This window comes from Salmo salar, chromosome 05, assembly GCF_965601325.2.
Source record: "Salmo salar chromosome 05, fSalSal1, whole genome shotgun sequence".
Lineage (NCBI taxonomy): Eukaryota > Metazoa > Chordata > Actinopteri > Salmoniformes > Salmonidae > Salmo > Salmo salar.
Window position 1 is genome coordinate 48,237,021 of NC_138295.1, and position 66,582 is coordinate 48,303,602.

The 66,582-nt window shown below is 42.8% G+C and overlaps 1 protein-coding gene, 1 long non-coding RNA gene and 1 pseudogene across 7 annotated transcripts; 2 read left to right on the forward strand and 1 right to left on the reverse strand.

Moving 5' to 3' along the window:
* Positions 1-4,923: 4,923 nt before the first annotated feature.
* LOC106604979 (ras-related protein Rab-39B-like) lies at positions 4,924-21,781 on the forward strand (annotated as a pseudogene).
* A 1,670-nt stretch (positions 21,782-23,451) lies between these two features.
* Positions 23,452-30,327, reverse strand: LOC106604983 (transcription initiation factor TFIID subunit 12). 3 transcript variants are annotated; one of them, XM_014200159.3, is made up of 6 exons: positions 30,169-30,327; positions 28,679-28,926; positions 28,216-28,293; positions 27,982-28,096; positions 26,973-27,061; positions 23,452-24,281 (listed from the first exon to the last, which is right to left on the reverse strand). In XM_014200159.3, the coding sequence occupies exons 2-6, from the start codon at positions 28,847-28,849 to the stop codon at positions 24,246-24,248; spliced, it is 489 nt and encodes a 162-aa protein (XP_014055634.1). In that variant the 5' UTR covers positions 28,850-28,926; positions 30,169-30,327; the 3' UTR covers positions 23,452-24,245. The 3 variants fall into 3 exon arrangements, with proteins under 3 accessions (XP_014055634.1, XP_014055635.1, XP_014055636.1); XM_014200160.3 differs by lacking the exon at positions 30,169-30,327 and adding an exon at positions 29,760-29,886; XM_014200161.3 differs by lacking the exon at positions 30,169-30,327 and adding an exon at positions 29,598-29,621.
* A 40-nt stretch (positions 30,328-30,367) lies between these two features.
* On the forward strand, positions 30,368-36,644 carry LOC106604984 (uncharacterized). Of its 4 annotated transcripts, XR_014392331.1 has the most exons (5): positions 30,371-30,811; positions 31,417-31,558; positions 31,697-31,773; positions 31,860-32,239; positions 34,793-36,644. It is a non-coding gene; the product is annotated as an uncharacterized LOC106604984 (long non-coding RNA). The 4 variants fall into 4 exon arrangements; XR_006769886.2 differs by lacking the exon at positions 34,793-36,644 and having other exon boundaries at positions 30,368-30,811; positions 30,938-31,558; positions 31,860-32,489; XR_001328773.3 differs by lacking the exon at positions 34,793-36,644 and having other exon boundaries at positions 31,860-32,489.
* The last annotated feature ends 29,938 nt before the right edge of the window (positions 36,645-66,582 follow it).

Genomic DNA, 66,582 nt, shown 5'->3' on the forward strand with positions numbered 1-66,582 from the left:
TCACTATAATTGAATGCAACATTGGCATTACTATGCCCCCCCCCTTTAAAAAAATGGTTTTCTTCAAAGTGAAACTTTGGCCAAGAATAATATATGTAAATGTGGTAAGATATGTATGTGCTTGTCAATATCCCTCAGAAAAAGCCACCCAGCCAGGTGTTATTGAATAAAACAGTGATGCACTAATGAATGGAAGATGAAAAAAATAAAAAATTATCCATCTTCCATTCTGCACTATTTCAATATCATCCTTCCCATTTTTAAATAACAAAGAAAACCTCTTGAATTTATCTGCAATGCTTTAACTTTTATAAATGTTTCCTATTATGTGTGAAATCAGCTTTGATATAAGACTAGTGATATTCTGTGACCCTGAATAGACCTCCCTTTTCAGTGTGCACCAGTCCCTCTTGTTTCCAATGCCAATCCTTGCAGCTGAACATGCAAGTTTACATATCCTGAGCCATTAAAATTCCTGACAACTTGATATACAGTCAGTGAGTGCTTGCAACCTACGTCATATTCGTATTTAGTGAAAGGTATACTCTCAAATAGTGACAACAGAAAATGCAAGGCTTGCCTTGATATAGGGCAGAATGCATCCTTTTCTCTTCAAAGAGCCGCAACTCCCCTTTTCTCTCTTTCCATCTGCACACCCCTCCTTTTTCCATTGGAGAGCCCTCCCTCTCACACTCTTGCACCTCTCCCTTTGTCAAGTATCAACAGGCACAGGCAAACTTTGGAAGTCCCCACCCCTACCAAACACTCATATGCACATGCTTGTACAATATCAGTCGAGATCTGCATGAAGGAGACGGCAGCATAACAACTTAAGAACTCTATGGGATGGACATTCTTCCACAGGTGCTTTCACTGAGGATTTGAGGAGCCAGCACACACAATGAACCAAACACATTTACATACATTTACATAATTTAGTAGACGCTCTTATCCAGAGCGACTTACAAATTGGTGCATTCACCTTATGATATCCAGTGGAACAACCATTTTACAATAGTACATCTATATATTTTTTGGGGGGAGGGGGGGCTAGAAGGATTACTTTATCCTATCCCAGGTATTCCTTCTTTAAGGTGGGGGGTTTCAGGTGTCTCCGGAAGGTGGTGATTGACTCCGCTGTCCTGGCGTCATGAGGGAGCTTGTTCCACCATTGGGGTGCCAGAGCAGCGAACAGTTTTGACTGGGCTGAGCGGGAACTGTGCTTGCGCAGAGGTAGGGGGGCCAGCAGGCCAGAGGTGGATGAATGCAGTGCCCTTGTTTGGGTGTAGGGACTGATCAGAGCCTGAAGGTACGGAGGTGCCGTTCCCCTCACAGCTCCGTAGGCATACACCATGGTCTTGTAGCAGATGCGAGCTTCAACTGGAAGCCAGTGGAGTGTGTGGAGGAGCGGGATGACGTGAGAGAACTTGGGAAGGTTGAACACCAGATGGGCTGCGGCGTTCTGGATGACTTGTAGGGGTTTAATGGCAGAGGCAGGGAGCCCAGCCAACAGCGAGTTGCAGTAATCCAGACGGGAGATGACAAGTGCCTGGATTAGGACCTGCGCCGCTTCCTGTGTAAGGCAGGGTCGTACTCTGCCAATGTTGTAGAGCATGAACCTACAGGATCGGGTCACCGCCTTGATGTTAGCGGGGGCAGAGTGAGTAGTGTTGGAGGAGAGCGAGAGGGAAAAGGATACAAGGTAGTGGTCGGAGACTTGGAGGGGAGTTGCAGTGAGATTAGTAGAAGAACAGCATCTAGTAAAGATGAGGTCAAGCGTATTGCCTGCCTTGTGAGTAGGGGGGACGGTGAGAGGGCGAGTTTAACCTCTATGGGCTAGGTGGGACGCAAGCGTCCCACCCGTGGTGCACTCCATCAACAGCAGGTGCATTTCAAGAGCGGCAAATTTGAATCCAAATAAATGTCAAAATTCAAATTTTTCAAACATACAACTATTTTACACCCTTTGAAAGATAAACATCTCCTTAATCTAACCACGTTTTACGATTTCAAAAAGGTTTTACGGCGAAAGCATAAATTTAGAGTATGTTAGGAAAGTACATTTACAAGAGTTGTGTGTAATGTTTTGTCAATTCAAAGACAGGGTCACCAAAACCATAAAACCAGCTAAAATGATGCACTAACCTTTTACAATCTCCATCAGATGACACTCCTAGGACATTATGTTAGACAATGCATGCATTTTTAGTTCTATCAAGTTCATATTTATATCCAAAAACAGCGTTTTACTATGGCATTGATGTTGAGGAAATCGTTTCCCTCCAATAACCGGCAGTCAAGTCAGCGTCACAAATTAAATAATTAAAATTAGAAAACATTGGTAAAATATTATATTGTCATTTAAAGAATTATAGATTTACATCTCTTGAACGCAATCAACTTGCCAGATTTAAAAATAACCTTACTGGGAAATCACACTTTGCAATAATCTGAGCACTGCGCCCAGAAAAATACGCGTTGCGATACAGACTAGACGTCATGTTGGGGAGATCTAAAATCGAAAATACTATGTAAATAATCCATTACCTTTGATTCTCTTCATCAGATGTCACTTCCAGGTATCACAGGTCCATAACGAATGTAGTTTTGTTCAAAAAAGCTCATCATTTATGTCCAAAAATCTCCGTCTCGTTAGCACATGATGTAAGCCAGCCGGACTTCACGTCATGAACGAGGGGAAAAAATATATTTCCGTTCGTTCAAACATGTCAAACGTTGTATAGCATAAATCATTAGGGCCTTTTTTAACCAGAACATGAATAATATTCAAGGTGGACGAATGCATACTCTTTTATAACGTATTGGAACGAGGGTACCCAACATGAACTCGCGCGCCAGGTGTCTAATGGGCCATCATCGTTCCATGGCTCTTGTTCGGTCAGATCTCCCTCCAGAAGACTCAAAACACTTTGTAAAGGCTGGTGACATCTAGTGGAAGCAATAGGAAGTGCCAAAATATTCCTCAGCCCCTGTGTTTTTCAATGGCATAGGTTTAAAGGTCAATACAACACATCAGGTATCCACTTCCTGTCAGAAAATGTCTCAGGGTTTTGCCTGCCAAATGAGTTCTGTTATACTCACAGACACCATTCAAACAGTTTTAGAAACTTTAGGGTGTTTTCTATCCATATATAATAAGTATATGCATATTCTAGTTACTGGGTAGGATTAGTAACCAGATTAAATCGGGTACATTTTTTTATCCAGCCGTGCAAATACTGCCCCCTAGCCCTAACAGGTTAAAAGAGGAGAGGAGTGGAAAGAAGGAGGCAGAGAGAAATGAGTCAAAGGTAGACGTAGGGAGGTTAAAGTCACCCAGAACTGTGAGGGGTGAGCCATCCTCAGGAAAGGAACTTATCAAGGCGTCAAGCTCATTGATGAACTCTCCAAGGGAACCTGGAGGGCGATAAATGATAAGGATGTTAAGCTTGAATGGGATAGTGACTGTGACAGCATGGAATTCAAAGAACGAGATAGACAGATGGGTCAGGGGAGAAAGAGAGAATGTCCACTTGGGAGAGATGAGGATTCCAGTGCCACCACCCCGCTGACCAGATGCTCTCGGGGTATGCGAGAACACGTGGTCAGACGAGGAGAGAGCAGTAGGAGTAGCAGTGTTTTTTGTGGTAATCCATGTTTCTGTCAGCGCCAAGAAGTCGAGGGACTGGAGGGTGGAATAGGCTGAGATGAACTCTGCCTTGTTGGCCGCAGACCGGCAGTTCCAGAGGCTGCCGGAGACCTGGAACTCCACGTGGGTCGTGCGCGCTGGGACCACCAGGTTAGAGTGGCAGCAGCCATGCGGTGTGAAGCGTTTGTATGGCCTGTGCAGAGAGGAGAGAACAGGGATAGACAGACACATAGTTGACACGCTACAGAAGAGGCTACGCTAATGCAAAGGAGATTGGAATGAAAATTAATTAAACAACTGGGGAAGCGAGGGAGCAGGGCCTCCCTCACTAACCTTTCACTGAAACACTCAGATATAACTCTTCCAACTTCCACTTTAGAAATTATAATTGATGTAAACTACAGTGGTTCAATGTTTCAGGAATAGGCTCAAACTTAGTTTATTCAGCTAGATAACTTGGTACAGTATTCTTCCGTGAAACCCACCCAGTGCACCGTATCCTATGACGCCGTAGCTAACTAGCATGCTAGCTTCCAATAACACACGGTTAGCACCAATACTTGGTTACAACAAACCAATGTTTGTTGTAATGGATCAGACGTGTCCGTGTCAGACATGTCCTGATCCAATGGATCAGATGTGTCCGTGTCTAGTTCCTTTCATAACGCAGAAGTAATTAAACGTTAGCTAGCTAACACAAAGTCAGTCCTGCAAGCTACACAAGTAGACTACACATCGCGAATGTTCAGAAAGTTAAGCTAACGTTACATAAATCGTATTGACTAAAATGATACAGTACTGCTAGCTGGTAAAGTTGGCCAGCTAGCAGTGGCTGCGTTGTTGACTTTGTTTGAAAATGTAGCTGGCTAGCTAACCTCGATAGTTTCTCTGTACTACACCTCTATCTTGGATATGAAGACAAAGACAACTATGATACAAAGACAACTATGTAGCTAGCTAACATTACACTAATCAAATCGTTCCGTTGTAATGTATTTAGTTTATACAGTACTGCTAGTTGGTAAAGTTGGCTAGCTAGCAGTGGCTGTGGTGTTGACTTTGTTGACTTTGTTTGGAAAACGGCGTCGCTGCGAACGAATATAGCTGGCTAGCTAACCTCGATAGTTACTCTAAGCTACACCTTTATCTTTGATACGAAGACAGCAAAGACAACTATGTAGCTAGCTAACATTACACTAGCTAACAAACACACAGCAGGGGATCAACAATGTGAGGGTGTTTTCTGGCTGCTGACACTACAGACATACTGTTCTATGTGGGAGCTGTGTGGAGTGCTGAGAAGTGTCTCTCGTACTATTTCTCCTCAGAGGGAGCATCGAGGAACCAGCTCCAGTTTGTCAAACCCCTATCTGCCTCTGGCTTCCTGAGGGGAATCCCTCTCTCCATATGTCCCTCAATCTTTCCTATTCCTCTCTCCAGTCCTCAGCAGCTATTATGGACCTGACTGTGGCAGTACCAGTTCAGGATCATCAAGTCGTCCCTGCTGAAGCGTTACACAGACGAGATGTTTCTGGACTGCATCAACCAGACAGTAGGGGTGGACTTCTACGTGCACTTCCTGGAGGTGGAAACTGGTGTTAGGGTCAAACTGCAGTTCTGGGACACGCAGGCCAGGAACAGTACTGTGCTGTATTACCACAACAACACATTAAATCAGCCTACAACATCACTCCATTCTGTAACGTTAGCTATTCATTTACTAATCCACCACCCCACTACTTTGCTGACTTGAGGGACCTGCTTTCTACTCCATGGCATAAATCATGTTAATACATAATTACAAGACATAATGCTATGATCTGCACAAACTGGGTATTTTAAAGAGGCTCAGGGGGATAGGATTGTTCCCATAAAAGGATCATTCTTACTAGTAAGGAAATAGAAGGCTTGGGGTGGCAGGTAGCCTAGTGGTTAGAGCTTTGGGCCAGTAACCGTAAAGGTTGCTAGATGAAATCCCTGAGCTGACAATGTAAAATCTAATTCTGCCCCTGAACAAGGCAGTTAACCTACTGTTCCTAGGCTGTCATTGTAAATTACTTGTTCTTAACTGACTTGTCTAGTTAAATAAAGGTAAAATAAAAAATATGGGGCAGAATCCACCCTTTCCCTTCAGAAAGCTGCAACTTCCCCCTTCTCTGCACACCAATACAATGTCTATGCATTACAATGTAATACCCTGATAAACTACCGGCTCTTTGACTTGGGTATTTTCCACAATAGGAGTATTCATCAGTCTTTACCTAAAGGAAAATCCAACAAATTAAATACAACCTATATGGGAGTAAGGTGCAATTACAGAATGTAATAGACACCTGTCTTCAGGTACCGTATATATGTAGGTAGGTTACTGTATTCAATGTGAATAAAATACTCACACCTACTCTATTTTGTATTTCTAACTTTAATGCTATGAACATTCCAGTTGGGGTCAATTCCAATTTAATTTGAAATGTTTCATTCAATTTGATTCTTCACGTTATGGAATTGGAATTTAATTGGAATTAGAATTCAGTTGTAATGAAAAAAATATATATACTTTTTTTTAATTGTAATTTAATCATCTCTCTGAATTCAAAGGCTGACCTGGAAATTGAATTGAATGACCTTTACAGGGAGAGTGAATTTAATTAGATTTGAATTTGTGGAATTAACCCAAACTCTGATTCCAGCCACCTGAATAAGCCCAAGATTGTGCTCACATGTGTTTTGATCATCCATCCAATCCTCTGTGACTCACCACAGCCAAACAAAATATTCCCTGTAAATCAATGGTTAAGGGTTTATTTTGTTAACTGTTACATACTTACACATTTGACAATAGCGCAAGCATTGCTTATAGTCTGGTTTATATTATCTGTCTCCCTCTCTACCCCATGAGTTGATATTCATTGTTGGGGAGTAATGAACTACTTATAGTTCAACTAGTAATTTAACTACATTTTGCTGTAGCTTGGCGGTAGTTGAACTACATTAAAATCTTGGTAGTGTTTTCAATAGTTAACTTTGTGTTGTTGTTGCCATTTTAGAGGTATAGCTAACTACACAATACTTTGTGGCTAAAATAAAGGGGGACATTTCTTTTCTGCCACCATCTTTGAAATGCAACAGAAAGGTCCCACTTCCAGCCATCACTCCGATGCTGTCTACAAGATGGCAGCAGTGTATGTGCAAAGTTTCAGACAGATAACTTGAAGTATGAGCGAACTACATGACATTTACTGTGAAGTCACCCAGGTACATTTGGACAAATCGTGTAGGAGACATTTGCATTCATACAGTGAGGGAAAAAAGTATTTGATCCCCTGCTGACTTTGTACGTTTGCCCACTGACAAAGAAATGATCAGTCTATAATTTTAATGGTAGGTTTATTTGAACAGTGAGAGACAGAATAACAACAAAAGAATCCAGAAAAACGTATGTCAAAAATATTATAAATTGATTTGCATTTTAATGAGGGAAATAAGTATTTGACCCCCTCTTAATCAGAAAGATTTCTGGCTCCCAGGTGTCTTTTATACAGGTACAGTGCAGTTATATTAACAACAATTTAAGCTTTCAGCCAATATAAGACACTTACAGTACGTACCGACATTTGTTGTTTCTCTAAAATCTGCAATCGTGACACAAGGCGCTGCATGATTTACTGTCCCGTTGATGGGATGCCTATCCCTATTAAGGTTAGCTTTAGTGTAGCTTAACTTCTTCCAGTGTGAAGTAATTGGAGGCTTGGTAAACTATATTTTCAGAGTAGCTTCCCCAACACTGTTGTTATTATTCAGTGACGAAAGGGGAGCTGTATAATATTTATTTTATTTCCATTTGCAAGGGTGAGAGAAACAATCTGCTTAATCCTCTCTTTGGGGGGGATGTACAATGGAAGACCCCTTAAGGCATGACATCTGAATAGTTAAAAACCTGGCCCTCTGTAAAAACCTGGCCCTCTGAGACTTATGAAAATGTTACATATGGTGGTAGATTTTGCCTCGTTTTTTTGGCTTGCTCCTCAAAAGCCAAATGTGAGTTGGCTTGGTGGTGTAGTTGATGTTGGTGTGTCCTTACCACCACCAAGAGACACCCATCTGTCAGAACCATGCCCGTAGTTGTTTCCCCCTCTCAATCACAACAAACAAGTTGTGCAAGTTGAGTTCAATAACTACAGGCCTGGCCCCTATGGTGAGATGCCGGAGGAAGCTTTGAATTGGTCAGTAGCCTACAGAGTAATATGAGAAGAATGCAATTGCTGAATTTATGTAGATATTCTTAGCCCCTTTTTAAAAATGTTCACCTAAAATGACATACCCAAATCTAACTGCCTGTAGCTCAGGCCCTACCTGCCGCCCCCGCCGCCCCTGATATACTATACCCCTAATGATATGCATATTCTTGGTACCATTTGAAAGAACACTTTGAAGTGTGGGGAAATGTGAAAGGACTGTAGTAGAATACAACCCAATAGATCTGGTAACAGATAATACAAAGAAAAAACCAACTGTTCTTTTGTACCATCTTTGATATGCAAGAGAAAGGCCATAATGTATTATTCCAGCCCAGGTGCAATTTAGATTTTGGCCACTAGATGGCATCAGTGTATGTGCAAAGTTTTAGACTGATGCAATGAACCATTGCATTTCTGTTCAAAATGTTGTATCAAGACTGCCCAAATGTGCCTAATTTGTTAATTAATTACTTCTCATGATTAAAATGGTGCACTCGCCTCAAACAATAGCATGGTATTCTTTCACTGTAATAGCTACTGTAAATTGGAGTGCAGTTAGATTAACAAGAATTTAAGCTTTCTGCCAATATCAGATATGTCTTATGTCCTGGGAAACTTTATTGTTACTTACAACCTCATGCTAATCGCATTAGCCTACGTTAGCTCAACCGTCATGTGGAAGGGACACCGATTCCGAATAAGTTATAACCAAATGTTTTGATAACTTTCAAATGTAGTAACAGGTCCATATAGAATAAACAACCCTTTACATAATACTATAGAATCAGTGTTCTGTTAATATAACAATGTGCACCTTTCATCTCATCATTCATTGACATTCCCAGCCAATACAGATACTGTGCATATCAACATTTAGTCTGGTGGTATCTTGGCAAACATGTCAGAGTGGTCATACCTTCCTGTGTAGTGCCCCATATAAACCAGGAGTTCCCCGATCCTGGTGCAGAATACACGGGGTTTCTCCCCCCCCCATACTGACTGACACCATTCAATAATAAAGAAAGACAATACAAGTAAAAGTTGTCTAGTAAAATTGTAACGCTGAATCAGGTCTCTCTCCATTCAGAGACATCAGTATCCGATGGACTTCATCACATCAGATTGCAAGTCTCCATGAGCTGGTTCCATAGATGTTTCTGTGAACACATACACACATAGTCACTAATGGCAGTTAGGATAGGTAATTTCTGACACAAAACAGGTGCTACAGTGCATTCTGAAAGTATTCAGACCCCTTGACTTTTTCCATATTTTGTTACGTTACAGCCTTATTCTAAAATGGACTAAATACATGTTTTGCTTCATCAATCTGCACACAATACCTCATAATGACAAAGCGAAAACATTTTTGATTTGTTTTGTTGCAACCCCCCCCCCCCCAAAAAAAACGGAAATACCTTATTTAATAAGTATTCAGACCCTTTGCTATGAGACTCAAAATTGAGCTCAGGTGCATCCTGTTTCCATTGATCATTGGACCACCGGCCAAACTGAGTAATCGGGGGAGAAGGGCCTTGGTCAGGGAGATGACCAAGAACCCGATGGTCACTCTGACAGTGCTCCAGACTTCCTCTGTGGTGATGGGAAAACCTTCCAGAAGGACAACCATCTCTGCAGCACTCCACCAATCAGGCCTTTATGATAGAGTGGCCAAACGGAAGCCACTCCTCAGTAAAAGGCACATGACATCTCGCTTGGAGTTTGCGGAAAGGCACCTAAAGGACTCTCAGACCATGAGAAACAAGATTCTCTGGTCTGAAGAAACCAAGATTAAACTGAATGCCTGAATGCCAAGAGTCACGTCTGGAGGAAGCTTGGTACCATGCCTATGGTGAAGCATGGTGGTGGTAGCATCATGCTGTGCGGATTTTTCAGCAGCAGGGACTGGGAGACTTGTCAGGATAGAGGGAAAGATGAATGGAGCAAAGTACAGAGAGATCATTGATGAAAATCTGCTCCAGAGTGATCAGGACCTCAGACTGGGTCTAAGGTTCACCTTCCAAAAGGACAACGACCCTAAGCACACAGCCAAGACAATGCAGGAGTGGCTTCGGGACAAGTCTCTGAATGTCCTTGAGTGGCCCAGCCTGAGCCCGGACTTGAACCCGATCGAACATCTCTGGAGAGACCTGAAAATAGCTGTACAGCGACGCTCCCCATCCAACCTGACAGAACTTGAGAGGATCTGCAGAGAAGAATGGGAGAAACTTCCCAAATACAGGTGTGCCAAGCTTGTACCCAGGAAGACTTGAGGCTGTAATCGCTGCCAAAGGTGCTTCAACAAAGTATTGAGTAAAACAGTGTTTGCTATGTCATTATGAGGTATTGTGTGTCGATTGATGAGGAAAAACAACAATTGAATCAGTATTAGAATAAGGCTGTAACGTAACAAAATGTGGAAAAAGTTGAGGGGTCAGAATACTTTCCAAATGCACTGTATAAGCAAGTCTCCATCCAAACTTTTTATGTCAGATAAAAAATGCCACAACAGGCCTGATACAAACAGCAGTTATCTGTACACTTTCCAAATGTCAACAAAAAATAATACCCTAGACAAAGTGGGATCTTTTTTTTGTAAAAGTAATTATGTGAGAGATGGTGGTGGAAATGCCTTTATGCGCAAATATTAATATAATAACCATCATATCGAAGTAAACGATATGATATGGTTTGTGGACTCAGGAAACTCAGGAAAGCATGTAGTTTATTAGGCTACAGATTGAATAAATGATGATGAACTTCACAGGGTGGTGAAAGTGCACTGTAATGAGCTTGATGCTCCTTTCTAATAAATATTGAGGGTCTTATTCTGGTGACATGATGATCGATGCTTGGCTGCCTTTTGACAAATAAATAATCTTGCTATTTTGTCCATAAAAATCTCATCATGTAGTAGGCTATACCCACACTATCTGCGAGCTGTTAGCTAGAGTGCACGTACCAAGACCGGAGTGGGCACATTCACTATATAACACAGATTTTTTTTTGTGCCAAAACCATCAGTAGAGTTGAAAATGTGATGAACCCATTTACATTTTTGTTTTTATTCAGTACATGAGAATTTAACCGAAAAAGTTATTTTTATGTGCACTACGTCCTTCCGCACAGCCTTTTATCCGTAACAAATACATTTGATGGAAACACATCTCTGGTTGGAAAAGGAGCATATGTTTTTATGCAGATTTTAGAATATTCACATGAAAATCTGTCACCATTTGGATGGATGCCTAGCTTATGTTGAAGATTGAACAGGTCAGATAAAATCTACCCAATTATGGTCTCCCCATCAAACGACTGAGGCTGCCGTCTGGCAAAAGCATCAATAGTCCATCTGTAGAAGTAGGCAGAGTTGAGGCAAAGTTCATCAGTGACACAAAAGGTGTTGCAATTACTGAAATTTTGTGCTGTACTGTATTATTAGTAATCACCTCATTTGTAATTGTATTTATTATGGATCCCCATTAGCTGCTTTTCCTGGGGTCCATTACGGCAGTTATATACAATTACAAATATTACATTACATTTCACAATAGATTTCACAACACATTAAGTGTGTGCCGTCAGGCCACTCCATGTGTATGTGTGTGTAGTGCATATGTTATCGTGTGTGTGTGTGTGTGTGTGTGTGTGTGTGTGTGTGTGTGTGTGTGTGTGTGTGTGTGTGTGTGTGTGTGTGTGTGTGTGTGTGTGTGTGTGTGTGTGTGTGTGTGTGTGTGTCTTCACATTGTGGATGTGTTGAGTGGATATGTTGAGTGCCAGGTGTCTCTGCATCTCATGCATCTGTGAACACATACACACAGTCACTGTTCTATTACCAATGGTGGTATCTGACACAAAAACATATACTATGTTGAAGTTTAAACAGGTCAGACTAAACCTACCTAATTCTGTTCTTCTCATCGATAACCATTGGTGAGTAGGCAAGAGCTGAGGTCTTTGCCAGAATCACATTAATAGGCATAGCAACGTAGATCAGCTCCTGGCACCTATGGTGGAGAAATTACAAGATTATGTTATAATGCTGTTATTGTATCAAATGATTGTTTTATGCAACAGAATAAGGGGTTGTTAGAACGCTCATCTGTGTATGTTCTACTGAGGATGGGCCGCTAGAAGATTTACCACCGGCCTGAGGAGAGACACATGAAACGAGGGGTTAATACCATAATAGGAAGGGAGTTGTAACCTATAACACACCTCGTTTATCCTCCTCAGGACTTTGAAGGGCCCCACACACTGCGGCCCCAGCTTCCGGCAGGGCAAACGGAGGGGCAGGTTCCGGGTTGAGAGCCAGAACCTGTCCCCCGGTACGAACACGGGGGCCTCACTGCGGTGGCGGTCAGCACTCCTCTTCTGCCGTCCACTGGCTTGCTTCAGGGATTCCTGGACGGCTCTCCAGGTCTCCTTGGAGCACTGCACCCATTCCTCCACCGCAGGAGCCTCGGTCTGGCTCTGGTGCCATGGTGCCAGGACCGGCTGGTAACCCAAAACACACTGAAAGGGTGACAGGTTAGTGGAGGAGTGACGAAGTGAGTGCTGGGCCAACTCCGCCCATGGAATGTACCTCGCCCACTCCCCTGGCCGGTCCTGGCAATATGACCACAGAAACCTGCCCACCTCCTGTTTCACCCTCTCCGCCTGCCCATTACTCTCGGGGTGATAACCGGAGGTCAAGCTGACCGAGACCCCCAGATGCTCCATAAACGCCTTCCATATCCTGGACGTGAACTGGGAACCTCGATCAGAGACAATGTCCTCCGGCACCCCGTAGTGCCAGAAGACGTGGGTAAATAGGGCCGGGCAACGGGAGGAGACGGCAGGACTTTGAAAACCGATCCACAACAACCAGGACCGTAGTGCTCCCCTGAGACGGGGGGAGATCTGTCAGGAAGTCTACTGACAGGTGAGACCATGGCCGTTGTGGAACGGGGAGGGGCTGTAACTTCCCTCTCGGGAGATGCCTAGGTGCCTTACTCTGGGCGCACACCGAACAGGAAGAGACATAGAACCTCACGTTTTTAGCCAAGGTGGGCCACCAGTACTTCCCCCTGAGACCCCACACTGTCCTCACCACACCAGGATGACCCGAAGAGGGTAGTGTGTGGGCCCACCGAATCAATTGATCACGGACACCGAGCGGCATGTACATGCGACCCACGGGACACTGTTCCACCCTTAACGCCAGGTTCCACCCTTAACGCCCGCTCGATGTCCGAGTCCACCTCCCATATCACCGGTGCCACCAGCCTAGAAGCTGGAATAATGGGAGTAGGATCGATGGGCCGGTCCTCAGTGTCATAGAGACGGGACAGCGCGTCGGCCCTCATGTTCAGGAAGCCTGGTCTATAGGAAATAGTAAACCTGAAACGGGTGAAGATCATGGCCCACCTTGCCTGACGTGGATTCAGTCTCCTAGCTGCCCGGATATACACCAGATTCTGATGGTCAGTCCAGATGAGAAAGGGGTGCTTAGACCCCTCAAGCCAGTGTCTCCACACCCTCAAGGCTTTTACCACCGCTAGCAACTCCCTGTCCCCCACATCATAGTTGCGCTCCGCCAAACTGAGCTTCTTCGAAAAGAAAGCGCAGGGGCAGAGTTTCGGTGGCGTACCCGAGCGCTGTGATAGCATGGCACCCACCCCAGCCTCGGATGCATCCACCTCCACTATGAATGCTAGAGAGAGGTCCGGGTGCGCCAACACGGATGCCTCGGTGAACAGCACCTTCAACCGTTTTGACCGAGAAGTGTTCTGCCTGCCCTCTCGACTCCCAGACTGACTCCTCCAGCACCGGTCGGCCGTGTATCCTCTCCGACCACAGCTGGTGCAGGAGGAGCCACCTCCTCTGGTACTCCTCGGCATGGCCCCCCCTAACTCCATAGGAGTAGGGGCGGGAGTGCACGGAGGTGGAACAGACAGGACCCTTTCCGAACGCCCGCGGGCAGCCAGCAGATTGTCCAGTCGGATAGACATGTCAATAAGCTCGTCGAGGGAGAGAGCGGTGTCCCGACAAGCTAGCTCCCTGCGGACGTCTGCCCGGAGACTACACCTGTAATGTTCCACCTGTCGTTCCACCCCGCCCCAGCGGCCAAGGTCCTGAACTCCAGCGCAAAGTCCTGCGCACTCCTCGTCTCTTGCCTGAGGTGGAACAGCCGCTCACCCGCCGCTCGTCCCTCCGGAGAGTGGTCGAACAAGGCCCGAAAGCGGCGGGTGAACTCCAGATAGTGATCCCTCGCCGAGTCCGGACCATTCCAGACTGCATTGGCCCACTCCAGAGCTCGGCCCGTCAGGCAGGAAACGAGGACACTCACACTCTCCTCCCCCGAGGGAGCAGGTCTTACGGTGGCCAGGTACAGCTCGAGCTGGAGCAGAAATCCCTGGCACCCAGCCGCTGCTCCATCATACTCCCTCGGGAGCGCAAGATGCAGCGCGCCGGAGCCAGACACAGTGGGAGGAGAAGGTGGCGGAGTCGGAGGAGCCGGAGGTGAAGAGAGGAGACCACCCCTCTCCATCATTTGGTCCATTGCGGATCCAATCCGATGGAGGACTGAGGTGTGATGGAGCACGCGTTCCTCCATCAAAGGAAGGGGGTTGGCAGCTGCTCCTGCTGACTCCATAGGTGGTGCGGGATTCTTTAAGGCTTGGGCGTTGTAGGAGAGGAATCAGACGCAGGAAGCAGCAATAGAGGGTAATGGTTTTTAATGAGCCCAACGGCGAAAACACAAGCCACCCCAAACAGCGAACTGAGCGCACACAAAACAAAGTGCCCCAAACACAGGGGACAAACACAGTCGGCGCAAAACCACGCACTAGCGCAAAACACCATCAGCGTGTACACAAGCATATACATACAGAGAAACAATCCCGCACAAAGAGCAGGTGGGCCTACTGGCTAATATAGCCTCGCTAATCAACCCAACACAGAACAGGTGCAAACAATAACGGAAAGAGGGAAAACCAAAAGGGAATCAGTGGCAGCTAGTAGGCCGGTGACGACGACTGCCGAGCGCCACCCGAGCAGGAGGGGGAGCCACCTTCGGTGGGAGTCATGACACTGGGTGATTTAAATATTGACTGGCTCTCATCAAGCTGTCCACTGAAGAAAAAACTTCAAACTGTAACCAGTGCCTGCAACCTGGTTCAGGTTGTCAGTCAACCTACCAGGGTATTTACAATCAGCATAGGAATGAAATCATCAACATGTATTGATCACATCTTTACTAATGCTGCAGAAATTTGCTTAACATCAGTATCCAAATCTATAGGATGTAGTGATCACAATATAATAGCCATATCTAGGAAAACCAAAGTTCCAAAGTCTGGGCCTAATACATTGTATAAGAGGTCATGCAATAAGTTTTGTAGTGATTCATATGTTGATGATGTAAAGAATATTTGCTTATTCCGGTTACTAATAAGCATGCACCCATCATTAAGAAGAAAATGACCGTACTAACTGTTAAATCCCCTTGGATTGATGAGGAATGGAAAAATTGTGTGGTTGAGAGGGATGAGGCAAAAGGTATGGCAAATAAGTCTGGCAGCCCAACTGACTGGCAAACGTACTGCAAATTAAGAAATCATGTGACTAAGCTAAATAAAAATAAACTATAGAATGAAACAAAGATGAATGACATAAAGAATGATAGTAAAACGCTTTGGAGAACCTTAAATGAAATTTTGGGGAAAAAGCTAACTTGGCTCTATTATTCATTGAATCAGATGGCTAATTTATCACAAAACCCACTGATATTGCCAACTACTTTAATGACTTTTTCATTGGCTGTGAACCCTCTCATTTCAACCGGCTGTGATCCTTTGAACGTGTTGGGGGTGATGAAACAATGGAGGGTTGTGAATGAGAGGGTTCAACGGAGGGTTTTAAATGAGAGGGTTCATTTATCTGGCCCGGATTACCCCAGTGGGAGGAGTTTGAACAGGGTGAAAAGTGATTGCATTTGTTTTGGAACTGTGCTGCCTCCTGGGCATGAACCAGGTGCCCCGCTCTGGCCGATGGTGAAGTCAGCTCAAAACAAAAGTGAAGTAATCAAGCACGTGGAGTGATTAAGTAGGATTCTGAAGCAAAAGTGATTGATTTTGATAAAAATGCTGGTAACAGTTGACACCCAGCATTATGACACAGTCGTAACCAGGCCATAATATGTCATAACAGCTCATATAACTTGTCATAACCGGTCATAATATGGTCATAACACTGTCATGACACATGTATTTAGACCTGTTGTGACATACAGTACAGTATATATTAAGGCGGTGACATCAAGGCGGTGACCCGATCCTGTAGGTTCATGCTCTACAACATTCGCAGAGTACGACCCTGCCTCACACAGGAAGCGGCGCAGGTCCTAATCCAGGCACTTGTCATCTCCCGTCTGGATTACTGCAACTCGCTGTTGGCTGGGCTCCCTGCCTGTGCCATTAAACCCCTACAACTCATCCAGAACGCCGCAGCCCGTCTGGTGTTCAACCTTCCCAAGTTCTCTCACGTCACCCCGCTCCTCCGCTCTCTCCACTGGCTTCCTGTTGAAGCTCGCATCCGCTACAAGACCATGGTGCTTGCATACGGAGCTGTGAGGGGAACGGCACCTCCGTACCTTCAGGCTCTGATCAGGCCCTACACCCAAACAAGCAACTGCGTTCATCCACCTCTGGCCTGCTCGCCTCCCTACCTCTGAGGAAGCACAGTTCCCGCTCAGCCCAGTCAAAACTGTTCGCTGCTCTGGCACCCCAATGGTGGAACAAGCTCCCTCACGACGCCAGGACAGCGGAGTCAATCACCACCTTCCGGAGACACCTGAAACCCCACCTCTTTAAGGAATACCTAGGATAGGATAAAGTAATCTTTCTAACCCCTCCCCCCCCCCCCTTTAAAAGATTTAGATGCACTATTGTAAAGTGGTTGTTCCACTGGATATCATAAGGTGAATCCACCAATTTGTAAGTCGCTCTGGATAAGAGCGTCTGCTAAATGACTTAAATGTAAATGTAAATGTATTATGTTATGGCTGGTTTTGACACCTACATAAGTGTCAAAACCCACAAACCCTACCACACAAGGCAAAACATTCCATTACACCATAAACAAGTCGGCTATGTTATATATAACATTTTCTGAAATTGACCATATTAAATTACCATTGTAATTGCGCACACATTGATGTCAGACATGTACCTACCTCAATGCTCTTTTCTGAAGAAGGATGAATGCAGGAGCATATTTCAGGAGCAGGGCAAGAAACACTTTAACTGATGACTAACATAAGGGCATGTACGTCATAGGCCTATCTGGCTTATATGATTATGATGGTCATAATGCTTCTTGACAGTGTCATAAAGTGTATTTTCTTAGTCCAAGTAAAGTGACACAGTAAAGTCATAATGCTTCTTGACAATGTCATGAAGTGTATTTTCTGAGTCCAAGTAAAGTGACACAGGATGGTCATAATGCTTTATGATGGGGTCAGAAAGTGTATTTTCAACAAGTTATATAAAATATGATGGAAAAAAACATGACTGTAAAGAATTCATTACAATAACAACAAAGGACTTAAGAAACAAACTTTCAAACGGAAAAACATTTGAAAAAATGTGGGTTTTAACACTCTTATGTAGGTTTCATAACCAGCCACAAAATAACGCAATATATGTCACAACATGTGTAAATATATGGGTCATGACAGTGTTATGACCACGTTATGACAAGTAATGTCAGCTGTTTTGACATTGTATGCTATGGTTATGACCGTGTCATAACATATGAAACCGGGTTTCAAGTAAAGTGTTATCAAAATGCTTTATCTGCCTTCCCAATGAAAACTAGTTTGAAAATTCTAATATTTATTTCATGGAAAAGAGCTGTTGTATGTTTCTGGACAATGCACCTAGCTGCCTTGTTGACAACATGACCAAGCAATGCAGATTACTATTTTGAGAAGGGCACTCCTCCATCCCCGCTTTCACCCAATGACATGACGGGCCATTGCCCAATTCAACCAGAAAACATTAACGGAAGCCTCTCTAATGCAAATTCTGTTGAGTGTGGTGTACAGCTAGGCAGTCGGCTTGGACCATTATTGTTTTCTGTGTTTACTAATGACCTTCCACTGACCTTGAATAATATCCCCCTAGAGTCTGTTGACGCACCGGTGCATCAATCTAAGTAACATCATTTTTTTTTTTAAATCCCATCAAAATCCTACAGTTTCACCTAGAGATACAGTTGAAGTCGGAAGTTTACATACACTTAGGTTGGAGTCACTAAAACTCATTTCTCTACCTCCACAAATGTCTTGTTAACAAACTATAGTTTTGGCAAGTCGGTTAGGACATCTACTTTGTGCATGACATAAGTAATTTTTCCAACAATTGTTTACAGACAGATTATTTCACTTAAAATTCACTGTATCACAATTCCAGTGGGTCAGAAGTTTACATACACTAAGTTGACTGTGCCTTTTTTAAACAGCTTGGAAAATTCCAGAAAATTATGTCTTGGCTTTAGAAGCTTCTGATAGGCTAATTTACATAATTTGAGTCAATTGGAAGTGTACCTGTGAATGTATTTCAAGGCCTACCTTCAAACTCAGGCTTCTTAGCTTGACATAATGGGCAAATCAATAAAAAATCAGCCAAGACCTCAGAATTTGTTTTTTAGACCTCCACAAGTCTGGTTCATTCTTGGGAGAAACTTCCAAATGCCTGAAGGTACCACGTTCATCTGTACAAACAATAGTACGCAAGTATAAACACCATGGGACCACGCAGCCGTCACACCGCTCAGGATGGAGACGCATTCTCTCTCCTAGAGATGAACGTACTTTGGTGCGAAAAGTGCAAATCAATCCCAGAACAACAGCAAAGGACCCTGTGAAGATGCTGGAGGAAACAAGTACAAAAGTATCTATATCCACAGTAAAACAAGTCCTATATTGACATAACCTGAAAGGCCGCTCAGCAAGGAAGAAGCCACTGCTCCAAAGCCACCATAAAAAAAGCCAAACTACGGTTTGCAACTGCACATAGGGAAAAAGATTCTACTTTTTGGAGAAATGTCCTCTAGTCTGATGAAACAAAAAAAGAACTGTTTGGCCATAATGACTATTGTTATGTTTGGAGGAAAAAGGGAGATGCTTGCCAGCCGAAAAACACCATCCCAACCGTGAAGAATCATGTTGTGGGGGTGCTTTGCTGCAGGAGGGACTGGTGCACTTCACAAAATAGATGGCATCTTGAGGCAGGAAAATTATGTGGCTATATTGTAGAAACATCTCAAGACATCAGTCAGGAAGTTAAAGCTTGGTCGCAAATGGGTCTTCCAAATGGACAATGACCCCAAGCATACTTCCAAAGTTGTGGCAAAATGGCTAAGGACAACAAATTCAAATTATTGGAGTGCCCATCACAAAGTCCTGACCTCAGTCCTATAGAAAGTTTGTGGGCAGAACTAAAATAGCATGTGCGAGCAAGGAAGGCTACAAACCTGACTCAGTTACACCAGCTCTGTCAGGAGGAATGGGCCAAAATTCACCCAACTTTTTGTGGGAAGCTTGTGGAAGGCTACCCGAAACGTTTGACCCTAGTTAAACCATTTATAGGCAATGCTACCAAATACTAATTGAGTGTATGTAAATATCAAACCCACTGGGAATGTGATGAAAGAAATAAAAGCTGAAATAAATCATTCTTTTATTATTCTGACATTTCACATTCTTAAAATAAAGTGGTTATCCTAACTGAACTAAGACAGGGAATTTTTACTGGGATTAAATGTCAGGATTTGTGAAAAACTGAGTTTAAATGTATTTGGCTAAGGTGTATGTAAACTTCCGAGCTTAAAGTTTTCTTTACTGACCATCATTTTCACTTGTCTGACCACTTGCATGATGACGAGTTTCTCATACGACTGGGTGATGTTTTTTGCCTGAATGATCTGAATCTAGGATTACAGGTACTCTCCGCAACTATATTCAATGTGCGGGACAAAATTGAGGCTATGATTAAGTTGGAGCTCTTTTCTGTCTGCATTAACAAGGACAACACAGAAGTCTTTCCATCATTGTATGATTTTTTTGTGTGCAAATTAACTCAAGCTTACAGACAATGTCAAATGTGATATAGCGAAGCACCTAAGTGAGCTGGGTGCGCTATTACGCAGGTACTTTCCTGAAACGGACAACACAAACTGGATTCGTTATCCCTTTCATGCCCTGCCTTCAGTCCACTTACCGATATCTGAACAAGAGTGCCTCATCGAAATTGCAACAAGCGGTTCTGTGAAAATTGAATTTAATCAGAAGCCATTGCTAGATTTATGGATAGGGCATCGCTCAGAGTTTCTTGCATTGACCAATCGCGCTGTTAAGACACTGATGCCCTTTGTAACCACGTACCTATGTGAGAGTGTATTCTCGGCCCTCACTAGCATGATAACTAAATACAGGCACAGACTGTGTGTGGAAAATGATTTAAGACTGATACTCTGCAATACAACCCAACATTGCAGAGTTATGTGTATCCTTTCAAGGACACCCTTTTCATTAACCTGTGGTGAGTTATTCACAATTTTTGATGACCAAATAAGGTTTTATATGTAAGATGGCTAAATAAAGAGCAGAATTATTGATTATTATTATATTATTATTTGTGCCCTGGTCCTATAAGAGCTCTTACTCACTTCCCACGAGCCAGGTTGTGACAAACTCATTCTTATGTTTAATAAATGTATTGTATAGTGTGTGTGTGGCAGGCTTACAATGATGGCAAAAAACAACATTTGAGAGTGCGCTGACCCAGCTGGAGGTTGAATGTTTGAAGGGGTACAGGACTATAAAAAGTTTGGGAACCACTGATGTATGTGATATGTGATTGGGGTACGACTGTGATATGTGGTTCTCGCATGGCTATCTTAAGATGAATGCACTAGTTGTGGGTCACGCTGGATGGGAGCATCTGTTGAATGGCTCAATGGTAATGTAAATGTAGTGCAAAATATGTACAGTTGAAGTTGGAAGTTTACATACACCTTAGCCAAATACATTTAAACTCAGTTTTTCACAAGTCCTGACATTTAATCCCAGTAAAAATTCCCTGTTTTAGTTAAGTTAGGATCAACACTTTATTTTAAGAATGTCAGACACAATGCGTCTGACTAGCTCTACTGAAACGACTACTAGGTGTCGTTCAATGAGGATGCCTAATCTGGTGAAACCTCCAATGAATACCACATCCTAATTTGCAGATGCAATAGGCAGAGGTCAACTAAGTTCCTCCATATATAGTCAACAATATCCTAATTTAGGTTAACATTTACCAATGTGTATGAGTTTATAGTAATTATCACAACATATCTGCTGATCATTGATCCACATCCATAAATTTAATCCATTTTTTTTTTTAACAATTCCTTTAACTTTTTGATATGTTTTTCTTTTCTCTCAGGTCAGTGACTCGGTCCTACATCCATAACTCAGTGGGGGACCTGCTGGTGTTTGACCTGACTAACCGGGCCTTTGAGCATGTGCAGGAGTGGCACGCAGAGGTGTGTGAACATGTGCAGCCCCACACAGTGCTGTTTTAACACAAGAATGACCGGGTGGCCCGCCATAACATGGCTGAGAAACTGGCTGGCCAGCTGGGGATGCCCTACATCGAGGTGTTGGCTAAGACTGGTCAGTGTGTGATGGGAGGCCTTCGAGCTGCTGACCGGCCGAGTGTACTAGGGCCTGCTGAGTGGGGAGGTGGAGCTGCAAGAGGACTGGGACAGGGTGAAGTGCTTTGCTCCACGTGCTTCACTAGTAGAGCTACAGCAGCCCAAGATCAATATACCCAACAACAGAAAGAAGTGCTGTTCCTGAGTTGGGTCTTTGGACTTGTGCTGTATTGTCATATACAATTGAAGTCGGAAGTGTACATACATCTTAGCCAAATACATTTAAACTCAGTTTCTCACAATTCCTGACATTTAATACCAGTAAAAATTCCCCGTCTTAGGTAAGTCAGGATCACCACTTCATTTTAACTATGTGAAATGTCAGAATAATAGTTGAGTGATTTATTTCAGCTTTTATTTCTTTCATCACATTCCCAGTGGGTCAGAAGTTTACATACACTCAATTAGTATTTGGTAGCATTGCCTTTAAATTGTTTAACTTGGGTGAAACATTTCAGGTAGCCTTCCACAAGCTTCCCACAATAAGTTGGGTGAATTTTGGCCCATTCCTCCTGACAGAGCTGGTGTAACAGTCAGGTTTGTAGGCCTCCTTGCTCGCACACCTTTTCCAGTTCTGCCCACAAATTTTCTATAGGATTGAGTTCAGGGCTTTGTTATGGCCACTCCAATACCTTGACTTTGTTGTCCTTAAGCCATTTTGCCACAACTTTGGAAGTATGCTTGGGGTCATTGTCCATTTGGAAGACCCATTTGCGACCAAGCTTTAACTTCCAGACTGATGTCTTAAGATGCTGCTTCAATCCACATAAGTTTCCTACCTCATGATGCCATCTATTTTGTGAAGTGCACCAGTCCCTCCTGCAGCAAAGCACCCCCACAACATGATGCTGCCACCCCCGTGCTTCATGGTTGGGATGGTGTTCTTCAGCTTGCAAGCCTCCCCTCTTTTCCTCCAAACATAATTGGTCATTATGGCCAAACAGTTCCATTTTTGTTTCATCAGACCAGAGGACATTTCTCCAAAAAGTATAATCTTTGTCCCCATGTGCAGTTGCAAACCAATGTCTTGCTTTTTTTATGGCGGCTTTGGAGCAGTGGCTTCTTCCTTTCTGAGCGGCCTTTCAGGTTATGTCGATATAGGACTCATTTTACTGTGGATATAGATACTTTTGCCAGGACATAATTTTCTGGAATTTTCCAAGCTGTTTAAAGGCACAGTCAGTGTATGTAAACTTCTGATCCACTGGAATTGTGATACAGTGAATTATAAGTGAAATAATCTGTCTGTAAACAATTGTTGGAAAAATTACTTATGTCATGCACAAAGTAGATGTCCTAACCGACTTGCCAAAACTATAGTTTGTTAACAAGACATTTGTGGAATGGTTGAAAAACGAGTTTTAATGACTCCAACCTAAGTGTATGTAAACTTCCGACTTCAACTGTATGCCATGTCACAATGCTGCCCTTGAAAAACTGACTGCCATCTTGGACAAAAGATCATAAGATAGTCTTGACTTGAGGCTCTTCACCAGATGAGGAGAAGAAATGTTACAAGATGGGCATTACCAATTGTGCCAATTTGTCAGAACATGGACATAGACATAACACATGTAAAATTCTTTGCAAGTGCGTGAACAGGGAATTTTCTGAGGTCACTAGTTTGTCCTCCAGAATCGAGAAACTCTATACCAGTGGTATTACAGTTATGAAAATGTTGTCAAATCTCTTTACCCTGAATAGTGATATACTGATGTAATCCATTTATATAGAAAGTGAACTCTGAAAAACTCAAGTTTCCAACAAATGAGAAAGAACATGACTGAACAGTGAAATAAACACACAAATTAAATGTCAAGTGAAATATGAATCTTATTTATGGAATAAAAATAACAGGTTTAACTAAAACACTGCCATATAAAGTAAAACAAATGTTACAGCTTCCCCACACATCGCCAAATAAGGACCATTACCCAACCCCATCTCACTGCAGTCTGGCAACATAAGACATACTTCACATACTTATTATTTTTGAATAATAGTCAGTCATTTGTTGTTAATTGTTGACATCTTATGAAAAACAATGTCCTGGGTAATTTTCTAATGAACTATGGAGATGACATCAGATCCCTACAGCACACAAAAACATTGTGCCGTGACAGTATCCTGGAAACCAACTAAATGCAAATGGTGTATATTTCTGATGTTAGATGAAGGGGGTTAGTTTATGTGACAAAAACTAAACACATAACAGCAAAACGCATGCCAGACAAAATCAACAAAAACAAAAAAAGTGGGAAAGAGTATGGAAGCCACCACCATATTGAAGGTGGTTACCCCCTGAACAAAAAAGTAAAGTTGAACAGATAATTCCAAAAACAAAACACTGTCCCAAAACAACACTCCATACCGGAGTGTACATTTACACTGAATGAGGAGTGTGTGATTTTGGCCAGTCTGTGGTGAAAAGCATTAAAAAGGACTCAAGATCAAAATACTTGTGTGATGATGGAGCTGACAAATCACACACAAAACCTGGGGAAGATGAAGACATGGGTGAAAGAATGTCCCCCATTATTAGAAATACACAGAGAAAAGACAAAGACAAACAGCACAGAGGGTTTGTGCGAGGCTGGTTCCAGGTCTTGCTACTTTTTGGTTGTTTTGCGGATCAATGCCATTCTCTGGATGAGACAAATGAAAAACATGCTCAATCACTATTGCATTTAGGTCATTTTTTCGTAGACATTCTTATCCAGAGCACCTTAAAGTCAGTGCTTTCAACTAAGGTTGGTAAGACAACCACATATGAGTCCCATATTATATGAAGGAAATTATTTTCAATACTTCCTAAACAAACAATACACCAAAAATAATAATTACATAATACATGTACAATGCTGTGAAACAGTATTTGCCCCCTTTCTAATTTTCTCTACTTTTGCATATTTTTGATACTGAATGTTATATCTTCAACCAAAACCTAATATTAGACAAAGGGAACCTGAGTGAACAAATAACACAACAATTACATACTTATTTCCAGTGGTGTAAAGTACTTTTAAGTAAAAATACTTTAAAGTGCTAAATAAGTAGCTTTTGGGGTATCTGTACTTTACTATTTATATGACAACTTTTACTTCACTACATTCCCAAAGAAAATAATGTACTTTTTACTCCATACATTTTCCCTGACACCCTAAAGTACACGTTATATTTTGAATGCTTAGCAGGACAGGAAAATTGTCAAATTCACACACACATCAAGAGAACATTCCTGGTCTGATCTGGTGGACTCACTAAACACAAATGCTTCGTTTGTAAAGATGTCTGGCCCACTCTTCCATGCATAACTGCTTTAGCAACATGTGGGTTTTCAAGCATGAACTGCTCATTTCAAGTCCTGCCACAACATCTCAATTGGGATTAGGTCTGAACTTTGACTAGGCCATTCCAAAACTTCAAATGGGCTGCTTTTTAGCCATTTTCATGTAGACTTGATTGTGTGTTTTGGATCATTATCTTGCTGCAGGACTCAGCTGCGCTTCAGCTTCAGCTCACAGACGGATGGCCTGACATTCTCCTGTAGAATCATCTGATACAGAGCAGAATTCATGGTTCCTTCTAGGGCTGGGTGATATGGCCAAAATCTCATATCCCGATAATGATACATATCACATTTGCTGTAAATTCAATGAATAAATAGTTTAATATAAAATAACTACATGTAAAGGCCTATTTCTTATTACATTTTGAATTATACTCAACAAATAAAAGGTACTTACTCATATTTGATTATTTCTCCTTTTATTTAGAACCTTTGCGCACATGTTCAATTAAGCATTTAAACATAAAATATTAATGTATAAAATCTAAATATATATATATTAATGTATAAAATCTAAATATATATATATATATATATATATATATATATTATATATATATATATATATATATATATATAATAAAATAACATACAAAACAGGCAAGCCCACAAATAAATAAATAAATAAATAAATATATATATATATATATATATATATATATTTGTGGGCTTGCCTGTTTTGTATGTTATTTTGGCATTAATGTGTGTCACATATCAATTTGCATTTGGTACCTTGGATCGAGTGTTAGCACCAACTCACGAAACCCCCGTTCTCAACCGTGTAAATTGGGGCCATGTCTTTGCAGATGTAAGTTGTAATGGCAGCTGTTCTCTCTCATCTTCGTGATTCTTTGCCATATGGTGTGCCGCGGGCAAAAGCCTCTTGCGAGTCGGGGGTTTGTTTTGAGCACTCGACTGTACTTTTTTGGGTCTCACCTGTAGACTCTTTCCGTACTGTTTCACATGATTATTGCGTAGGTGGTAAAAGAGGTTAGTGGTGTTTGAGCCTGTTGTTGGGACCGGCCTGCGGCATATTTTGCAGAGGACGGTTTTCTGGTCCGTGTCAGACTTATCATACCCAAACCACGTCCATGGGACCAAAGTAGCCCCTCTTTTAGGTAGGAGCTCCTTGCTCTGTGTCACGTTCACTCTCCTCCATGTTTGTTTGTGTTGCAAATTTCCCCGTGTGGAAGAACGCAAAGCGTCGTCCAATTGACGACAAATATTGCCGTAAAGAGTGATTTGCGACACAACGAAATAAACGATAGACGTTTTTCTATCTTCACACGATATATATCGTCATATCGCCCAGCCCTAGTTCCTTCTATTAAGGCAAGTCGTCTAGGTCCTGAAGTAGCAAAGCATCCTAAAACTATCACACTACCACCCACCACCATGCTTGACCATTGGTATAAGGTTCTTACTGTGTAACTGGTTGTGCCCACCAAATCTCATCGGAAAAGTTTACTCAAGTTTGCCAAAAAGCACCTGGATGATCATCAAGAATCTTTGAAGAATGTTCTTTGGATGACATGGGTACCATTATGCCTGGTGAAAACCAAACATTGCATTCATTCTTCTAAGAGTCTTGATGATCATCCAGGTGCTTTTTGGCAAACTTGAGTAAACTTTTCCGATGAGATTTGGTTGCATTCATTCAGCTAAAGGTGGCACAACCAGTTATTGAGTGTAAGGGGGCAATTACTTTTTCACACAGGGGAATTGGGTGTTGCATAACTTTGTTAATTAATAAAATAAGTACATCTTTCTTTGTTACTTGTAAACTCAGGTTCCCTTTATCTAATATTATGTTTTGGTTGAAGATCTGATAACAATCAGTATCAAAAATATTGAAAAATGGAAAGACTCAGAAATGTGGAAAAAACTTTCACAGCACTGTTCATTTAAATTATTGAAAGTTTAGCACAATTCATTAGTATAAATGTGAACCCTGGGTGTGATCAAGAAGAAAGAGTGAAAAACAAACCTGTTTGTGCGCCTCTGTCGTACAAGCCTTCTTATACGGCCGAATCTCATCTGAACCATAGCCAGGAATCCACATGTTCCATTGGCGCTCTGTTGAGTGGCGGACAACACAGGGAGTAAGAATAAAAATCTAAGAGAAAATACACTCAACAGGAAATGGTCCATTAACTTCATCCACCTTTTATATGCATATCTTTAAAACTCAAAACTGCTCTTAAGACTCTGTTCATTTTTGGCATAGTAAATTAATCATTCCAGTAATGGAGACAAACACTGCTTATGCCACAATAGCTGCCAGGGCTCTACGGTGCGACCATTTTACTCACATATGCACCTGGAATTTTTATTTAGAAGCACCAGTGCACCTAGAAAAATGAAGGATTCCAGCGTTATTACCGCTAATATTGTGATCCTAAATTTCTTTGTGTGCGCCAACATTTCTCAACTTAGGCGCACACGTGCTCCTTGTAAAAAAGTTCAGCATATAGCCCTGACTGCAGCGGCTGCTGCTGCAACCATTTGTTTTATTTCACCTTTATTTAACCAGGTAGGCTAGTTGAAAACAAGTTCTCATTTACAACTGCAACCTGGCCAAGATAAAGCAAAGCAGTGCGACACAAACAACAACACAGAGTTACACATGGGATAAACAAACACAGTCAATAATACAATAGAAAAAGTCTATAAACAGTGTGTGCAAATGAGGTAAGATAAGGGAAGTGAGGCAATAAATAGGCCATAGTGGCGAAATAATTACAATATAGCAATTAAACACTGAGTTTATAGATGTGCAGAAGATACTTGCATTTAAGAGCAGTTGGAGGCCACGGAAGGAGAGTTGTAATGGCATTGAAGCTCGTCTGGAGGTTAGTTAACACAGTGTCCAAAGAAGGGCCAGAAGTATACAGAATGGTGTCGTCTGCATAGTGGATTAGTGAATCACCAGCAGCAAGAGCGACATCATTGATGTATCCAGAGAAAAGCCAGTATCAGCCTGTACTTTTACTCACCCAGGTGTAGCTGAACGTCCTTCACTTCTAAGGTGTTGGATTTGCGATGGCGGGCCAGTTGACAGGCAGCCGTCACCACACTGTCAATGAAGTCATCCGCAATCTGCAGTAGCATCTGAGAGGAAGACAGATGTGGGACCTCAGGTCACAAGTGATGAGGCTCCAAAACATTGCATGCATTGTGGTTTGGGACGCCATCTTCAGTGAAAGACACTTCTGAGCTAGGAAGCATACCTCCTCCACATCCTCATCGAGCTGCTCATTGGGGTCAATCTCTCTTACGAGGTCCTGCAGCTTCTTTTTACTCAACACCTGAGTGGAGGGCAAACAGGTTGTTCGTCATAGTCAATGGTGCACTAGAAGCAGTCAAGCAGAGTGGCTAGGGAGATGAACATAGAAGGCATGTTTTTACAGAACCAACCAGCACATGAAACTGAAGGATTGGCGTCAATGTATGTAAAGACAAGTAGTAATTGTACCTTACAGTTATAGTGAATTCTTTGAACAATTCTATTTAAAAACGTCACCCAGCAAGAGTATACCATGGTAGTAATTATTAGCCACCAAATGGAAGAATCCGAACTGAAACAGGGAGGGACTTCCTGTCCAATAAGAAAGATACATTTTCATTTTCTGTCGCAAAACTTTTTACAGCATGCCCCAGGTTGGTGATGAGGAGATGGATAGGAGGACTCACCTGACTTCCTTCTGGGCTGATTCTGCCGGCAGGGCCAGGTGTGCCCATCACCTTCCCTGGGGCGGCGGCGTTGCTATTGGCCATGCTGGTGGCGAGAGGTGGTGTTGATGAGGCCTCGGCTTTCACGGTGAAGAAGTTGGAGTGGTTGGACTGTGGTTGGTACTGGGTCATAATCTGCCAGACCTAGGATGTCAGATGATAGGGCCTCTCTCTGGGTCTGTACTGTCGTAAGGACCAGGTCCGTGAAACTGGAATCAGAAGGGAAAAGTGTGAGAAAAAAAGCTCCTTGCGCCCTCAATCAACAAGCACACAGAATGCCAGGGTGAGGACAGACTGGTACATGGGATATAACTAGGGCCTTATAAAATGTGCGGTGTGGAGAACGCCTACACTAAAGGGTAATTACACCCCCAAACCCACATTTCTTCTATTTTTCCCCAGACCTCAAAACTGGTATCCTGATGTAGTTAATATTGTAGTCCACAACAATGCTTTAAGTGTGATTTTGAGCATGAAAACCTGAAAAACAAACATAATTTGGGAAAAAAAAATCTTATAGGGTCCTAGTCAAATCATGACATCTAGGTAGTTAGCTAGTCTGACATTTAAATAGCTAACTAAAACCTGCCATGATATTTCTATGGATATTTACTGAGTAGTTAAAAAAACAAATATCACACATTGCGGCTGGCAAACAAGTAAACATTACACGTCTGTCAGTCAGTCTTACATTATCGCGTATGGGCATATCAACACTCACGTGACAGCTAAGTTAGCTAGCTGGCTATGTTTATTGACTAGCTAGCCGGCCGACATGTTAACTGGATAAATATTTATTGAGCACATGTTGATTGTATGATATCGTGAGACAAGCGTTAAATTTAACTAAAGGAATCCGTAATCATGTTGAAAAACTAACGTTGGTAACAAATGCATCACAACCACAGCTAATTTCAGTTAACATCAGTTAGTTAGCAGGCTAACATGGTTTAGCTAGGTAACGTTACAGATTTAGCAAATATTCAGCTTGAAGACATTTTCCATGGAATGGTCCAAGCAAGCGTATATAGCAAATAAATACCTTTAGCCAGCTAGATACCTGCTAACACAACATGGGGAGGATCTCAATTGCAGACGTCATCTATCATCTACCTCCTTCTCAAAAAACCATTGGAGGAGAGGGTCCGAAGGGCGGGACCTCTGGCTTTGTCATCCAATGTGTTTTTGAGAAGGAAAGAGGACCCGAGCATTAAATAACTGAGATCTTCCCATAATCATTACGCTGTGCAAGCTTGCTGGACAAATGTGCAAGCTTGCTGGACAAATGTACAAGTAATCTCTCTCAAAAAAAAGTATATATATATATACACACACTTTTGTTTTTGAGAGAGAGAGATTACTTGTACATTTGTCCAGCAAGCTTGCACAGCGTAATGATTATGGGAAGATCTCAGTGTATATATATGTATGTGTGTGTTTTAAATACTTACATGACAAAATAAACACTATCTCCCCATGTTTTAAACTAGCTACTTTAAGTCCACACAACACAAACCCGTCTATGGCTAGAAAGTCCGATTTTTTTCTTATGTATTTCCGGTACACCCAAATTGACGTACTCCTCCCCCCCAGTGTCTGATGAGGGAAATGTAACACAATGTAGCAACGCCCACTTCCGCTCTACTTCCTACCCGATACATAGCTTCCTGTCCCGATCACGTCCTGTCAGCCTGATTGTAGCCATAGCAGCTTCGAAGTCCCTCGTTTTATTATCTCAGTATATTAATATAATCATATTTTTATAGCGTTTTTTTATTGTTATAATTCTTGTTGAAAATTATGTTTATCCCTTCAGTTAGGGATTTTTGTAATTCGATTATTTTGTTCTGTGTCTTTTTTGGTCTCTTCGCTAGCTAGCTATTAACATTCTAACTAGTAAGGTGACTCGCAATTAGCCAACGCCTCCCTCCCCTACCAATCATGGCACTGCTTTACTCAGGACGCTCGTAAAAGCTACCAAAGATCACATTGACGGATGTACATCGTCTGGCCAAGATAAGTAGCAAAGCACCGAACTCCAAGTTAAAAACAAGGATTCAAACTTTGTGTCCAGTTACCTTTTCAACTACGAAGGTAAGTATAGCCAAGTTGCCTATCAGATCAGACAAGGACGTTTACTCAAAGCTGTAACGTAGTTTAAGACATGCCTTTTACAGTAGCTAGCTAATATGATTGCTCTTTCTTTTTATTCCAAAACAGCTTCGAACAGGGCCAACGTGACAGGAGAGGTCAGCATAAGGGCTTGCTGCTATAGGTCCATGAGGAAAAATTAGAAACCACACAGTTTGAGTGTAGGGTGAAAAGGCAGGTGTTTGTGACACACTATATGCAGGTTACACAGTCAGAGATGAAGCCTAGTCTTAGACTAAGGAGTTCCTGTCAATGGAGATCTGCATTAAGAGGCATTGCTTAGTCTATGAATAGGCTTAACCCATGTCTATCAAACCGTTCTTAGTGTAGTAATTGTTCAGTTGTTTTCCTTGCTGTTTATGTGAGCTCTGTTATGTTGGACGCATTAGATTACAATTAAACAAGGACATATACCGTTAATAGAAAAGTTTACATCCGTATTGCTGTAATGAATTTAGTTGCATGTTGCGGCAGTCATTTCTGTTTGCGTTGAGTGATTTTTAGTCTAATCATTTTCTTTTTATATCTCCGCGTGGGTTGTACTGAAGCCCTCTGAGCCAGTAACAATGACACATCACCACACAGTTGCATTACTATTCCAGTCTGCACACTAAGATGGGAACACCAGTCATCCCATCTGTGCACAGCTGCACAGAGGCCGAGCAGCAGTGGCATAAGCCAAGGACTATGGTATGTTTTAATAGCTATACCACATATCAAAATCATATGGTTATAATCCCATCACAATGCTAATAAACTATTTCATGAAAACTTAAATCGTCTCATGATTAGATTTAGAATAGTGCCCTTGTACTTTATTTTTTACAGGGTCTGCAACCTGGGCCCATAGGCAAAATGACCATCACCAAGGCCACCAAAAAGCGCATGGCAGAAGGAGGGATTAGGTGAGTATTCCCTAATAGCCAGTATAATAGGTAGTAGCTGGTCATATCCTATTAAACTTTGACTATATAAAATTATTTAATTTCAGGTGGTTTCAAGTACATTGTTTAGATTGGCTAACCACAGCGGCTGCTTTGCGGAAGTACAGCGCCCTTTTTGGAACGCTCCCTGACCTCTCAGTTCTCCAGATAGAAGAGGCATACAAGAACTTTGACCCTCTATCCAAACCATTGATCTGCAGCATGGGGATGAAGGCTGAAAAGCTTTTAGGTGACTCCCACTTTGGAAGGGTATAGTTGGAGAGCCTCCTGTCTTACCAGCAGCCTCCAATCACAATGTGACCATAGTTCACTATAAGGAGACACCACCATTCCCTTTACTGCCCCTGGATGGCTACAGACTGGAGAGCAACTTTCAAGGCTGCACTTGTGCTCAATGAAGAAGACCAGCTTCACATAGTCTCTTCAGGTGAGAGAATACATAGAGACCCAGCGGTGTTCTCACTAATTAGAGAGAAGGGTGACTGGTACTACTTATGTGTACATGCAAAAGTTCTTAGGCAGGAAAGACTAAATAACAAGGGACAGGCTCCTTTATCTTTCAATTAATGAAAGGGAAACAAATCAACATCTGTCTGTGCAATTCATTAATAATTTAAAATAATTCAGTAAAATGTTTCTGTTCTCATCACTGTAAATAAAAACTCTTTATAACATTTTGTTTGGAGTATAAGCAGAGGTGTTTATTATCAATAAAGGGACTACTGGTGTTAGACAATGTGGATGGTCACAGCAAAAAAAGGAAAGATGCATTGCAGTAGTAGCTCATTGCTCCTTGGCCCATGCCTTCACAAGAGGCCTAAACTGGTAGTTTTGTGAGAAGGCAAGCCACAGCCCAGATGCAGTTGATGCTTCCCATCAGTGACATGAGGATCTCTTGGACATGGTAATATTCCACTGGAATAGCAAAGGTACTGCTCCCTTTTTTAGACGTCGAAGCCCACTAAGGTTCAATGAAATCTTCTTAAATTCCTAACTTTCAATAAAGATGCCGCACCAACTAATAATGTTAACGTCCTTAGCACTAACGTTAGCTAGGTACTGGTAGGTAACGTTTGCTAGCTAAATAGACAAAAGACAGAACCCAATCGAATTACAAAAATCTATAGAAATATGATTATATTAATATACTGGGGGTAATGATAAAATGAGCGACTTCGAGGCTAGTATGGCTGACAAGTAGTAATGGGTCGTTCACGAACAAGTTGGCTCTAAGAGCCGGCTCGCATATCAGAAGAGCCTAATCTATTTACAAAAAAATGAAGATATGAATAATCAAAAGATTTTAAATGAATAGAATTAACTAATTCAAAGAACGAAAAAAGAAATAAAAGAATATAGGCCTACATACTCAAGTGCACACATTCGTTCTGACTGTCTGCTCAGACTTAACAGCTTTACCTGTTGTTCCTGTCAATCAGACACGCAATGTCAACCAATGAACCGCGAGGAAGGGCTGAGCCAACGCACCCACTGTCACACACTTAGCAGCCGAGGAGAGAGAGGAAGGACAGCTGTGAAAACAACAGCTGGAAAATGAGTTGGAAGCACAGTAGCATTTGGATGCATTTGTTAGAGCACAGTGTACAATTTGCCAAAACAAAATCTCATATAAAGCCGGTTCTACGCACAACCTACACCGGCATATGCGAACTGTGCACCCAACTGTGAAGCTAGCTGTAGCGAAGCTTCAAGAAGCTAGCGGGCCTGCTAGTGATAGTGGTGGAGCCACCACCTCCACACGTGGAGATGTATCCACTCAGTCAAGTAGGCCTACACCGCGACCCACAGCAACGCAGTCTTCAATGGACCAGTTTATGCCAACGTCTATGCAGCAAAACAAGGCCAAATTGATATTGCATTGGCTAAAATGATTGGCACCGATTTCCAGCCATTTTCGATCGTGGAGGACAGCGGTTTTAGAAATTATCACAATAGTCTAAATCCAATGTACACAATTCCAAGCAGGAAAACCCTTTTAAAATCACTTATTCCACAACTGTACGAGAGCACACTGGCTTCAGTGCGGGAAAGAGTCCAAAAAGCTACTGCAGTTTGCCTTACCACTGACGGTTACATGTCACTTCATTGAAGATTTTTCAATGTCTAGGTGTCTTCTGGACTGCTTTGAGTTCAGCGACAGACACCTCAGAGGAACTGTTGAGAGTGGCCAGAGAATGGCAAGTAGATGGAAAAGTGGTCTGTTGTGTTAGCTACAATGCAGCTAACATAACCAAAGCAATGAACATTTTAAAATAGACCCATCATCCATGTCTTTCCCACACAATCAACCTGATTGTAAGAGATGCTCTGAAGGTGATGAAGCCCACTGGACAAAGTGAAAGGAGCTGTGGAATACTTCCACAGGAGCACAGTAGGTGCTGAAAACTAAAGTCTACACAACACCAGATGGGGATGCCTGAGCTGAGACCTAAACAAGACTGCACCACAAGGTGGAATTCAACATTTTATATGTTGAAGCGGTTTCTTGAGTCAAAGGATGCCATCATCTCTACCCTGGCCATTGTACCTACATTTACATTACATTTTAGCCATTTAGCAGACGCTCTTATCCAGAGCGACTTACAGTAGTGAATACATACATTTCATGCATTTTTGTTATTTTTTTTGTACTGGCCCCCCGTGGGAATCGAACCCACAACCCTGGCGTTGCACACACCATGCTGGCTTTGCAAACACCATGCTCTACCAACTGAGCCACAGGGAAGCCTGTTGAAGCCTGTTGATGCTCTGACCCAAGAGGAATGGGAGGTGGTGGAGGAGGTGTGCAGAGTCCTGGAACCCTTTGAGCAGGTCACTGTGGAGATCAGTGGAGAGGGCAGTTATTACTACATCATTATTTAATCCAGTATTATATATGTATATGAGCAGTAGATGAGAATGTAGTATCAGTAGACAAAACATGAACCTGAACTAATAAGTTACTCTTCTCTCTCTTCAGCTATGTGACAGCCTCAAAAATGATACTCCTGTGTAAGGGTCTGCAGTGATCACAGCCAGCCGCCAGAGAGAAGCAAATGTTACCACAGGACATGTGACAGAGTTGATGGACACCCTATGTTCATCAACAGACAGAAAGTTCCATAGAATGGAATATAATCATGTGCTATCAGAAACCGCTGCACTTGACCCCAGGTTTAAGAAGTTAGCCTTCAGTGATGCCAGAGTGATTGATGAGGCTCTTCAAAGAATAACCTCAGCAGCAGGGAGGGACAACCCCAGCAGTCAGCTGGCTCGGGCAACAGGAAGAAGAGGGATCAGATGGAGCAGAAGCACCAGCAGTAGTGCCACAAACGTCTGCTGTTTATATGCTTTTTTGACGAGAGCAACTGGGGATGCAGCACGAAGGAATCCCTCAGCCATAATGGAGGTCCGATCCTATTTGGAGGAGGCCCTCCAAAGATCTGCAGATCCTCTGAGCTGGTGGAAGAACAAGGCCTCGGTCTACCCACGGCTTACTAAAGTCATGACAGGGAGACTCTGCATATTGGCCACATCCATTCCCTCTGAGTTGGTCTTCTTGAAAACGGGACAAATAATTACTGAGAGAAGAAACCGCATCAGCCCCTCAAAAGTGAGGTAGCTTGCATTTCTGATTGCAAATCTCTCATAAACGCAAAATATGGTCAGCATTGCTGTGTGCTGCTGGTTATAACATGGCAATAAAGAATAGAGCGAAAAGTGGGACCAGTTTAGTGTTTTAAGTAGGATGCTGCAGTTTTGCACATTATTTATTTTTCTTTGATCTGGTGCAATATTCTATTGTTATGTTCAGATTGTATTCGTTTTGAATTGTTAGATTTATATGCACTTTGTTAATATACTTTAAATGCAAATGTTTAATAGCATTCTTTTTCATAACAAACCAATGCATTCATTAAATACATTGTGGTTATGGTAGAGTAGGATTTCATTTCATTTAATTAGAATTGTTTTAACACCAATCATAGTCAAACTATTGCAAACTGTTTGACTTGAAAAAATACATATATACTTTTTTAAACAGACGTTTGGGCGCCAAAAGACCCGGCTCTTTTTGGTGAGCTGAGCCGAACGAGCCGGCTCACTGAAAAGAGCCGGAATGCCCATCACTACTGGCAAGACGCGATCGGGACAGGAAGCTATGTATCGGGTAGGAAGTTGAGCGTTAGTGGGCGTTGCTATGTTGTGCAAAAGTCTATCTACAATATGAATGTGAACTCAATCCCCCAAAACTGATATCACGTGTAGCCTAGTCAATAACCCACAACTGGTCAGTGTGATTGTGTATGGGTAAATTTCGGCGTAACATAATTTAATACTAAATAAAAATGATTGGTTTTATGTTTTCACACATCATTTTCTTTACCACTTGATGTCAACAAAGCACATTTGTGTGTCACTTTTATTTAACCATAACACACACTTTTAGCTCTGTACACAAACATTTGAGGCCCAAATAAAATAGTGTTAAATATAATAGAAATAACTATTCGTCACAATTTTTTTCCAGTACAAACATATTCACATTTCAATGTCATTCAGTTCACTCTGTGAACATGAAGTTCTCATGAAAATTCTTTACAAAATATCACAGTAAAAAAGGAAAAATAGTAAGCATTATCTAAACAGATGAGTCACAACTTGATACAAGATAATACACTGTAATCAGACAGTCATATTGCTGTTTCCAATATATGCTCTTTTTTTGTACAGCTCCTGTAAAACAAAGATTTCAACTGTATAACAAGTTCATATGACACTTCAATGTGCATTTCAGCTTTCAAATATGTTAAACTTTGATTTGTAATTTATATTTTACTTTTTGTGCTGTTTTATTTACGAAATATATTAGATATTAGAATCAATATATAGCCTTTAGCCATTCAATGCTAAAACATTAGACACATTTTCTTGTAAATAACAGGTCATCAACGTTGGATGGTACTGGTCATGAATGGTCCCTGCTTTGTCCATTAATTAAGGTGGCTTAAGGGTTGGGAGTGCCAAGCAGAGAGCAGCCAATGGTGCCACCAAGTGCATACTGGTACTCCTCATATGTGTACTGTAGCAGCAGGGAGTCAGACAACAGGGGCTCAGGCTCAGTGTAGGCCACACTGGCCGGGTGTGGGCCATTGGCATGGAGAGATGTAGTGCAATAGCCATTGGGCAACTCTCTGTGAGAGGGGCAGTCCTACTGGGCCTGGGTTATTGTGGTCATTGTCCCTGTCGAAACCATAGGCAGTACATGTTTGTTGTTGTGTAGTGTCCCTGTGGAGTTGCCAGATTGGGATCTGGGGGCTGGTCACTGAATGGTGTGGCATACTTGGGCTCCAGGGGCAGGGGCTCAGTGTGCTCTAGGAGCTTTCCAGGGGTGTCATAGTGACTTGAAAGTGAAGGGGACGGTGTAGCCCTACTCCACTGTGAGCCGGAAGGTGGAGCCAAGCTTCTGCCCCCCCAGCCATCACATCTGGCTCTGCATAGTTTAAGAAGCAGAAACACAACAAACATGAAGGTGTCATAGCGCTCACATATTATTTATAGTTCTATGAAGCACCAGAAACATATAGCTGAAGTACAGTTTAAATGTAACATCCTTAATTTCAGAAAGGGTAACGGGGTTAAGGATTGTAATGACAACATACCCCAGTACTGTACACGCAGGGCTCCCGAGTGGTGCAGTGGTCTAAGGCACTGCATCTCAGTGCTAGAGGCGTCACTACAGATACAGCCTGGATTCGAACCAGGGTATCACAACTGGCCGTGATTCGGAGTCCCATAGGGCGACGCACAATTGGCTCAGCGTCGTCTGGGTTTGGCCGGTGTAGGCCTTCATTGTAAATAAAATGTGTTCTTAACTGACTTGCCTAGTTAAATAAAGGTTAAATGTTTTTTACAGTACTGGCATTAGGGCTCGTAAGGGGGAAAATACATTCAAATTCAAGTGTTGCTCTGTACTCTCTCCAGCCATGTCTTGAAAGGGCCTCCCTCATACTCAGTAGGGCTCATATCATGGGCATTGTTGAGCCCCTACAAGAGCTCTGTGGCTGGGATGAGGGCTGACAGGGGAGGCCTCAGACCCTATTCCGTACCCAACCTCCGAGAAGGAGCTATTTTAATTAGAGACGCCTATAATTGTCTTAGCGACTGACCCTCTGTCTTGTTTATCACTGGCCTTCTCATTGTAGGGCCCCCTCATCTCTGGGAAGGAGGGGGAGGCTGTGCTTCCCTGGCATGAGTGCCCTTGATCCAGCACCTATTAAAGGGTCTCTTTTAGAGCGGGCTCCGCAGACCAAAGAAAGGGATGTTTATACTGCAATTGTGAGACTGACTATGCGAAGGGGAAGAATGGGCTGAAGGGGAGAAAGCTGTTTGCTTGTCGAGAGAGAGAGATGAGGTGGGACTGAAAGACGGTGATGGACTCAGTCACGGATGGCTGGAGGGAGGGAGTTCCAGAGCCTAGGAGCAACCCTGGAGCTTGGACCTGGGAATGTCAAGGTGGCCTGCTGTGGTGGAACGGAGTGAGCTTGTAGGTTGGTGCGGAAGGTAGCCTAGCGGTTAGAGGCGAGCCAGCAACCGGAAGGTTGCCAGTTCTAATCCTAAGGGCCACTGCCTGCCGTTCTGCCCTTGAGCAAGGCACTTAACCCCCCATGGGAGAGGGAGGTCTTGACTTTGGCAATGTTGCAGAGGTGGAAGAAGGTAGAGTCCAGGCTGACGCCAAGGTTACATGCATGAGGGGCCTCAGTGTGTGGCCATTGAGGGTCCGGTTTGTGAGGTATGATTGTAGCCTGGTGAGGAGGATCTGATGGCTCACTGTCAAAAGCGGAACTTAGATCGAGAAGAATCAGGATGTTGAGGGCATCAGCAGAGGTGAGGTCATTGACAACTTTGAGAAGTGCAGTTTCGGCTCTGCGGAGGTGGCGGAAACCAGACTGGAAGGGCTCGATTAGCAGGTGGGTTTGGAATTGGGAGGCAGCAGTCCATTCCAGTCTTGGCAAGGAAGGGGAGCAGGACATAAAATTGTATTTTTGGTCCACCAGCCATTGTGGCAGGTAGATAAATCTGAGTAGCTGGTATATATATATATTTTTTTACCAGCCAAAATATTTTTGTTGTTGCTAAAATTACACCATCAAAACACCAAAAAACGGATGAGCATGCTTTGTATGTTTCTAAAACAAATGTATTATTAGTAAGTAATGTGGTATATTGTTTAATTTCATTTTTTGTGACCCGAGTCTTTTAACCAAATTTCACAAATGAGACAAAAATTTCACCTGACCCTTTAAGGGCGTGAGGTTACATGGTAGCACGACTCCAGTCATATTTGTGCCTGTGAGATTGAGTCTGACTAGTTGAAACGTTGTCTTCTCTTCCCTAACAGTTGAAACTCAAACATAGGTTGTTTTTCTAACTTGTGAACAAAACTATGTAAATAGCCAAGAAACATGAGGACAAAACCTCACTTCAGTAGACTTTCATTTCAAATAAATTAAACCAACTTTTATGCCTCTGGAAAAGTAAAAAAGAAACAGTGAGCAAAGCGCAAGAATACCTTTTGGGTAAGGAATACTTTTTCATGTGTGCAGCTTTTTTCTTATAAAAGACAAGACAACAAATTCAATTAATCAAACTACACCATAATTATATGCCGTTGAAGTCGGAAGTTTACATATATTTAAACGGATGTCTTGATGTTGCTTCAATATATCCACAAAAATGTTATTCCTCATGATCCATCTATTTTGTGAAGTCCACCAGTCCGTCCTGCAGCAAAGCATCCCCACAACATGATGCCACCACCCCTGTGCTTCACGGTTGGGATTGTGTTCTTCGGCTTGCAAGCATCCCCCTTTTTCCTCCAAACATAACGATGGTCATTATGACCAAACAGTTCTATTTTTGTTTCATCAGACCAGAGGACATGTGCAGTTGCAAACTGTAGTCTGGCTTTTTTATGCCGTTTTTGGAGCAGTGGCTTCTTCCTTGCTGAGCGGCCTTTCAGGTTATGTCGATATAGGACTCGTTTTACTGTGGATATAGATACCGTAATTTCCGGACTATTAAGCGCACCTGAATATAAGCCGCACCCACTGAATTTTAAAAAATATATTATTTTGAACATAAATAAGCCGCACATGTCTATAAACCGCAGGTGCCTACCGGTACATTGAAACAAATGAACTTTACACAGGCTTTAACGAAACACGGCTTGTAACAAAAATAAATGGGCTTTAACGAAACACGGCTTGTAACAAAAAATACAAAATTAGCAGTAAGCTTTAGTTGTCTTTTTGCAATGAGTCAATTCCTCACGCTGCTGTTTCCAACGTCTTATCATCGACTCATTAACCTGTTGGGGGTAGGGGGCAGTATTTGCACGGCCGGATAAAAAACGTACCCGATTTAATCTGGTTATTACTACTGCCCAGAAACTAGAATATGCATATAATTATTGGCTTTGGATAGAAAAGACCCTAAAGTTTCTAAAACTGTTTGAATGGTGTCTGTGAGTATAACAGAACTCATATGGCAGGCAAAAACATGAGAAGATTCCTTACAGGAAGTGGCCTGTCTGACAACTTCTTGGGCTTCTTGACTCTCTTTATTGAAAACTTAGGATCTCTGCTGTAACGTGACACTTCCTACGGCTCCCATTGGCTCTCAGAAGGCGGGAAAATGCTGAATGATGTCTTTGCAGCCCCTGGCTGAAAAACATTAGCGCCTTTGGTAAGTGGTCTATCAGAGGACAATGAGACTGAGGCGCGTGCACGAGGCGACCCCATGTTTTTATTTTCTCTCTCTTTGAACGTAAACACGGTTTCCCTGTCGGAATATTATCGCTTTTTTTACGAGAAAAATGGCATAAAAATAGATTTTTTTTTTGTCACGAAACGCATCGGGCATCCTTCTTTACCCTTCGGATAGTGTCTTGAACGCACGAACAAAACAGAGGATATTTGAACATAACTATGGATTATTTTGAACCAAACCAACATTTGTTATTGAAGTAGAAGTCCTGGGAGTGCATTCTGACGAAGAACAGCAAAGGTAATCAAACGTTTCTAATAGTAAATCTGACTTTGGTGAGGGCTAAAACTTGGTGGGTGTCTAAATAGCTAGCCCGTGATGGCTGGGCTATCTACTCAGAATATTGCAAAATGTGCTTTTACCGAAAAGCTATTTTAAAATCGGACATAGCGATTGCATAAAGGAGTTCTGTATCTATAATTCTTAAAATAATTGTTATGTTTTTTGTGAACGTTTATCGTGAGTAATTTAGTAAATTCACCGGAGGTTTGCGGTGGGTATGCTAGTTCTGAACGTCACATGCTAATGTAAAAAGTTGGGTTTTGATATAAATATGAACTTGATTGAACAAAACATGCATGTATTGTATAACATAATGTCCTAGGATTGTCATCTGATGAAGATCATCAAAGGTTAGTGCTGCATTTATCTGTGGTTTGGGTTTATGTGACATTATATGCTAGCTTGAAAAATGGGTGTCTGATTATTTCTGTCTGGGTACTCTGCTGACATAATCTAATGTTTTGCTTTCGTTGTAAAGCCTTTTTGAAATCGGACAGTGTGGTTAGAGTAACGAGAGTCTTGTCTTTAAAATGGTGTAAAATAGTCATATGTTTGAGAAATTGAAGTAATAGCATTTCTAAGGTATTTGAATAACGTGCCACGGGATTCCACTGGCTGTTGAGTAGGTGGGACGATTTCGTCCCACCTAGCCCAGAGAGGTTAACCCGTTCGGCAATTTCATTGGTCTAATGAAAGCTTCATGCCGCCAAAAATCTGAGCACGTCACAGAATGTGTTTTTTTGGAGAAAAAAAATTGAAAGCGGGAAAAATCCATATTAGCCACGTCATTGTTTAAGCCGCGAGGTTCAAAGCTGGGAAAAAAGTTGTGGCTTATAGTCCGGAATTTACGGTACTTTGTACCTGTTTCCTCCAGCATCTTCACAAGGTCCTTTGCTGTTGTTCTGGGATTGATTTGTATTAGTAGGACAAATGTCAAACTTGATAATGGTTTATGGAAAGCTGAGAAATACAAAAAAAGGTATGATCGAATGATGAACAAAATGGAGAGACAAGATTCCCCAAAGACAAAACAGAAAATGAGGGGAACTCCGAAGAACTCGAAGGATTTTATTGTTTCAAAATGCCATCATTGCAGAGTTAAAACAAAAGTGTAAAAAAAATGTGCATTGCCAAGGACAAACAAGTGGCTTCAAAAATGCTCAGAGGCAACATCCTGAGAAAGTATGGCCTGGCCAAAGATGCAAACAGAATTTTGCTTTTCAGCAAAAGCAATGAGGGCGAATGAAAACAGGCCATCAGGTCTTCAATACTCCAGGAAAAAGCAATGTAACATAATTAGCCCAGCCACAGAAGAGAATCTCTAGATTCATTAAATGTGGTGACAACAGTAGAGCAACAACAGGGGAAAAGGACACACTAACGAGGAACAAGAAGAAAAAGCAGAAGTGCTTCTTGGAATGGAACAACTCAGAAACTTTATCAAAAGTTTAAGAGGGAATATTCAGAAATTCAAATTTCCTACTGTGAATTCTGCAAAATACGTCCTTTTTGGGTTGTCAAGCCAACGAATCTGGATAGGGACACATGCCTCTGCAAAACCCACGCCAACGTCCAGTTCATGTTGGACAAACTACAGTATCACAAAGTGATCAGCTGCAGCAATTGAGAAAGTTTGAGTCTTTGTGCTGTGAGAACCTGAAGAAAGAGTGCATGTATAGAGAGTGCTCCCTTTGCCAAGCAAAAGAGCTTAAAACATCTGACTTTGATGCTGGTGAGCAGACATGGTGGTTTGAGTGGAAAAACAAAGCTGAAGAGAGAGAGAAGAAAAACAAAGAGGGAAACATGGAGAAGTTCACTGTACATTTGACAGTAAAAGAAAAGGTGGACCAAGATGGAAAATTCAACTAATCTCAAAGCACCATCCAGCCCATTGAAGATCTAAGTGAAGCATTGATTGGAAAGTGGTGTGTGGTGGAGTATGATCAGGACGTTTACCCTGGTATCGTGCAAGATGTTCACGCAGAGTGGTGCTCTTGTAAAAACCATGAGCTGCGTTGACCCCAACCGTTTCTTTTTGGCCAATGAGAGACGACATCATATGGTACAGACCACAGCATGTGCTTGGACTAGGCCCTGAGCCCCATCCAGTGACCAGAAAGCACATGGAGCTAGATGCCTTGGTCTGGGAGGAACTTAGCTCTCTTTCTAAGCCTTAGATTCCCTTGGAAACTCACTATACAGTACATTCAAAGCAGGGCATAAAATCATACATTAAATAAAACATGTGTAGCTCTCAATTAACTCTTCCCTCTATATATGTGCGGACAACAACGACAAATATGCTGTTTTATTTGACCGCACGGATCATCATTAGGCCACTAAAGGAGTGTTGTTATAATTAATATGAATATATTATTTGCATGCAATAAGTAATGGTTGAGAGTGTAAAATGATTTAGCATAATAAATATGTAGAAATCAATGCACACGTTGTACCAAATGGTGGCGGACTTTTACAGTTATACAGTTACTTTTACAAAAATATTAAGTCAGTTAAAATCAAATTATTATTTACAGTGACAGTGGGTTAAATGCCTTGTTCAGGGGCAGAACGACAGATTGTCGACTCAGGGATTCGATTTAGCAACCTTTCAGTTACTGGCCCAACGCTCTAACCCCTAGGCTACCTGCCGCCCCTAAACATAGAGCGCACATAGTTTTATTAGGCTATGGGCTCAACCATCTATTTATATTAGCACTCAAATTCAGAAAATATAGGGAGTTTCTCACCAGCTCCGCATAGGAGGGTAAGCTATTTATTCCCTTGTATCTTTTCTCGTCAATGTATAGAATAGTATAAGATCTGTAGAGCAATAGACAACCAAATACATTAGACTAGCTATCTTTTTTTATACATCACTTATAGTTTTATTGAGATAATTACTCTGAGCCTTGACTGGATGATTATCAAATAACTATAAATTGTAAGCTATTATATTTATATAATAAAAGTTGTGGAATTTAGTTGGTACTGTAAACTGAGTTTAATCGACATGAATAGCCTACATAAATTAACATATTCACAGATTATTTTCATTTTAATGTTGTGTGATGCTTACTTTATTGAAGATATTGTCATCACTTTCTATGTTCTTTTTTGTTGACTGAGGGCTACACACATTGTCCACATTTGAAACCATTTGACATTTTCTAAAGTGGCTATTAGTGACATAAATAGACCATGTGCTCCTGCTGCAATTTCCAGTTTTCAGAAGGTATATATCATAGATTATAGATCAATCAGATGATGCATGAGTTTAATTCAAGTTTCTTATAAAAATCCTCATTAACAAGGTAGCTGTCGTATTGGTAAAGGTACACTGCCCTTCTTTGGTAACTCATTCTTATTGGCAAAGGGTGAGTTGTGTGTACCAATCCTCGTTTGGAGCTGTTCTGCTTGTGTTAGCCATTCCAAGTATTTACGACAAACTGAGCATCCTTTCCATTGCTGAGCATCCTTTTAATTTGTGTCAAAGATGAAATATTTTATGCAAAAACCCTGTCACACATACAGTTGACTTCAGCAAAAGGGGTGCGTGCAAGTAGTTAACAACACTAGCTTTGATGGCGATTAAATTAATATAAGGGTACAGCTATAGCCTAGTTGTAACAACACTGGCTCAGTGCTCCGGTGATTAACTCTCTTCCACACATGGGGTGGATCAAACCAAAGCCACAAATATCTCTGGGTCTGTCTGGAGTAAACAATCCCGATAGTTCAAAGGTAATCTGTGATGTCATGGTGGCATTCCATTGCCGTTCTAGAGGCAGATAGTGAACACTCATCTGTGTTTACCTATGTGGTCCAGGGCCAGTAACCGAAAGCTCGCTGGTTTGAATACCCAAGCCGACAAGGTGAAAAATCTGTGGATGTGCCCTTGAGCAAGGAACATAACTCTAATTTGCTCCAGGGGCGCTGTACTACTTTTACATTTTTTATTTCACCTTTATTTAACCAGGTAGGCTAGTTGAGAACAAGTTCTCATTTACAACTGCAACCTGTCCAAGAATAAAGCAAAGCAGTTCGACACATACAACAACACAGAGTTACACATGGAATAAACAAACATACAGTCAATAATACAGTAGAAAAAAATCTATATACAGTGTGTGCAATAAATACGCCATGGTGGTGAAGTAATTACAATATACCAATTAAACACTGGAGTGATTGATGTGCAGAAGATGAATGTGCAAGTAGAGATACTGGGGTGCAAAGGAGCAAGATAAATGAATAAATAAATAAATAAATACAGTATGGGGATGAGGTAGTTGGATGGGCTATATTACAGATGGGCTATGTACAGGTGCAGTGATCTGTGAGCTGCTCTGACAGCTGGTGCTTAAAGTTAGTAAGGGCGATATGAGTCTCCAGCTTCAGTGATTTTTGCAGTTCGTTCCAGTCATTGGCAGTAGAGAACTGTAAGGAAAGGCTGCCAAAGGAGGAATTGGCTTTGGGGGTGACAAGTGAGATATACCTGCTGGAGCACGTGCTACGGGTGGGTGCTGCTATGGTGACCAGTGAGCTGAGATAAGGCGGGGCTTTACCTAGCAGAGACGTGTAGTGGGTACTATATGGGGCTTTCGTGACAAAACGGATGGCACTGTGATAGACTGCATCCAATTTGTTGAGTAGAGTGTTGGAGGCTATTTTGTAAATGACATCGCGGAAGTCAAGGATCGGTAGGATGGTCAGTTTTACGAGGGTGTGTTTGGCAGCATGAGTGAAGGAGGCTTTGTTGTGAAATAGGAAGCCGATTCTAGATTTAATTTTGGATTGGAGATGCTTGATGTGAGTCTAGAAGGAGAGTTTACAGTCTAACCAGACACCTAGGTATTTGTAGTTGTCCACACAAGTCAGAACCATCCAGAGTAGTGATGCTGGACGGGCGGGCAGGTGCAAGCAGCAATCAGTTGTTGAGCATGCATTTAGTTTTACTTGCATTTAAGAGCAGTTGGAGGCAACAGAAGGAGAGTTGTATGGCATTGAAGCTCGTCTGCAGGTAGTTAACCTGTTGGAGATAGGGGGCAGTATTTACACGGCCGGATAAAAAACGTACCCGATTTAATCTGGTTACTACTCCTGCCCAGTAACTAGAATATGCATATAATTAGGAGATTTGGATAGAAAACACTCTAAAATTTCAAAAACTGTTTGAATGGTGTCTGTGAGTATAACAGAACTCATGGCAGTCAAAACCCTGATACAAATCCTAACAGGAAGTGGAAATCTGATGTGTGGAATCACTTTCAAGCTTTGCCATTGAAACACACAGGGACTTATTAATCATTTAGCACTTCCTAAGGCTTCCACTAGATGTCAACAGTCTTTACAAAGTGGTTTGGGTCTTCTATGGTAGAAACTGACCCAAAGAGAGGCTTGGGAAGTTGGTCACAGGGGGAGGGCCATTACTACTATGATGCGGGCGCCCATCGGAACCCTTTTGTTCCGAAACGTTTAGTAAGACAATGCAATCGTCCGCCTTGAATATTATTGAAGCTCTGGTTGAAAAAGGCCCTAAAGATTTATGTTATACAACGTTTGACATGTTTGAACGAACGTAAATATATATTTTTTTGCACACTCGTGACGACAAGTCCCGCACGCTTCAGTACATTATGAGTAGCCTTCGGAACGCGCTAACAAGAAGGAACTATTGGGACATAAATTATTAACTTTTTTGAACAAAACTACATTTGTTGTGGACCTGGGATTCCTGGAAGTGCCTTCTGATGAAGATAATCAAAGGTAAGGGAATATTTACAATAGTATATTTGATTTTAGATGGTTCCAAGATGGCGCTAACATGTATCGCCTAGCCTATTTTTCTGAGCATACCACGTTGTTTATTGCAAAGTGTGATTTCCCAGTAAAGTTATTTTTAAATCTGGCAATGCGGTTGCATTCACGAGATGTTAATCTATAATTCTTTGAATGACAATATTACATTTTAACAATGTTTTCGAATAGTAATTTTATAAATTGTAGTGCTGATTCACCGGAAGCATTTTAGGGAAAATATTTTCTGAACGTCACGCGCCGATGTAAAATGCTGTTTTTATATATAAATATGAACTTTATCGAACAAAAAATACATGTATTGTGTAACATGATGTCCTAGGAGTGTCATCTGATGAAGATTGTCAAAGGTTAGTGCTGCATTTAGCTGTGTTTTGGGTATTTGTGATGCATCTAGTTGCTTTGAAAATGGCAGTGTGATTTTTTTTGGCAGGGTACTCTCCTAACATAATCTAATGTTTTGCTTTTGCTGTAAAGCCTTTCTGAAATCGGACAACGTGGTTCGATTCAGGAGAGGTGTATCTATAAAATGGTGTAAAATAGTAATATGTTTGAGAAATTGAAGTTATAGCATTTATGAGGTTTTGTATTTCGCGCGACGCGATTCCACTGGCTGTTGACAAGGGTGGGACGCAAGCATCCCACGTTCCCAGACAGGTTAACACAGTGTCCAAAGAAGGGCCAGAAGAATACAGAATGGTGTTGTCTGCGTACAGGTGGATCAGAGAATCACCAGCAGCAAGAGCAACATCATTGATGTATACAGAGAAGAGAGTCGGCCCGAGAATTGAACCCTGTGGCACCCCCATAGATACTGCCAGAGGTCCAGACAACAGGCCCTCCGATTTGACACACTGAACTCTATCAGAGAAGTAGTTGGTGGACCAGGCGAGGCAGTCATTTGAGAAACCAAGGCTGTTTAGTCTGCCGATAAGAATGTGGTGGTTGACAGAGTCGAAAGCCTTGGCCAGGTCGATGAATACGGCTGCACAGTAATGTTCTTATCGATGGCAGTTATGATATAGTTTAAGATCTTGAGCGTGGCTGAGGTGCACCCATGACCAGCTCTGAAACCAGATTGCATAGCTGAGAAGGTACAGAACTCATATGGCAGGCAAAAACCTGAGAAGATTCCTTACAGGAAGTGGCCTGTCTGACCATTCCTTGAGCTTCTTGACTCTGTTTATTGAAGACTGAGGATCTTTGCTGTAACGTGACACTTACAACGGCTCCCATAGGCTCTCAGAAGGCGGGAAAAAGCTGAATGATGTAATTCCAGCCCCAGGCTGAAACACATTAGCGCTTTTGGCGAGTGCTCTATCAGAGGACAATGGGCTGAGGCGCATGCACGAGTCGACCCCATGTTTTTATTTTCGTTCGTCTCTGAACCTAAACACAGATTCCCGGTCGGAATATTATCACTTTTTTACGAGAAAAAATGCATAAAATTGATTTTAAACAGCGGTTGACATGCTTCGAAGTACGGTAATGGAATATTTAGAATTTTTTTGTCACGAAATGCGTCGTGCGTGTAACCCTTATTTACACTTCGGATAGTGTCTTGAACGCACAAACAAAACGCCGCTATTTGGATATAACTATGGATTATTTTGAACCAAACCAACATTTGTTATTGAAGTAGCAGTCCTGGGAGTGCATTCTGACGAAGAACACCAAAGGTGATCAAACTTTTCTAATAGTAAATCGGAGTTTGGTCAGGGCTAAACTTGGTGGGTGTCAAAATAGCTAGCCGTGATGGCTGGGCTATCTACTCAGAATATTGCAAAATGTGCTTTCACCGAAAAGCTATTTTAAAATCGGACACCTCGATTGCACAAAGGAGTTCTGTATCTATAATTCTTAAAATAATTGTTACGTTTTTTGTGAACGTTTATCGTGAGTAATTTAGTAAATTCACCGGAGGTATGCTAGTTCTGAACGTCACATGCTAATATAAAAAGCTGGTTTTTGATATAAATATGAACTTGATTGAACAAAACATGCATGTATTGTATAACATAATGTCCTAGGTGTGTCATCTGATGAAGATCATCAAAGGTTAGTGCTGCATTTAGCTGTGGTTTTGTTTTTTGTGACATTATATGCTAGCTTGAAAAATGGGTGTCTGATTATTTCTGGCTGGGTACTCTGCTGACATAATCTAATGTTTTGCTTTTGCTGTAAAGCCTTTTTGAAATCGGACAGTGTGGTTAGATAAAGGAGAGTCTTGTCTTTAAAATGCTGTGAAATAGTCATATGTTTGAAAAATTGACGTTTTTGTATTTTTGAGGAATTTGTAATTCGCGACACGCCTATCATTGGATATTGGAGCAGGTGTTCCGCTAGCGGAACGTCTAGATGTAAGAGGTTATGGTGCAAAATGGCTGCCATGCATCACCCAGGTGTGATTCCAGATGTTCGCTTGACATTCACTTTGCTCCTTTGGTCAAATTGAATCATTTGCAGAGTAATCCATCGCTCATCTGCCATCCCCAGCTAACTACATTAGAGACTGGGATGGGAGCTCCCCTTGCAGGCCCAGAGACGTTGCTGTCGGCAGGGGTGTGCGTCTGTTTACCCTGTTTAATCCAATCCAGCGTCTCTAATGCTCAGGCGGGACAACAAAATGAATGATGAAACTGCCTGAAAATGGTGGTTTGGTCCAATTGGGCGATCTGGGGCCAGTGTTTAATGACGTCCAAACTATGTTCAAATCAAATCTTATTTGTCACATACCGCTACAGAGTCAATGTGCGGGGGCACCGGTGTCGAGGTAATTGAGGTAATATGTACATGTAGGTAGAGTTATTAATGTGGCTATGCATAGATAATAAAAGAGTAGCAGCAGCGTTCCAGGGGGGTGGGCAATGCAAATAGTCTGGGTAGCCATTTCATTAGTTGTTCAGGAGTCTTATGGCTTGGGGATAGAAGCTGTTAAGAAGCCTCTTGGACCTAAACTTGGCGCTCCGGTACCGCTTGCCGTGCGGTGGCAGAGAAAACAGTCTATGCCTAGGGCCTTCCTCGGACACTGCCTGGTATAGAGGTAATGGGTGGCAGGAAGCTTGGCCTCGGTGATGTACTGGGCCGTACGCACTACCCTCTATAGTGCCTTGCGGTCGGAGGCCGAGCAGCTGCCATACCAGGCAGTGATGCAACCCGTCAGGATGCTCTCGATGGTGCAGCTGTCGTTCCCTCTTCACGACTGTCTTGGTGTGCTTTGACCATGTTAGTTTGTTGGTGATGTGGACGCCAAGGAACTTGAAGCTCTCAACCTGCTCCACTACAGCCCTGTCGATGAGAATTGGGGCATGCTCGGTCCTCCTTTTCCTGTAGTCCACAATCATCACCACAACAGCACCACAATTGCCAGGTCTTTGACTTCCTCCCTATAGGCTGTCTCATCGTTGTCTGCAAACTTAATGATGGTGTTGGAGCTGTGCTTTGCCATGCAGTCATGGGTGAACAGGGAGTACAGGAGGGGACTGAGCACGCACCCCTGTGGGCCCATGTTGAGGATCAGCGTGGCAGATGTAGTGTTACCTACCCTTACCACCTGGGGCGGCCCGTCAGGAAGTCCAGGATCCAGTTGCAGGAGTTTAGTCCCAGGGTCCTTAGCTTAGTGATGAGCTTTGAGGGCACTATGGTGTTGAACGCTGAGCTGTAGTCAATGAATAGCATTCTCACGTACAGTAGGTGTTCCCTTTGTACAGGTGGGAAAGGGCAGTGTGGAATGCAATAGAGATTGCATCATCTGTGAACCTATTGGGGCGGTATGCAAATTGGAGTAGGTCTAGGGTTTCCCATTACCACATTTTACATGCTGGTAGAAATTAGATAAAACAGATTGAAGTTTCCCTGCATTAAAGTCCCCGGCCACTAGGAGCGCCGCCTCTGGTTGAGCATTTTGCTGTTTGCTTATGGCCCTATACAGCTCATTGAGTGTGGTCTAAGTGCCAGCATTGGTTTGTGGTGGTAAATAAACAGCTTCGAAAAATATTGATGAAACTCTCTTGGTAAATAATGTGGTACAGCTTATCATGAAATACTTTACCTCAGGCGAGCAAAACCTTGACTTCCTTAATATTACATTTCATGCACCAGCTGTTATTTACAAAATGTTCATCTTGGATAAGCTAACACAACGTACCAGGAGTGACGGTTGCTGATAATGGGCCTCTGTACGCCTATGTAGATATTCCATTAAAAACGAGCCATTTCCAACTACAATAGTCATTTACAACATTAACAAAAATGTGGTTTTCTTTCAAAAACAAGGACATTTCTAAGTGACTCTGAACTTAACAGTAATGTATGTGTTATGGCTTTACAACCTCTGCTATATTGTGGATAAACATTTACCTGTCTAACAAAACACAGAGGGTGTTCTTTAATGGCAGCCTCTCCAATATAATCCAGGTAGAATCAGGAATTCCCCAGGTCAGCTGACTAGGCCCCGTAATTTTTCAATTTTTAATAATGACATGCCTCTGGCTTTTAGTAAAGTCAGTATGCGGATGACTCAACATGTCTGCTACTACACCGATTGAAATGACTGCAACACTTAACAAAGAGGTGCAGTTAGTTTCAGAATGGGTGGTAAGGAATAAGTTAGTCCTAAATATTTCTAAAACTAAAAGCATTGCATTTGGGACATCATTCACTAAACCCTAAACCTTAACTAAATATTGTAATAAATAATTGAGCAAGTTGAGTTGACTAAACTGCTTGGAGTAACCCTGGATTGTAAACTGTCATGATCAAAACAACAGTAGCTAAGATGGGGAAAAGTATGTCCATAAAAACAAAGCACTGCTCGGCCTTCTTAACATCAAGGCAGGTCCAACAGGCCCTAGCTTTGTTGCACCTGGACTACTGTTCAGTAGTGTGGTCAGGTACCACAAAGAGGGACTTAAGAAAATTGCAGTTGGCTCAGAACAGCTGGCCCTTAATAACCTCTTTGGGCTAGGGGGCAGTGTTTTGACGTCCAGATGAAAAGCGTGCCCAAAGTAAACTGCCTGTTACTCAGACCCAGAAGCTAAGATATGCATATAATATTTGGATAGAAAACACTCTAAAGTTTCTAAAACTGTAAAAGTAATGTCTGTGAGTATAACAGAACTGATATGGCAGGTGAAAACCCGAGGACAAACCATCCCCCAAAAAATATTTCAGCCTACCACTGTTTCCAATGGCTGTCATGTTTATTATGAGGTGAAAACCTTCCAGATTGTAGATCCAAGGGCTTCCACTAGATGTCAACAGTCTTTAGAAAGAGTTTCAGGTAGGGAAAAATTAGCTAGAATTTGTAGTTTTTCTAAGTGGCTCCTATTTGGGCTGTAGTGTTTTCATGCGCGTGGATGACAGCGCGTTCTTTGTTGTTTATCTCAGCTAAAGACAACGATTCTCCGTCTTAAATGTTATCGTTTATTTACGTATTAGGGTACCTGAGGTTTGATTATAAACGTTGTTTGACTTGTTTGGAGAAGTGTATTGTTAACGTTTGGGATTCATTTTGTATGCATTTTGAAGGAGGGAAACCGGTGGATTATTGAATGAAGCGCGCCAGCTAAACTGAGTTTTTGGGGATATAAAGAAGGACATTATGGAACAAAAGGCCCATTTGTGATGGTAGCTGGGACCTTTTGGAGTGCCAACAGAAGAAGCTCTTCAAAGGTAAGGCATTTATTATATCACTATTTCTGACTTTCGTGGCGCACCTGCCTGGTTGAAAAATGTTATTCATGCTTTTGTACGCAGGGCGCTGTCCTCAGATAATCGCATGGTGTGCTTTCGCCATAAAGCCTTTTTCAAAGCTGACACAGCGGCTGGATTAACCTCTCTGGGCTAGGCGGGACGAAATCGTCCCACGTACGCAACAGCCAGTGTAATCCCGTGGCGCGATTTTCAAATACCTTAGAAATGCTATTACTTCAATTTCTCAAACATATGACTATTTTACAGCTATTTAAAGACAAGACTCTCGTTAATCTAACCACACTGTCCGATTTCAAAAAGGCTTTACAACGAAAGCAAAACATTAGATTATGTCAGCAGAGTACCCAGCCAGAAATAATCAGACACCCATTTTTCAAGCTAGCATATAATGTCACAAAAACCCAGAAGACAGCTAAATGCAGCACTAACCTTTGATGATCTTCATCAGATGACACACCTAGGACATTATGTTATACAATACATGCATGTTTTGTTCAATCAAGTTCATATTTATATCAAAAACCAGCTTTTTACATTAGCATGTGACGTTCAGAACTAGCATACCCCCCGCAAACCTCCGGTGAATTTACTAAATTACTCACGATAACCGTTCACAAAAAACATAATTATTTTAAGAATTATAGATACAGAACTCCTTTGTGCAATCGAGGTGTCCGATTTTAAAATAGCTTTTCGGTGAAAGCACATTTTGCAATATTCTGAGTAGATAGCCCAGCCATCACGGCTAGCTATTTTGACACCCACCAAGTTTAGCCCTGACCAAACTCCGATTTACTATTAGAAAAGTTTGATCACCTTTGGTGTTCTTCGTCAGAATGCACTCCCAGGACTGCTACTTCAATAACAAATGTTGGTTTGGTTCCAAATAATCCATAGTTATATCCAAATAGCGGCGTTTTGTTCGTGCGTTCAAGACACTATCCAAGGGTGACGAAGCGTTACGCGCCCGACGCGTTTCGTGACAAAAAAAAGTATAAATATTCCATTACCGTACTTCGAAGCATGTCAACCGCTGTTTAAAATCCATTTTTATGCCATTTTTCTCATAAAAAAGCGATAATATTCCGACCGGGAGTGGTAGTTTTCGTTCAAAGACGAAAGAATAAAAACATGGAGTCGACTCGTGCACGAGCCTCAGTCTCATAGTACTCTGACCGGCCACTATCCAAACGCGCTAATGTTTTTCAGCCAGGGCCTGCAAAGCCACGATTCAGCTTTTTGCCGCCTTCTGAGAGCCCATGGGAGCCGTAGGAAGTGTCACGTAACAGCAGAGATCCCCTGTTTTGGATAGAGATAATCAAGAAGGCCAAGAAATGGTCAGACAGGGTATCTTCTCAGGTTTTGGCCTGCCAAATGAGTTCTGTTATACTCACAGACACCATTCAAACAGTTTTAGAAACTTTGGTGTGTTTTCTATCCAAAGCTAATAATTATATGCATATTCTAGTTTCTGGGCAGGAGTAGTAACCAGATTAAATCGGGTACGTTTTTTATCCGGCCGTGAAAATACTGCCCCCTAGCCATAACAGGTTAACAAACTACAGTTTTGGCAAGTCGGTTAGGACATCTACTTTGTGCATGACAACAATTGTTTACAGACAGATTATTTCACTGTATCACAATTCCAGTGGGTCAGAAGTTTACATTGACTGCCTTTAAACAGCTTGGAAAATTACAGAAAATGATGTCATGGCTTTAGAAGCTTCTGATAATTAACATAATTTGAGTCAATTGGAGGTGAACCTCTGGATGTATTCCAAGGCCTACCTTCAAAATCAGTGCCTCTTTCCTTGACATCATGGGAAAATCAAAAGAAGTCAGCAAAGACCTCAGAAGAAAAAATTGTAGACATCCACAAGTCTGGTACATCCTTGGGAGCAATTTCCAAACACCTGAAGGTACCACATTCATCTGTACAAACAATAGTACGCAAGAATAAACACCATCGGACCACGCAGCCGTCATACCGCTCAGGAAGGAGACGCGTTCTGTCTCCTAGAGATGAAAGGAATTTGGTGAGAAAAGTGCAAATCAATCCCAGAACAACAGCAAAGGACCTTGTGAAGATAATGGAGGAAACGGGTACAAAAGTATCACAGCAAAGTACCAGCAAAGTACCAAAGTACCACAGCAAAATGAGTCCTATATCGTCATAACCTGAAAGGCCACTCAGCAAGGAAAAAGCCACTGCTCCAAAACCACCATAAAAAAGCCAGACTACGGTTTGCAACTGCACACAGGGACAAAGATCGTACTTTTTGGAGAAATGTCCTCTGGTCTGATGAAACAAAAATAGAACTGTTTGCCATAATCACCATCATTTTGTTTGGAGGAAAAAGGGGGAGGCTTGCAAGCCGAAGAACACCATCCCAACCGTGACGCACTGGGGTGGCAGCATCATGTTGTGGGGGTGCTTTGCTGCAGGAGGGACTGGTGCACTTCACAAAATAGATGGCATCATGAGGGAGGAAAATGATGTGCATATATTGAAGCAACATCTCAAGACATCAGTCAAGAAGTTAAAACTTGGTCGCAAATGGGTCTTCCAAATGGACAATGACCCCAAGCATACTTCCAAAGTTGTGGAAAAACGGCTTAAGGACAACAAAGTCAAGATATTGTAGTGGCCATCACAAAGCCCTGACCTCAATCCCATAGAACATTTGTGGGCAGAACTGAAAAAGCGTGTGCGAGCAAACCTGACTCAGTTACAGCAGCTCTGTCAGGAGGAATGGGCCAAAATTCACCCAACTTATTGTGGGAAGCTTGTGGAAGGCTACCTGAAACATTTGACCCAAGTAAAAACATTTAAAGGCAATGCTACCAAATAGTAATTGAGTGTACGTAAAGTTCTGACCCACGGGGAATGTGATGAAAGAAATAAAAGCTCTACTTTTATTCTGACATTTCACATTCTTAAAATAAAGTGGTGATCCTAACTGACCTAAGACAGGGAATTTTAACTTGGATTAAATGTCAGGAATTGTGAAAAACAGAGTTTAAATATATTTGGCTAAGGTGTATGTAAACTTCCGACTTCAATTGTATATCCTACCAACAGGACTTCAAAAACGAATATCTTATGTTTCACCGAGTCGTGGCTGAACGACGACATGAATAACATACAGCTGGTGGGTTATACATTGTATCAGCAGGATAGAACAGTAGCCTCTGGTAAGACAAGGGGTGGTTGTCTATGTGTATTTGTCAACAGCTGGTGCATGAAATCTGAGGTATCTTGAGATTTTGCATCTCATTATAAGCTCCAGACCACACTATGTACCTAGAGAGTTTCCATATTCTTCGTAGCTGTCTATTTACCACCACAAACCGATGTTGGCACTAAGACCGCACTCAAAAAGCTGTATATGGCCATAAGCTCTAGACCACCTTTACTCCACACACACAAAGCTCACTCTCGCCCTCCATTTGGTAAATCTGACCAAAATTCTTAGCTCATCACTAAGTTAAGGACCCTGGGACTAAATACCTCCCTCTGCAACCGGATCCTAGACTACCTGATGGGCCGCCCCCAGGTGGTACGGGTAGGTAACACATCAGCCACGCTGATCCTCAACACAGGGGCCCCTCAAGGTTGGGTGCCCAGTCCCCTTCTGTACTCACTGTTCACTCATGACTGCATGGCCAGGCACGACTCCAACACCATCATTAAGTTTGCTGATGACACAACAGTGATAGGCCTGATCAATGACAATGATGAAACAGCCGATAGGGAAGTCAGAGACCTGGCCCTCAACGTGACAACAACCTCTCCCTCAATGTGATCAAGACAAAGGACATCATTGTGGACTACAGGAAAAGGAGATCCGAGCAAGCCCCCATTCTCATCGACAGGGCTGTAGTAGAGCAGGTTGAGAGCTTCAAGTTCCTTGGTGTCCACATCACCAACAAACTATCATGGTCCAAGCACACCAAGACAGTTGTTTAAGGGAATGACAAAACCTATTCCACCTCAGGAGACTGAAAAGATTTGGCATGGGTCCTCAGATCCTCAAAATGTTCTACGGCTGCACCATCCTAACTGGTTGCATCACTGCCTGGTACAGAGGGTAGTGCATACAGCCCAGTATATAACTGGGGCCAAGCCTTCTGCCATCCAGGACCTCTATACCCTTAAAATGCCCTTTAAAGTGTCAAAGACTCCAGCCACCCTAGTCATAGACTGTTCTCTCCGCTACCACACGGCAAGCGGTATCAGAGCACCAAGTCTAGGTCCAAAAGGCTTCTAAACAGCTTCAACCCCCAAGCCATAAGACTCCTGAATAGCTAATCAAATGGCTACCCAGACTATTTGCATTGCCCCCCCCCCCCTTTTACACTGCTGCTATTCTGTTTATCTATGCATAGTCATTTAATAACTCTACATGTACATATTACCTAAATTACCTTGACTAACCAGTGCCCCCGCACATTGCTCTGTACCGGTACCCCTTGTATATAGCCTCGCTATTGTTATTTACTGCTGCCATTTAATTATTTGTTACTTGTATTTCTTTTTTTTATATCTATTTTACTTAACACGTATCTTTCTTAAAACTGCATTGTTGGTTAAGGGCTTGTAAGTAAGCATTTCACTGTAATGTATTCACTGTAACTGTAACCTGTTGTATTCGGCGCATGTGACAAATAAAATTTGATTTGATGATGACGCCAACCAGAGGAACGGCCCCGAGGACGAGGAGCGGGCCAGTCGCCAAAGGTGAAATCACGGATGATGTTTGGATCCTGAATTTCCTCCACTAGAACCCAACACCGCTACTTTGGGCCATACCCCTTCCAGTCCACCAGGTACTGGAGCCGACCCCCACAACCTTGGGAGTTCAGTCACAATCTGACTGATCCCTCGTGTCGTGGGGGACTGCATCAGCTAAGGGACCAGGAACCACCGGCCTGAGAAGGGAGACATGAAAAGAAGGTGAGATACTTAAGTAACTGGGAAACTGTAACCTATATTCACCTCGTTGATCCTCCGGAGAACCTTGAACGGCCCCACAAACCAGGGGCTCAGCTTCTTGCAGGGCAGGTGGAGTGGGAGGTTCCTGGTAGAGCACCTGACATGGACCCCAGGATGGAAAATGGGATTCGCACTGTGGTGGGGGTCTGCACGCTGGAGTCTCACGTGAGTATCACTCCCCACTTCTGTGCACCTGAACCACGCATCAACTGCAGGAGCTTTGGTCTGGCCCGGGGGTCCACGGAGCCAGGGCCGGCTGAAAACCCAGAACACACTGGAAGGGGGTCAGCCCAGTGGAGGAATGACGTAGCAAATTCTGGGTGTAATCCACCAATGGAAGGAATCGGGCCCACACTCCTGGCCGGCCCTGGCAGTGACTCCTCAGGAACCTCCCCAGCTCCTGGTTCATCCTCTCCACCTACCTGTTTGACTTAGGCCTATACCCGGAAGTGAGGCTGACCATGACCCCGAGTTTCTCCAAAAAGACTCCATACCTGTGATGTGAATTGGGGGCCACGGTCGGAGACGATGTCCTCCGGAAGGCCATAATGCCGGAAGACCTGCTGGAATAGTGACTCAGTGATCTGGAGAGCAGTAGGGCGACCAGAGAGAGGGATAAAACGTCAGGATATGGAAACTCTATCCACAACCACCAAAATGGTGGTGAAACTGTCAGAGGGGAGATCAGTAACAAAGTCAATGGATAGATGAGACCAGGGACGCTGAGGCACGGGAAGGTGTTTCCTTGCTGGAGCGTTATGGGTGGATTTGGTTTGGGCACATGAGTTGACGTAGCGAGTGGCATCCTGCGCCAAGGTGGGCCACCAGTACTTCTCAGAGATGGATTGGGTAGTGTGAGAAATACCTGGATGTCCAGCGACGACAGCTGTGTGTGCCTAGGTCAGTAGCCGATCCCTCTCCAGAACCTGGCGGATGTCCACATCCATGTCCCAGACCACAGGGGTAATGACTCGAGAGTATGGGGTTATAGGTGCAGTCTGGACAGGACCCTCTTCAGAATTGTAGAGACGGGACAGGGCATCGGCCTTGGTGTTTTTTTAACCTGGGCGATAGGTCAGCGTGAAGTCAAATCTTGTGAAGAAAAGGGCCCACCTTGCTTGGCACAGATTCAGCCTCCTCGCTGTCCATATGTACTCCAGGTTCTGATGGTCAATGAGGATGGCGAATGGGTCCTTGACGCCCTCCAGCCAGTGTCACGACTCCTCTAATGCCAACTTCACTGCCAGGAGCACTCGATCACCAATGTCGTAATTCCTCTCTGCAGGTGACAGTTTCTTAGAGTAGCGGATACAATTTCTGTGCATACCCTTGTCGTTGAGACAGAACTGCCCCCACGCCCACCTCTGAAGTGTCCACCTCCACCACAAAGGATATCATGGGATCAGGGTGTTTGAGCAATAGGGTGGAGGTGAAACGTCCATTGAGTAGACGGAAGGCCTCCTACGGGGGCCAACCTTGAGGAGAGATAGGGGCGGAGACGGAGCTGAAGTTCCTGATGAAACGGCGGTAGAAGTTGGCTAACCCCAAAAACCATTGTAACCCATTTATGGTGGTTGGGGCTGGCTATGACCAGACCGCATCTACCTTCTTGTCATCCATCCTCACTCCCTGCAGGCTGATTTGGTAGCCTACGAAGGAGATCGCCTTCGGATGAAACTGGTACTTCACAGCCTTGACAAACTGGTGGATACCCAGGAGGCGTTCCAGGACTGCCCGAACGTGAGCGATGTGATCTTCCCGGGTAGCCGAGTATACCAGGATGTCATCGATATACATGATCCCCTGGCGTCCGAGCATATCCCTGAACACCTCGTTGACAAATGCCTGCAACACTGACGGAGCATTGGCTAAGCCAAATGGCATCACTAAGTACTCGTAGTGACCAGACATCGTGCTAAAAGCCATCTTCCATTCATCCCCCTCACAGATACGGATGAGATTGTATGCACTCCGCAGGTCCAGTTTGGTAAAGAACCGGGCCCGCGGAGCTGTTCGATGGCTGCCGGCACCAACGGGAGAGGGTAACGGTGCTTAGTGGTGATTTCATTGAGTCCTCTGTAATCAATACATGGACATAACCCTCCAACATTCTTTGCCACGAAGAAGAAACCAGCCAACGCAGGAGAAGTGAATGTGCGAATGAAACCTTGTTGGAGTGCCTCTTGGATGTACTCCTCCATGGCTTGGGTTTCAGCCACCGACAGAGGGTAGATGTGTCTGCACGGGGGCGCAGTACCTGCAAGCAGGTCGATGGCACAGTCCCAGGGGCGATGAGGAGAAAGACGGATGGCACGGGTCTTGGAAAATACCTCCGGGATGTTGGGCTTAAGGGCAACCACAGGACTCTCAACCAACGTGGAACCACAGGGGATGGGGAAGCAGGTCCTCCGGCATTTGGATGACCAGTCTGTGATTCTCATCCTCGACCATGAGATGGTGGGGTTATGGCCAAGGGAGGCCGAAGATGATCTTGTGAACTAGTACACTGGTGATGAAGAAGGGGATGTTCTCCTGATAAATGGTCTCCATGGTGAGGGTGAGTGGTTGGGTGATGTGTGTGATGGTTCCGGATCCTAGTGGCTTGACTATTGAAGGGCTTGAACCGGGGAAGGAGAGGGGAGCGGTATGAGATGTTAAGAGAGGAGGCAAGGGTCTGGTCAATAAAGTTCCTTGCGGCACCGGAATCCACTAACGCTGTACATGAGGGACAGTCAACTATTGTGGTGGACAACAAAAAGAGTTCAGCAGAAAGTGATGAAAAGGGAATACTCACTCCTGCCCCAGGAGGTGGAAGATCACGTGACCGTTCCTCTACTCTTGTGGATCCCGGGTTGGGAAGTATCGGACACCGCTGGAGCTGGTGCCCTCCTTGACTACAATAAAGAGAGAGCCCCAGCTGTCTCCGTCTGCGTCGCGCCACCGCTTGGAGGCGTGTCACCCCTACCTCCATGGGTTCAGGCTCTGATCCAGGGTGTTCACTGAGGCAGGGAGAGAAGCGATGAGAGTACTGACGCTCCTGAAGTAGATTATCCAGACGGATGGCCATCGCAATGAGTGCGTCCAAGGAGAGGTTGTCATCTCGACAGGCCAGTTCCGTCTGGACCACCTCGCTCAGACCTCTTCTGAATAGCGCACGAAGCGCCGGCTCATTCCATCCGCTGGATGCTGCTACTGTCCGGAAGGTGAGCGTGTACTCGGCAGCCGTCTGGTCCCTCTGCCGTAATTGGAGTAGGCGCTCACCCCCCTCTCTGCCCTCCGTTGGATGATCGAAGATACATTTCAACAGAGCCATGAACCCCTCATATGAATCTAGCTCCTCCTCTCCCAGACGGCCATGGCCCATTCCAACGCCCGCCCAGTCAACAGAGAAATAACCGTGGCAACCTTGGTTAATTTGGGGAATTTCTTTCCTTCTTAATGCGCTTGAGCAAATCAGTTGTGTTGTGACAAGGTAGCGGAAGAAAACAGAAGATAGCCCTATTCGGTAAAAGACCAAGTCCATATTATGGAAAGAACAGCTCAAATAAGCAAAGAGAAACGACAGTCCAGCTTTACTTTTAAGACATGAAGGTCAGTCAATGCGGAAAATTTCAAGAACTTTAAAAGTTTCTTCAAGTGCAGTCGCTAAAACCATCAAGCTCTTTGATAAAAACTGGCTCTCATGAAGACCGCCACAGGAAAGGAAGACCCAGAGTTACCTCTGCTGCAGAGGATAAGTTCATTAGAGTTACCAGCCTCAGAAATTGCTGGCCGAATAAATGCTTCACAGAGTACAAGTAACAGACACATCTCAACATCAACTGTTCAGAGGGGTCTGCATGAATCAGGCCTTCTTGGTCAAATTGCTGCAAAGAAACCACTACTAAAGGACACCAATAAGAAGAAGAGACTTGCTTGGGCCAAGAAACATGAGCAATAGACATTAGACTAGTGGAAATCTGTCCTTTGGTCGGATGAGTCCAAATTTGAGATTTTTTGTTCGCACAGTGAAGCATGGAGGAGGAGGTGTGATGGTTTGGGGGGTGCTTTGCTGGTGATACTATCTGTGATTTATTTAGAATTCAAGGAATTTAAGGCACCAGCATGGCTACCACAGCATTCTGCAGGGATACGCCATCCCATCTGGTTTGCGCTTAGTGGGACTATCATTTGTTTTTCAACAGGACAATGACCCAACACACCTCCAGGCTGTGTAAGGGCTATTTGTCCCAGAAGGAGAGTGATGGAGTACTGCATCAGTTGACCTGACCTGACCTCAACCCAATTGAGATGGTTTGGGATAAGTTGGACCACAGAGTGAAGGAAAAGCAGCCAACAAGTGCTCAGCATATATGGGAACTCTTTCAAGATTATTGGAAAAGCATTCCAGGTGAAGCTGGTTGAGAGAATGCCAAAAATGCAAAACTGTCATCAAGGCAAAGGGATGACAGATGTGTCGCGCTGCATGAGGCAAATGGTAGTCACACCAGACACTGACTGGTTTTCTGATCCCCGATCCCTACTTATTTTTTAAGCTATCTTCGACCAATAGTTGCATATCTGTATTCCCAGTCATGTGATATCCATAGATTAGGGCCTAATAATGCATTTATTTAAATTGACGGATCTCCTTATATGAAATGTAACTCAGTAAAATCTTTGAAATTGTTGCATGTCGTGTTTATATTTTTGTTCAGTGTACATACTGTATCAAGGTACTTTTCAAGAGTGTGCAACATCAGAAAGGTCCTGGTTGATACAGTTTGTTTTCCTATTCTTTGCTCTTATCCTTATTTAATGTAAAAAATCTTACATCACAAAATGGCAACTAAACATATAATCAACACACTTCATGGATTGGCGATAATCCCTGTTGAATTCATGATGAGTTTTGGTCAAAGCAGATCAAATCAAATCAAATGTATTTATATAGTCCTTCTTACATCAGCTGATATCACAAAGTGCTGTACAGAAACCCAGCCTAAAACCCCAAACAGCAAGCAATGCAGGTGTAGAAGCACGGTGGCTAGGAAAAACTCCCTAGAAAGGCCAAAATCTAGGAAGAAACGTAGAGAGGAACCAGGCTATGAGGGGTGGCCAGTCCTCTTCTGGCTGTGCTGGGTGGAGATTATAACAGCACATGGCCTAGATGTTCAAATGTTCATAAATGACCAGCATGGTCAAATAATAATAATCAGAGTAGTTGTCGAGGGTGCAACAAGTCAGTAACACAAGAGTAAGTGTCATTTGGCTTTTTCATAGCTGATCTTTGAGAGTATCTCTACCGCTCCTGCTGTCTCTAGAGAGTTGAAAACAGCAGGTCTGGGACAGGTAGCACGTCCGGTGAATAGGTCAGGGTTCCAGCAGGTCTGGGACAACAGGTCTGGGACAGGTAGCACGTCCGGTGAACAGGTCAGGGTTCCATAGCTGCAGGCAGAACAGTTGGAACTGGAGCAGCAGCACGGCCAGGTGAACTGGGGACAGCAAGGAGTCATCAAGCCAGGTAGTCCTGAGGCATGGTCTTAGGGCTCAGGTCCTCTGAGAGAGAGAAAGAAAGAAAGAAAGAAAGAAAGAAAGAAAGAAAGAAAGAAAGAAAGAAAGAAAGAAAGAAAGAAAGAAAGAAAGAAAGAAAAAGAGAGAATTAGAGAGAGCATATTTAAATTCACACAGGACACCGGAAAAGACAAGAGAAATACTCCAGATGTGACAGACTGACCCTAGCCCCCCGACACATAAACTACTGCAGCATAAATACTGGGGCTGAGACAGGAAGGGTCAGGAGACACTGTGGCCCCATCCGATGAAACCCCCAGACCGGGCCAAACAGGTAGGATATAACCCCACCCACTTTGCCAAAGCACAGCCTCCACACCACTGGAGGGATATCTCCAACCACCAACATACCATCCCGGGACAAGGCCGAGTATAGCCCACAAAGATCTCCGCCACGGCACAGCCCAAGGGGGGGCGCCAACCCAGACAGGAAGACCACGTCAGTGACTCAACCCACTCAAGTGACGCACCCCTCCCAGGGACGGCATGGAAGAACACCAGTAAGCCAGTGACTCAGCCCCCGTAGTAGGGGTAGAGGCAGAGAATCCCAGTGGGAAGAGGGGAAACCTTGCCTTAACAGGAAGCCAGTGTAGGGAGGCTGGCACTGGAGTAATATGATCACATTTTTTGGTTCTAGTCAGGATTCTAGCAGCCGTATTTAGCACTAACTGAAGTTTATTTAGTGCTTTATCCGGGTAGACGGAAAGTAGAGCATTGCAGTAGTCCAACCTAGAAGTAACAAAGGCATGGATTCATTTTTCTGCGTCATTTTTGGACAGAAAGTTTCTGATTTTTGCAATGTTACATAGATGGAAAAAAGCTGTCCTTGAAACAGTCTTGATATGTTCTTCAAAAGAGAGATCTGGGTCCAGAGTAACGCCTAGGTCCTTCACAGTTTTATTTGAGACGACTGTACAACCATCCATTAATTGTCAGATTCAACAGAAGATCTCTTTGTTTCTTGGGACCTAGAACAAGCATCTCTGTTTTGTCCGAGTTTAAGAGTAGAAAGTTTGCAGCCATCCATTTCCTTATGTCTGAGACACAGGCTTCTAGCGAGGGCAATTTTGGGGCTTCACCATGTTTCATTGAAATGTACAGCTGTGTGTCATCCGCATAGCAGTGAAATTTAACATTATGTTTTCGAATGACATCCCCAAGAGGTAAAATATATAGTGAAAACAATAGTGGTCCTAAAACGGAACCTTGAGGAACACCGAAATTTACAGTTGATTTCTCAGAGGACAAACCATTCACAGAGACAAACTGATATCTTTCCGACAGATAAGACCTAAACCAGGCCAGAACTTGTCCATGTAGACCAATTTGGGTTTCCAATCTCTCCAAAAGTATGTGGTGATCGATGGTATCAAAAGCAGCACTAAGATCTAGGAGCACGAGGACAGACGCAGAACCTCGGTCTGACGTCATTAAAAGGTCATTTACCACCTTCACAAGTGCAGTCTCAGTGCTATGATGGGGTCTAAAACCAGACTGAAGCATTTTGTGTACATTGTTTGTCTTCAGGAAGGCAGTGAGTTGCTGCGCAACAGCTTTTTCTAAAATTTTTGAGAGGAATGGAAGATTCGATATAGGCCGATATTTTTTTATAATTTCTGGGTCAAGATTTGGCTTTTTCAAGAGAGGCTTTATTACTGCCACTTTTAGTGAGTTTGGTACACATCCGGTGGATAGAGAGCCGTTTATTATGTTCAACATAGGAGGACCAAGCACAGAAAGAAGCTCTTTCAGTAGTTTAGTTGGAATAGGGTCCAGTATGCAGCTTGAAGGTTTAGAGGCCATGATTATTTTCATAATTGTGTCAAGAGATATAGTACTAAAACACTTTAGTGTCTCCCTTGATCCTAGGTCCTGGCAGGGTTGTGCAGACTCAGGACAACGGAGCTTTGGAGGAATACGCAGATTTAAAGAGGAGTCCGTAATTTGCTTTCTAATGATCATGATCTTTTCCTCAAAGAAGTTCATGAATTCATCACTGCTGAAGTGAGAGCCATCCTCTCCTGGGGAATGCTGCTTTTTAGTTAACTTTGCGACAGTATCAAAAATAAATTTTGGATTGTTCTTATTTTCCTCAATTAAGTTGGAAAAATAGGATGACAATGTGTTCTCAACCTCATTCCAATATTTAAATGTAGTTGATTATTAGTCGAGTATAGTTTTTCAACTTGATAGTACTGAAATTAAATAACTGTTTACTGTCTTTTTGAGTGGTGAATAAAGGTTGAAATCTCATTGATCAACTTCTTTACAAAATATTACCACGTTGAAATTATGTGGTGTGCTCATTGGGATGCTGTTGCCTTCTCAGCACTTTTTAATTTATTTTACCTTTATTTAACTAGGCAAGTCAGTTAAGAACACATTCTTATTTTCAATGATGGCCTAGGAACGGTGGGTTAACTGCCTTGTTCAGGGGCAGAAAGACAGATTTTTACCTTGTCAGCTCAGGGATTCAATCTTGCAACCTTACGGTTAACTAGTCCAACGCTCTAACCACCTGCTTTACATTGCACTCCACGAGGTTACGCGAATGCAGTAAGAAGCTAAGGTAAGTTGCTAGCTAGCATTAAACTTATCTTATAAAAAACAATCAATCAATCATAATCACTAGTTAACTACACATGGTTGATGATATTACTAGTTTATCTAGCCTGTCCTGCGTTGCATATAATCGCTTAGGTACACGTTGCTCCAACCATAAACATCAATGCCTTTCTTAAAATCAATACACAAGTATATATTTTTAAACCTGCATATTTAGTTAATATTGCCTGCTAACATGAATTTCTTTTAACTAGGGAAAATGTGTCACTTCTCTTGCAAACAGAGTCAGGGTATATGCAGCAGTTTGGGCCGCCTGGCTCGTTGCGAACTGTGAAGACTATTTCTTCCTAACAAAGACAGCCGACTTCGCCAAACGGGGATGATTTAACAAAAGCGCATTTGCGAAAAAAGCACAATCGTTGCACAACTGTACCTAACCATAAACATCAATGCCTTTCTTAAAATCAATACACAGAAGTATACATTTTTAAACCTGCATATTTAGCTAAATGAAATCCAGGTTAGCAGGCAATATTAACCAGGTGAAATTGTGTCATTTTGCATTCATTGCACGCAGTCAGGGTATATGCAACACTATGGGTCATTTGTCCGAATTTTACGTAATTATGACATAACACTGAAGGTTGTGCAATGTAACAGGGTGCGCGCTAATAGCGTTTCAAACGTCACTCGCTCTGAGACTTGGAGTAGTTTTTTCCCTTCCTCTACATGGGTAACGCTGCTTCGAGGGTGGCTGTTCCTGGTCCGAGCCCAGGTAGGAGCGAGGAGAGGGATGGAAGCTATACTGTTATAGGTATATGAAATACAAATCGTATAGAGAGAAATAGTCCTATAATTCCGATAATAACTACAACCTAAAACATATTACCTGGGAATATTGAAGACTCATGTTAAAAGGAACCACCAGCTTTCATATGTTCTCATGTTCTGCGCAAGGAACTTAAACGTTAGCTTTTTTACATGGCACATATTGCACTTTTACTTTCTTC

What these genes read in the sequence shown, in the direction of transcription:
- LOC106604983 (XM_014200159.3), bottom strand. Translation starts at nt 28,849, where the DNA reads ATGACCCAGTACCAACCACAGTCCAACCACTCCAACTTCTTCACCGTG. An exon ending in TCAGCCCAGAAGGAAGTCAG is followed by an intron (nt 28,294 to 28,678) that starts GTGAGTCCTCCT and finishes CCCTCCACTCAG; the next exon opens with GTGTTGAGTAAAAAGAAGCT. An exon ending in TCGATGAGGATGTGGAGGAG is followed by an intron (nt 28,097 to 28,215) that starts GTATGCTTCCTA and finishes TCTTCCTCTCAG; the next exon opens with ATGCTACTGCAGATTGCGGA.